A 68,640-nucleotide genomic window follows, 5' to 3' on the forward strand; every position below is an offset into this window, starting at 1 on the left:
AGAAGTTCAGCTAACCCTGTGACATTTTAATGGAAGTTATTTCTCCCTTCTCTCATATTATCATTTGTTTGTTGCACTCCATATACATTGATCTTACTTTGCCTCATATTCTTTCAAATATCTTTATTCCTCACTAGGTCTTAAATCCCCAATTCCTGTTCATCCTTTTACCTTCCACAGCTCTTCTCGCTGTATTTAAGAACTCCCTTCTGCCGGGCGCGGTGGCTCACGCCTGTAATCCCAGCACTTTGGGAGGCCGAGACGGGCGGATGACGAGGTCAGGAGATTGAGACCATCCTGGCTAACATGGTGAAACCCCATCTCTACTAAAAATACAAAAAATTAGCCAGGCGTGGTGGCGGGCGCCTGTAGTCCCAGCTACTTGGGAGGTTGAGCCAGGAGAATGGCGTGAACCCGGGAGGCGGAGCTTGCAGTGAGCCGACATCGTGCCACTGCACTCCAGCCTGGGTGACAGAGCGAGACTCCGTCTCAAAAAAAAAAAAAAATCTCCCTTCTTTGCTGAGCAAATGCCTACGTATCTTTCAAGACCTATCTCTTCTATCATGTCCTTAGAAAAGCCTTTTGTGACTTTGCAAAGAGTTACTTTATGCGGAGTTTTCATGCCTCATTTCTGGGGCTCTGATTCCCAACATTGGAATTTTTTGCTTACATATTATTTACCCTTCTGGAAAATAAAATGATCATGTCTTATTCAGTCTTTTTGATCTGTGTGTTATTTCAAGCCCACTACAGGACCTGTGTGATATATAGTATCCACGAACTGTATCGTAAGCTTGCCTACATTAAGATAAATTTTTATGAGGTGGCCCCATTAACCTGGTTTCACCCTCAATGGTCTAATAGATAGGATCCACCTGGAATTATTAATCATAGTAAAAAATTGGCAACAACTTGAATATTCCAAGTTGAGGATGGTTAAGCCGGCTATACCATCTCCACATGATACACTGTTATGCAGCCATTAAAATTATTAAACACTAAACTACACAGAAATTTAGATGCTGTATTGTTCAGTCAACAAATCTTTACTATTAGCATAAAAATTAAAATGTGAAATACAGATATATATATATGATCATACATAAATGAACAGACATAAGAACTATCACTAAGAGAAAAACTAAAATACCCAACTTTTTTTTTTTTTTTTATACTTTATGTTCTAGGGTACATGTGCATAACGTGCAGGTTTGTTACATATGTATACTTGTGCCATGTTGGTGTGCTGCACCCATCAACTCGTCAGCACCCATCAATTCATCATTTATATCATGTATAACTCCCAATGCAATCCCTCCCTCCTCCCCATGATAGGCTCCAGTGTGTGATGTTCCCCTTCCCGAGTCCAAGTGATCTCATTGTTCAGTTCCCACCTATGAGTGAGAACATGCAGTGTTTGGTTTTCTGTTCTTGTGATAGTTTGCTAAGAATGATGGTTTCCAGCTGCATCCATGTCCCTACAATGGACGCAAACTCATCCTTTTTTATGGCTGCATAGTATTCCATGGTGTATATGTGCCACATTTTCTTAATCCAGTCTGTCACAGATGGACATTTGGGTTGATTCCAAGTCTTTGCTATTGTGAATAGTGCCGCAATAAACATACGTGTGCATGTGTCTTTGTAGTAGAATAATTTATAATCCTTTGGGTATATACCCAGTAGTGGGATGGCTGGGTCATATGGTACATCTAGTTCTAGATCCTTGAGGAATCGCCATACTGTTTTCCATAATGGTTGAACTAGTTTACAATCCCACCAACAGTGTAAAAGTGTTCCTATTTCTCCACATCCTCTCTAGCACCTGTTGTTTCCTGACTTCTTAATGACTGCCATTCTAACTGGTGTGAGATGGTATCTCATTGTGGTTTTGATTTGCATTTCTTTGATGGCGAGTGATGATGAGCATTTTTTCATGTGTCTGTTGGCTGTATGAATGTCTTCTTTTGAGAAATCTCTGTTCAAACCCCCAACTCTTAATAATGGTGTATAGGTAGTAGAAAAATATTTTCCTCTTCTTCTACTCTTTTTTTTTTCCATGTCTTCTACAATTAATATGTATTTGTTATAACCTAAACACCACTATATATTTTTAAAGCCTATATCAACTATCATTCCCAAATCAGTTTTTAGGGTAAATTTTTGTTATTTCAGATTCTGATTTTGATTAAATTTTTATATTTCAGCTTTTTGTATGAATGTTTTTTCTATATTCCCTTTACCTCTACCCTCCCGTTAATAGCAGAGTTGTCTGTACTTTAGGTCTGCAAGCTCAGTCAGCATTACTCAAAATGAATTAACAGCTGCTCCGTCAGAGAAAAGGATATTTGTCAGGGCAAGCAATGAGGCCAGCAAACTCTGCTGTGAGCTGCCTTCCACCTCTGTAGGACTAGCCCAAGATTCACTAATAAGGTAGAAAATACCACTCTTCCCTTAGAGTAACATTCCTTTTAGCATCTTTTGGACTAAAAGGAAAAACACCTCAGTTTCTTTCCCTCTCTCCCTGTTATTCTGCCCCACTTTCTTCTTTCTCCTACTCTCTTTTCCAAAAGTAAACTGCAAAGCACTTAGAGTTTTTTAGAGTTAGGCATAAGGTATAAATGGCTACTCTTTGGTTTTTCAGATTAATGTGAAAGTTTTTACTGTTTGCCTTCCAAATTTTTCCTGTGGGTACATTTTCCCATTTGAGATGCCTGTGAGAGCACATCAAACCATTCCAACAAGGCCATTTCTTCACTGGGATTCACAGCAGAGTAATTTAATTTTGTGAATACAGAATTATTCTCCTTAGGACAATGAATATCTGCTTTTTCTTTTCCCTGGTTTTCTTCTCCTTCTCCTTCTCCTTCTTGCCATATATGTTAGTGGCTTGGGGTTGTATCATATGCTGCTATTCAAGCACAAGGGTGATGATACAGACTTTCACTGAAATGATTTTTAATGCACTCAATCTCAGACTTGTGATTATGACATATCTGCTTCCTTGCCTCTCCTTTCCTATTAAAAATTAGTTCCCAAACATGCATCTGCAATGCCCTGATGATTTGACTAACGCACCAACAGATACATGTAAAGTCAATTAAATCCATGACAGTTTATTTTTTGAATGATGGGCTAGGCAGTTAGATGATAAACTGAATTGTGAAAAGGGAAAATATGTTATTGTGTGGAACATTATCAGACACTGCAAATCCACTTGTCTCTGAGCCAAGAAAGCACTGCAGCAAAGATACTGTCTTTAAATCTTTTAGGAAAGGTAGAGTAAGAGAACGTTTTCTACTCCAGTAAAGGATGACTTTGGGAAAGTACTGGTTAGCATGATATCAAGATTCAGGAAAATTCCAATCACTAATGGAGAATGAGCAACACATTTTCCCAACGTTTGTTGAAATTATTAAATAAGACAGTTGCAATTCAAAGTAGGTGTTTATTAGAAAATGGGGCGCAAGGGATCAAGGAGGATGAGGAGATGTTGTCATGGAAACAGCCCTTTCCTAACATTTGCCTTTCAAGGACTTTTGAGGCTTTCATGTACATTGAATTTTTAATAATTTTCTAGATAAGTGACCCTATTTATGAACACTGTTCGTAATTGAAGAAAGAGTGCTGTGTAGAATTTAGATTTCAATAACTGTAATTATAACTCTCAGTAATTTTCTTTGAAAGAGAATTTTTGCTTCAATACTACTTAGGGATTGAGGAAAAAGGCAAATCTTTGAAGAAGATAGTTTATCAGCCATACCTTCATTTCAGAGAACAATAGCAAAGGGAGATGAGGAGGGCTGTGGAAACAACGTGGAACTGTGAAGATTTTTGTGGCAATTCCAAGAGATTCTCAGGCCCCATGAATGAGCAGGCAGAAATAAATGTTTCTTACCTTATTTTACAGCAAGAGTCATCCTTTTATGTTCCAAGGGGAATGGTTAGAAACGTTCTCACAGGCATCTCAGATAGGAAGATGTACCCACAGGAAAAATTTGGAACACAGTGAAAACTTTTGCATTAGTCAAGAAAACCCAAGAATGGCCATTTGGAGGCAAACTCCATTTGGAGGCAGCTAATTAAAGTTTCTCTGTGTCCAACAGGAGGAGTCCACCATAGGGAGGTTAGAGCATTGGTCTCCAGGACCAGCCTATGTAGGGTCTGCTCCATTCCCATCTGCATCTGAGGCCTGCCAGCTCATTGCCTCGGTATCCTTCGGGCCCCCTGTCTTCATGGCCATTCTCACCTAATGTACGGATGCTTCGTTTTCTTCTGCACATGCTGTCACCTCCAACTTGAGGTGAACATGCTCAGTTTACAGAAGAGGCAGTTGATTGTGTTATTTACAAATATGCACTCTGAAGTCACACTCCCTGGGTTCAAATCCTGACTCTACCTGTTACTAAATGACTTGGAGAAGTCACTTAACCACTTTGTGCTTTAGTTTCCTCATCTGTAAAACAGGAATAGCAACTTCTTCAAAGGGCTGTTGTGAGGAAGAAATGTGAATAAATATAAAGTCGTCTGTATATTTAATTGTTTGCCATTGACATTGATATTTTTCCAGTATCTTCTCAGAAATCATTTGGAGTTCACAAAAGTGTTCTGACATGTATTTATGTACTGACTAACATAAATAACTTTATCCTTTATAACTTTCACATACAACAAGCCACTTCTTAAACACTGTTTTCATAATACAGCTGAAGTAGAACTGACATGATCAGAAAGTGTTGTGGATAGAAAGAATCGCGTAGGGAAAAGTAGAGATTTCACCCCAAACCATCTTTACCATAAATAAAGCCTAAACTTGTACACAGAGAAATGAAAAAGGCACTGCAGCAGAAGTGGAAAAGCGCAGCTGAGGTGCCCATTCAGGAAAAGACTTGCCTTGCTGCTTGGAGAGGCCTGGTGAGCTGACAGCCTTCAAGTGTCACCTCTGTCAGTGTTTGCTTCAGCATTCAGTCTAGACCATGCTCTTCTCGGGTGACCCTCAGACAACTGTACAAGAAAGTGATACAGGGCTCAGTACAAGGGCCCAGCCTGGGTCCATTGGGCCTCTGGGCTCCAGTGCTTCCCCGGGGGTTGGGAGAGTCAGGTCTGCAGCAGGTGCGATGGCTTCCTCCATGGAGCACGCTTCCGCCCTTCACAGGTGTGACAGCCCATAAACCTTCTGCACTCCTGACTCTGTCCCAGTGTCTGCTTCACTGAAAACCCAAACTAGACTGTCCAACCTCTTCATTCGACTGCATTATAAGACACCTCAACTAGCCTAGCCCATGTGGAAAAATCCCCTAGAAGGAAATTTCCAGCATTTCATTTTTTAACACCTAAAATTTGCTCTGATTAAGAAAAGAATTGTGTTTGTTACAGAAAATTCAAACGTACGAGAAATTAATAAGGTAGAAAGCGAATATCGCCTGTGGTCCCAAATCTCTTAACCATTAGGTGCATAGCCCTCCACGTTTTCTGCATATCCATAGGCTTACATGTCTGGTTGTCATTACTTTGCAAAACAGCATCTACAAACAGTTCTGATTTACAACGGTTCAACTTCTGAGATTTTTACTTCAACGGTGTGAAAGTGATATGCATTCAGTATGCTCTTTATCTCCTTGACTTCCATCCAGATGCACTTTTGACTTACAATATTTTCAAATTATGATGGGTTTATTGGGACATAACATGAAGGTAAGTCAAGGAGCGTCTGCATAGCCTTTCACAATTTGCACTGGTTGGGGGCTAGGGGAGGGATAGCATTAGAAGAAATACCTAATGTAGATGACGGGTTGATGGGGGCAGCAAACCACCCTGGCACGTGTATATCTATGTAATGAACCAGCACATTCTGCACAGCTATCCCAGAACTTAAAGTATAATAAAAAAATACACACTAGATATTATTATCTATGTCCACACAGGTAGATATACTTCATTTAATTACCATTTCCATAGAGTTTCATTCTATAAAAATTCTATAAATCTTTTCACACAAATGGGCTTTCATACTCCCAGTTTTCCATGATCACAACAGAATTTTTACACTGTTTAGCTTTACATAACTAAAGGTTTGTGAAGGTGCATTATTTGAGTTTCACTTTAAATTATTTGCATTATCTATTGGGTATTTTGGGGAAAGGGTTATAAAATGGGATTCCAGGGACTGAACCTAGAATTTTATACCTTAGGTATTAAGGGTTTGAGTCATTTTCTGCTAAGTAGGGCTTTGCCCAAAGTGGCAAGGAGTTCATAAGCTCTATTAATCCTCTTTCCCTTATTTACCTTGTGATCCTATGTGCAAGTCAACTGAAGACTGGGCAGGACAAGGTTCAGTGCAAGGGGTGGGCGGTGACGGCTGCTAACTTGTAGGACCGACCGACCCAGTCACTGATCACATCAATGGTTCCTCCCTTACAGATCTTGTGGTCTCTGTTTTTACAAAGGTCTCCTATAAACACAGAGAGAGTATGCAGTAATATTCTAGATTCTATGGAGGATATAAGATGTTCAAATATAGCCTAACCTCTTTTTCTATTATAGAAAAGTAAGCTTTTGTTGTCTTTAAGAACTTCTGTTGTACAGGAACCTCCTTTTATCAAACTTTTTAAAAAGAAAACAATGACAAAAAGGTAAGGACATAAAAGCTATAAGCTTCAGCCAATGTTTGCATTACTGCCAACTGAATTTGTTTGGCCAGTGGATCAAATGCTTTTGCCAAGGTGAATTCACCCTGTCAGACATACCCTGGTCTTAGAGACAGCTTAAGAGCTGCTGTACAATTCCTGTCAAGGCTACTCTAACAAAAATGTTCTTGGCTTGCCAATGTTGTCTGCATTTGTTTGGTTAAAGGGCCCATAGAGTCCCTAGGAGGCACCAGGAGAGGTCTCTCAGGCAAGGTTGAAGGGCTAAGAAAGCAAAACAGTGCACAAATGCCAATAAATGGAGACCAGGAATTGGATAGACTATACCCTTCAGTGACTTACAGATAGCCTCATTTTCTTTAAACAGCTTTTTGGAAATAGTGTGAAGCATCAAAAGTATGCTTTCTAAAAAAATAAACCAGTATTTTTTCTTTTAGTTTTCTTTCCTAATTGACCCAGAAAAGCCAGTTATTTACTTCCTAAATTTTTCAACTTATGTATTTATGAAGTCAAACAGTTGAGATATAGACAAGGTGAAAAGCTACACCTAACAAGGTGGTTCTCAGACTTTACCATATCAAGACCCACCCAAGAAGCTCACCAACATGGCAGACTCTTTGGTCCCCATGCCAGAATTCTGATTCAGTGCATCTAGGACAGAGCTCAGGAATCTGCATTTTAATAACTCCAAGTGATTCTCATAGGAGGGATAAAGAGAATACACCTCGAAAAAGCTTGCAAGCTTGAAGCCTGCAAAACTCCTTTTTCTATTCCTAGTTTGTTAGTGAGTTTCAACACAGCTTTGGGCCAAGTCACATCCACTGTGTCCCAATTTCTGTCTATAAAATGGGCCTGATCATATATGCCACCTATCTCATTAGCATCACGTGAGACCATGAGATAATTCCTGCCAAGTAGTTTAACTTCCTCAGTAGAGAGGTGCTATATTTCAAGTATTATCCAGTATTTGTTTCAAGTATTGCAGTGACACTGGTTTCCAGAGGTCCATAAAAAGTGGTACCACTGTCAGAAAAGGTGTTTTTTCAGTGGCTATAGGTGCATGCATACTAAAGGAGAATGGGTTTGTGCCTCAACTTTGACTTAAATCTCACTGACAGCATGACCAATGTCATTTTTCAACTACAGGCCACATTTTAACATTCTATGGTCTATCAGTCAGGGTTTTAACAGAGAAACAGAACCAGTAGGAGATATGTTTATACCTACATATAAACACATACATATATGTATACACATACATGTGTGTGTGTATACAGTCATGTGTCACTTAACAACAGGGATACATTCTGAGAAATGCATCATTAGGCAGTTTTGTCTCTATGCAAACATCACTGAGTATACTTACACAAACCTAGATGGTATAGCCTACTACACACCTAGGCTATAAGGTATACCCTGTTTCTCCCAGCATGTTACTCTACTGTACACAGTAGGCAATTATAACACAATGGTATTTGTGTCTCCAAACATATCTAAACATAGAAAGGTATGTTAAAAATTCAGTATTCTAATTTTATGGGACCACTGTCATAGATGTCAACTGAAACCTCAGTATGTGCCACATTACTGTATATTTGGAGGAAGGAGGGTGAGTTTGTGCAATTCATACATCTGCAGGGCAGCTTGGCAGGCTGGAAACCCTTGGGCAGGAACTGACTCTGTGGTCCAAAGGTGGAATTTCTTCTCCCTCAGAGAAACCATGTTTTTTTTTTCTCCAAAGCTATTCAACTTATGGATGAGGCCCATCCACACTCAAGCACAATCTCTTACTTAAGTTCACTGATTGTAGATGCTAACCACTACATAATGCCTTCACAGGGAGACCTAGATTCCTGTTTGATTGAACAACTTTGTGCTATAGTCTATCTAAATTGACACATAAAACTAACCATCTCTTGTGATGAAATTAAAAGCAACAAAAAAATTAAAAATAAACAAAAATGAACAATCACCCATGGCTTCCTAATGTTTTTTGATGCTTGCCAAGTTAAGCTATTTATGAGTTGGAAACAAATATCTATCCGGAGAACTTACTAATTGCATAGGTGAAGCAAAAACTGATATTAATTTCATTATCTATCACTGTGTAATTTGATAGGGCAAATAGGCTAATAATTAGATTTTTCATGGGCCTGAAACATTCTTATGCCTATATTGTAGGCACAAGGATATCTAGAAACATGTCCTTTCTTTGTAAGATTTAGATATTTTATAAGAAAATGCATGAAAGTTCTGAGCTTGAAGGAAACACCTGTTGTTTTGTGTGCTCCTAATATCCCTTCTTCTGGTAACACTGTCTAAATTTACCCTATATTTGGTTAATCTCTCCTTCCAGTAGGGAGGCCTGGCCAATCAGAACAAGTGTATCCTGCTCCCCACAGGGATTGGGTCAGGATGGACAGATGACTCAGTCTGGGAATTCTTGCAGGAACCAGCAGAAAAGGGAGGCTCTCTTTTAGCTGTGGTTGCAAAGGTGGTAGAAAAAACTCCTGGCATCGTTAGTGACTATCTTGCTGCAACAAGAAGAGGACCTGCCTAAGAAAGAAGAGCTGAGATTGAGAGACAGATTCTGAAGACATGGTTTTAGTGACTGAAAGCAGCCATTGTGAAGCCACGTGGATTTTTGGCTCTTTAACCATATTCCCTCTCTATGCTTAAACCAACTTGAGTTGTGTGTCTGTAACTTGGCACTCAAAATTTCTGACTACAGTAGGTACCAGTTCTCCACGTTTGCATATAGGAGAGTATTCACAATGAGTTTGTTCTGCAGGTAATTAAAAAGAGAAACATTTCTTCTGCCCCCCATCCTCGGGCTCATTGTTCCTGCTAGTATCATGATGTTCCCAGGAGTGCCATTCCCAAGGTGGGGCAGCCAAGGTCATCCCGGTTTTTACTGCTGAGAAAACTGGAGGCCTGTCTCAGAGGTCCCAATCCCTCCACCAGCTGGCGTCTCTCACAGGCAGTCACTTCCACAAGAGACTAAAGGAAAGAAGGCGGGTCCATATAGAAGCGACAACAATTGCTACAACTTAGATCAATCTCTGTGAACATCTAGACCTGTACCAGCTACCCCTAAGGTGACGTTAGAAGACAGGGAGAGGGGAAGATGGGAAGAATGGGAAGAAGAGGGAGAAAGGGAAATGAGGATGAAAATAAACTTTTAGTAAGTTCCTATTACGTGCCAGGCACTGTGACAAATACTTATCACACAGGTTATCTCATTGGATCCTCACCACATTCTACAAAGTTCTGTTAAGTATTTCTATGAGGCACTTGGTATCATCTTCATTTTGACCCATAAGAAAATAGTCCTATAGAGATCTAGTAACTTACCCAAAGTCACATACTTAGAGTGTCACTGGCAGAGCTGGAATTTAGAACGGATTGTCTGATTCTAACACCTCTGTGTGCGTGTCCCTGTCTTTGAAAATATCCTTATGAGAAACCCCAAAATACAGAAGAGACAAAAGAGGCATGGCCACCTGCCTATCCATTCCTTCCCAACTCCTTGGAAGACCCTACCACTTACCCTGGGAAATGTGGAACTTCAAGAGCCCACTTAGAAAAACACAGACAGGAATGGTGGAAAAGCATCTTCATGACTGGGATTCAGCTCAGACATCAGGTTTTATTCTGTGATGGAAGGCGGTAAGAAAAATGAGACAAATAATTTCTTTTAAAAAAGGAGCTCCCATCCCTTGTAGTTCCAGTACCTACATAGAACCAGATATATTGCAGGTTCTGAAAGAGATATTTGTTGAGTGAATAAATAAATGAATAGCAACGAGTAATTAACTTGACTAGTTATAATAAAGGGGGAAAGTTTGGCTTCCTGATTCTATTTCTCCTTGCAATAATAATAATTTTCCTCCAAATTCTACATTGGATTATGTTCTCTAAAGCTGGGGCTTTAGTGAGAGTTTGTTGGAAGACTGCCTGATAAGACATGGTAGACACACTATCTACCACTTGATCTCTGGTCTTCATATTAGAAGCAAGGATGTGGAAGGCTTTTAAGATCACTAGGGGAATACAATGTGGGAGTGGAAGGAAATGTTGCATAAAAAGCAAGGTAAGGATGTAATGTACTTTCTTGCAATTCTAATGATGACATCTATCAACCTGTTAAGAGTTCCTGGATGCCATTCCAGCTTGCACAATTCAAAGAAAAATGTTTCAGAGTGGCATTCCATGAGTTTGAATGCCACAACAGGTCTGAAACCAGCATTTACCGAGTTCCTCACATGGGCCAGCCACTGAAGTGGACAGTTTTTGTTTCTGGTATCCATTTACATCTGCCTCCATCAAGGTAGGCATCCAGATTTTGCATCAAGGGAAACACTCTTCCCACTCTTAACTTTCTCCTCTTCAGGCAATATTGCCTCCACTCCTGACTCCAGGACACTACTTATGCCTGCCATACTGAAAGTGTATGACAAGCATTTTACATCTTCTCTCTTGCTTAACGTCCCTAACAACCCTGTAGGAAAATAATTACTATTGCAATTTTACAAATAAGAAAACCAAGGCTTGGAAATGTTACATTACTTGTCCAAAGAAACACAGATGGTGTCAACTCTAATTTTAAAGAATGAGGATAATTCTTAATAACCTTGACTATTCAAAATGTATGCACAAGTTGCTGTCAATAACTATTAAAAAGAAAGAGCTGTCTGGCATCTGAGGATGGATAACTTGACACTTTTACGTTTCCTCAATATAGTGTGTGGATGTATGTGTGTGTGTGTGTGCGCGCGCACGTTAGTTCATTTTCATGCTGCTGATTGATAAAAACATACCCAAGACTGGGTAATGTATAAAGAAAAGAGGTTTAATGGACTTACAGTTCCATGTGGCTAGGGAGGCTTCACAATCATGGCAGAAGGTGAAAGGCACGCCTTACATTGGCAGCAGGCAAGAGACACAATGAGAAACAAGCAGAAGGGGTTTCCCCTTATAAAACCATCAGATTTTGTGAGACTTATTCACTACCATGAGAATAGTATGGGGGAAACTGCCCCCATGACTCAATTATCTCCCACCAAGTCCCTCCCACAACACATGGGAATTATGGGAGCTACAATTCAAGATGAGATTTGGGTGGGGACACAGCCAAACTATATCTGTGTGTGTGTGTGTGTGTGTGTGTGTTCAATCAATGTCAACAGATGGTCTGGTGTACTGGTTAAGAGCTTGGACTCTGGAACCCACTCTCTGGTTCAAATTCCATCTCTATCTTATACTAACTATATGTAACCTAACCTTGTAACTGTGGACAAGTTAATAACCATGTCTTTGTTTCCTCATCTGAAAATCGGAATGAGGACAGTGATGGCATTTGCCTCGTGGGACTATTCGATCAGCTGTGCTAACATGTAAAGTGCTTAGAAAGTATCCAGCATCTGGTCAGTGCTACCATTGCTATTCATGTATGTAATGTTCCCCATATATCCAAAAGCTAAAGATATGTATTACTTTTATGCCGTTTGTTCGTACTTCCCCAAAAGGCATAATGAAGCAGATAATTGCCAATCATTTCTCCCCAAGCACAATCCTTCAATAAAGTCCTTGTTCTTGCTCAAGCTGGGAAACCATTTCAAGACTCACAGTGTATTGCCATTATTCAAACGTTAGAAATATTTTTCCAAGTGCAGTAGTATCAGCTTCTAAGCAGGAGTTGTTTGGGAACCAAGTCACAAGATACCATCACATCCATGTGGAGGAAGTGGCATCATCCTGGCCCAGCGGAATCATGATAAGATTCTTCACTATCAGCAAGAATAATTGCAAAGCCTTCAGTGTGACTGCCATCTCACTGTATTGTGCGATTTTTAAAATTCCACTCACTCTTAAATGTTCCCTTAGTTTCTATCCAGAGTTCACATAGCAGAACTGGCTTGTCAACAGGAGAGGCCTGTTTGTTTTCCAAAAGCAAAGTGCACTTCTGTCCCAGAGCATCCATCTTGCCCCCACTATCCTCATCATCTTCATCCACATAGCCTCTCTCTCTGGAGAAAAAGAAATGGAGCCTGACTTTTCAGCATCACGGACACCCCTTTTAGCATCCTGTGCTAATGCAAGGAATGGGCCTCACCAAATTCCCACTTTACCTAACATGAGGTGGAGCAATCAGCAACCTAGCATTCTCTGATCAAAACAGCAAAGGCACCTGGCAAAAGGAAGTTGGTGAGAAGTGAAAGCAACAGAGAAAAAGTTAGAGGAAGTTCCCTTCTTCCTCAATCACAGCTTGGGAACAATGTTCAAGCAGTGTGAACATCCTCACCATTGTTCAAACAGGATTTCCCTGGTCTGTTTTGTGCTACACACAAAACAATTCAATTCTTAAGTAGGCTTTGATTCTTTCCAACTTATGCCATGTAGTGTCCATTGGGAGTCATTTAGTATAGGATGGATCAGCTACAATTAGGCTTAGCTGCAAATGGTATAAAATCTAAATTAGCAGGTGTTTAAATTAGCTAAAAGGGCCAGCGCGATGGTTCATGCCTATAATCCCAGCACTTTGAGAGGCTGAGGCAGTTGGATCACTCGAGGTCAAGTTTGAGACCAGCCTGGCCAATGGGGCAAAAACCTGTCTCTACTAAAAATACAAACATTAGCGGGACATGGTGGCATGCGCCTGTAATCCCAGCTACCTGGGAAGCTGAGGCAGGAGAATCACTTGAACCTGGAAGGCAGAGGTTGTAGTGAGCTGAGGTCACACCACTGCACTCCAGCCTGGGCCAGATAGAGCAAGTCTCCGTGAGACTCTGTCTCAAAAATAATTAAATAAACTAAAAGTACTTTTTTTCTTGTCTAACAAAAGCAGTCCAGGACCTGTATTGCTTTCCACAGGAGAAGGATTTTGGCTCTTTCTGTCATTTTGCTTCATCGTGATTCACCTCATGGTCCAAGATGGCTGCTGGATCTCCAACCATCCTTTAAAGCTCGGCCAACTGGAAGGAGCTAAGCCAGAAGAAGAGACAAAGAATGCATGTGAGCTTCCTCACAAAGAAATTTTCTGGAGGCTCCCCTGTGTCCTCCGCTTAATCTTCTTTATTAACACAGAGTTGCCAGAGACTAATTAATAGATATCTGGTTCAATGGACCCCACACAGAAACACACACACATAATTATACTCTAGATCCTTGTTCCCACAGCAGAATAGGTAAGCATCCTCTCTTATTGAGAGTCCTGCCTTAGCCAAACGTCCTCTCTTATGGTGCTGGACATCACCCACACAGAGGCTGGCAGCCTTTAGAGCCTGTGTTAAGGCTAGCATTTTCTTTCTTTCTTTCTCTATCTCTCTTTTTAAACTGTAAAATATACTTGCTTGCATCTCAAAACAGACTTTGGATTATTAGAGAAACTTAGTTTGGGTATTCTCTTCTTGAGGCTATTGCCTTATCTTTCTAATATTAACAATAATAATTTTAATATTGCTATCATGACATCCTTGGAATAGTACCCTCATCATCTAGAAACCAGAAGAGGAGTACAAGATATTTAGACCCCAGTTCCTTGATATTGGCCCCAGCTGTCAGCCTCAGACTTGCCATAGAAAATCTAATGTCTCTGGTTCCTCATCTTTCCAAGTCTGCCAGTCTGGAAAGGAACGAGGAGCCCAGCACTCTCTAGCTTTCTTTATCACTCTTGAATCAAAAACAAGAATTCCAACTGTGTGGGTGGGCCTGGTGGACCCTCCACAGGGAGTGTTCAGCTGAAGGGTACTGTGTGGCGCATGTACAATGTTTAGGAGGACAGCCTTTATAGCCAGACAGGCTGTGTTCAGACCTCAACTCCGCCATTCCCACAATACCTGCTCTGGAATGCATTATTCTCTACCTACTCCCTGCCTCCAATAAGATTCAACATATGTGTAATATCCTCCATCGCACAGATCATGTACAAGAAGAAATGATCCCATAGAAATGAAATGCTTAGCAACAAGTACCCAGTAGATGATGATGTGGTTAGTAAATGCTAATGGTTATAATTCACTTATATATTAGAGGATGTCTTTGTACAAAAAAATGAGCTAAACTGTATTTTTGTCCTTTTAAGGATAATTAGATAATTAACTCAACAAATATTTATTATAAATTACTATGGTTTTGCTTAGCAAAGCACCTCACCTATAGCTGTAAAAGAGAGAAAAAAGAGAGGAAGAATGGAAGGATAAGAGGAAGAGAAGGAGGGAGGCTGAGTGGGTGGAGGGGCAGGCAGAGCTTGTAGCAGATGGTCGTGGAGCATGTACCTGGGGACCTGAGGCCATCACTGAGAAAAAGGATACAAACCCTTTCCTGAATTTTTATGTATTTTTGATCCCTCAGGGAGGCTATTCTCTGCAACTAATGGCTGTGTATGCATCCAGGCAGGGAGCAGGTGTTAATCTACACAGACTAGTTAATAGCCATTAACAGCACTTAAAAATCCAATAAACAGAGAAGGACGTTCTAGCCATCCATACCAGGACCAGAATTCTGTGAGGCCCTTCCCACTATGGTAGCGCTCATCACCATCATCATCAGCAGCAGCAAGGATTTCTATTTAATAACCAATAGCACAAATATCTTCTGTCCAATGCTATGTGCTAGGCCCTGTGCCAGTACTGGAGATAAAAAGATTAATGAGATCTGATCACTGGGCCCAGAAGCCTACGGTGCAGAAGGCAAAGCTGTCTGGAACTGACCACAATATAGTGTGATGAGAACTATGTGAGGAAAATAAACTCAGTTCCGTGGGAGAGTGTGACTAATGGCCCGTTTTCTGCTTGAAATGGAACCCTTTTTAATATCAAATATTGTTCAAGAGCAGAGGAAATTCACCAAACAAAACAGCCGTGGCAGCACAAAACAAATGAATATAACTAAGTGTAAAGTAACACGCCTCCTAAAAAATAATCTTATAAAACTTCATGAGAAATGGCAGACTGGAGTCATGAAGTATAAGCTTTTCCCTGGGCCTGGCTCCAAACACATAGTGGATCAAATAGAGCCATTTTTAAAAAAAAAACATTCTAAGCCGAATTCAAAATAAAGACATGAATATTTTCAGGTACCAGGAAGGAAAAGGAGAAATTAAAAGTTACAGAGTTATATCTTAGCGATGATGCTACGGCTTCCAAAGGACAGGTGTTGGGGAGATCAGATCAGATCTAGAAATTCTGATGCCCCTGAGGGAGAAGATATCTGCCCTGAGAAGACTGGAGGGACTATTTTGTTCAAGAAGAAGAGACTAGAAACAAACATTACAGACGTCCTACCAAGCAGCAAGGAAATATATCTGCCCTTGGCCTTGGATGCACAGGACTGAAAAATTGTCTGCATGTGTCATGAATTCTCTGCATGTGTCATGACGTCAACCTCGGGCAAGTTGTCCTGAGCAAGTGAAATCCACAGAACTTCCGGTAAAACTAAGCAAAAACTACTCTGTAGGGATGCTTTCATATTCTAGGGATACAAGAATCCCATAGGAAACAAAACAAAACAAAACAAAAACCACTGAAGATGACCCCACAGCCAAAATGGAAAAGCCATTAATAAGAAACTACCTTCCATGAGGGTGAGCCAGCAAATGCAACAATAGAATACTATAGGATGCCCCCAAAATATTGTACATGTCATCTTTACGTAGCTGAATAGCTACATAAGCAAACGTGCTGAGTATGGCCCAATACAGAAAGGCTCTCACTTGAAGACTACTACCACACTGGTGTTTGAATCTCAGCTTGTAGTAAATCACTCCTTCATATGAAACATTTCCTTCTTTCAACTGTCCTTTGAAATATGTAAATGCTCCTGGGAAAATTAATAAAAGTTAGCCTTTCTCAAATTTCAGGGTTTACTAGAATTATCTGTGGTGCTCTTTCAAAACAGGCCCTACCCCCAGGAAATTCCAGTGTAAGCGGATTTAGGACAGAGACCAGGAATCTGTATATTTAATTAGTGTTGGTCAGGAGGGTTTACGGTGAAGGTGTTTTGTGCTGCTGAACGCGTAGTCTACTCTAGAAACTGTTTAGGGGCTGTGAATTAACTTGGTTGGGAACTTTTAATTAAGAATTCTATATTTTGGGATAGAATAATTTTATTTATATAGAGTTATATATAGTCCATAGATATTCTTCTGTATACACACCTTCTAAGTCATATTGGTTTTTTACCTTTTACTTAAAATTAGATTTTAGCATATTTGTATGGATATTGGTAGCAGAAGTGAAAAGAAAGAAGGAAGTGTGAAGGGGGCAGTTGCTAAGTCAAAAATTAAGTAGTAAAAAGGAGGGATTACATCTTTTTTATGTCTGCCTCAGATACAGCTTGGGTGTCAGAGACCTTTACTACTTATCAAATGGGCTCTTCCATATTTCAAACCCCCATGGTAGGGACATGTGACCAGTTCTGGTGAAAAGGAACAAAGCAGAAGTAATATCCATCACTTACAGAACTGCCCTTGAAAGCGGTGTGCAACCCCCTGGTACTGAGTTCCCCTCCTCCTAGCATGGAAGATTATCTGCCCCCAGTCAGGCCTGCAAGAGCCAGAAACAAAACTGTGTGATGTAAAGTTAGTAAAATGCAGCTGTGGGTGGGGAATAGGGAAACGATGTTTGTAAGCACAGCATAGCCTAGTCTAACACTCTCTATGTGAAAGGGAAATCGGAAAAATTCTGTTAAAGAAAGTAACCTCTCATGTCCAACCTAATGGTTATGGATAGCAGTTCCTGTCTTGCATCCTCTTCATCCTCTTTAGCTATTTTCTGTCACTGTTTCCAGCATCTTTAAATTGGTAAAAATGAATAGATATCTAAGTAAACTCCAGGATACCACTTATTTGCTTTTCTTACAAAAGCAAAGGATATTGCCTTATCCTTTAGGCAGAGTTCCATGAAACTACAATATGTGTGTGTGTGGGTGTGTGTACACAAAATTTTACTTTTAACAAGCAAAAGATTCGGATATTTTTAATCCATGCCTGGGAAGAATAATACAGGCACTTACTGGCAATGCGCACATTTTACTGACCTTTTTCACTTAGTTTCCTTTTGGAGTTAAGAGAATAACAGAGCCAAGCAGATGTCCCAGCCACTCTGCAGCTGCTTAATTTACAATGTGACACCAAATTTATGAAGCCAGTTGGGGGACTCCATGGCATCCTATGTTTCAGGAAGGGAAATTCACAGGTTTGAGTCAATCCAGGTTCTGTGTAGTCAAGTTCTCTGCACTGGGAAGTTACTGTGAGGTCCCCAAGGCATAGCTATGGAAGCCAAGAAAGAGGGCAAAGAATGAACAGAAAGTAGTGTGCTTTCTTCCTTGCCAGGGCAGATGGGAGGGTCAGGAGGAGCAGGAGGCATGGACTGGAGCCCATGAAAGAAGGAAAGAACCCCTATTTTTTAAACTGATCACGTCTCCTAGGTTTGCTATCAACTCTCACTCCAATATGGGTAGAATTCAGGAACCATTTTTACCACCGTGAAGGAATACCTGCCCTGGGGTTCATGCAAAACGCTGAACCATTCCTTCCACATGCTTTCCACCCTTATTGTGCTCACAATAAAAAGGCAGGCCTCTGTGGGCTGAGAAGTGGTCTGGTTTGGAGATTAGTGAGCTAAAGATAACCAAATAAAGTTTGACAACATCAGGGTGGAGGACCTATCCCCAGGCAACACATTGAGTAATTTGTAATAATGCAGGAACTTGCAGTCACCACCTTAACAACCTATTGTTTTCTGTTGCAACATGGAAGAGCATGATACTTGCATTTTAAAAGATATCTTTACACTTCTCTTTTACTTTTTAAAAAAATTACAAGATCATTGACCATGAAGTTTTCCAACTGCCCTCGTAATTAAAAAAAAAAAAAAAAGAACTCAAGTTTCAAATGATCAAGAGGAGAAGGTATTTGGGGACACTATGGGAAAGGCAGTTTTAAACACCTTGGCTTTGAGATACTAAGTGAAATATCCAATGGCAGATTAACAGATTTGGCTACATAGAAATTTAAAATTCTGTATGACAAAGGAAACCACAAATAAAATTGAAAAACAAGCATGCCATTGGAGGAAAATATACACAATGCACTAAATAAAGGATTATCTAAACTCTACAGATCTACATATCTATAAGAGGCCCATATCTCAATTGTCAAATGAGCTAAGGCTATGAACAGGAAATTTGCAAATTTGCGGGGGAATTATAAATGTTAACAAACAGATGGCGAAATGCCAATAAAAATATGAAGAACCTTATTGGTAATAAAAGAATCACATATGAACAATCACTTTATCAATTTTTTGCCCATCAGCCTGACAAAAAGTAAAAATATTGATGATTTCAAATGTTGAAGGTGCTATAAGGAAACAAACATTCTCATTCAACATGGAAGAAGTGTACATTTTAAAGCCTTCTGTGTGTAGAGGGGAAGCAATTTTGCAAGAGTTATCACAATTTTAAATGTGCCTATACTCTCAGCAATTTCATCGCTACCAACGTATCCTAGAGAAAAACACATGTGCCCAAATCCTAGAGAAAAACACATGTGCCCAAAGAGCATGAACTAAGATGTTCTTGGCTGCTTTGTGTGTAATAGTGAAAACTGGAAGCAATCCAAACATCCATCAATAGGGCACATCCATATAAAGGAGTTTTAAAGTGCTGTCTCAACAGGATGTAGTAGATTTTTATATGCTCATATGGGAAGATATCCAAATCAAAAAGCAAGCAATTGGTAAAGTATGTGAGCTCGTTACATTGCATAGAAAAAGTACTGGAAAGACAACCCACCGAACTATCAACGTTGGTTTTTTGGGGGTGGACAATGTAGTAATAGAAAGGGCAAAGGGGTTATTTTTACACCTTATTTCAACTATTTTCATATATTCTTCACTACAAAGAATTTCAGGTGATAGGAATTTGATGGAGTTAAAGGCAAGAGAATCCATTTGACGTTGTTGCTTAAAGAGGCAGAACAGTGCAATAGTTAATATCACGGACTAGAATCAGACTGCCTGGTTTTAAGCCCTGTCTACTTTGCTCTACTAAATATGGTGAGACCTTGGGACAAGGTTCTGAACCCCTCGGATCTCTACGTCCTCATCTTTACAGGGGGATTGGTAGCATCCCATAACAATATCCCATAACAATTGATGTTACTATTAACACTGCGTTGCATGGCAGCAGTTTTGATTGTATTTCCTTCTCTAAAGGTCCAGGCACAATAATCACCTTGGAAAAACAACTATTTGTATTAAGTTATAATATTTCATAGAAACTTACAAGATAGAAGTTTTGAATTATTGTAAATATTTAGAATGAACATATAGACAATGCATAGAATAAATAATCATATTTATAGAGCAGAAAACAAATGTTATTGATGTTGACACTATAAAAGAAACAGTTTTTAAAGTTGTAAAGACAACCAAAAGAGGAATTAGAAAGAATAACTAACTGAAAAATGGAAAGAGAGGAGTTCACTTACATTTGTTAATTTAGGTTGCTTTAGCTAAAACATGTCATACTGGAGAGTCCTATCTGAAGTTGATAAGTCCAGAAATAGAGATATAAGCACTTTATTTAAAGTGTGGAGCTAGGCACCAGAAGCACCAAAAAATAAAAGATCCAAAAAAAGCTTTTTAAAAGGAGAAGGATCAAGAAAGATTTTGTTTTGTAACTGATTCCTGTCCATACAATTTGAATTTTATAATGTCATGCATTATTTTCATGATACCCCCCAAATAAGGGACTCTTGTTATAGTAGGAGCTTGGCATGTCTTTATGGTGGATGGTGATTGCATACATATTCATTTGATCGATAATTATACCCAAAAAACTGGTAGCAGTTGCTGTCTCTGGGGAAAGAAATTGGGTGGCTGAAGGACAGGAGTAATATAAATATTTTCACTGAATTCCTTTTGAATTTTTCAATTTTGTGCAATGTGCCTGTATCACCTATCTCCCAAAATACTAATTTTGTAAAGCTTGTCTTTTCATTACATGGCCCCATCTATTAGGGCAGAACACTGAAACTTCCAAAAAACTTCCAAATGAAAAATGTTACCAGGGCTTACCACTGGATCAAGTTTCTGTGCCCTGACTCACGGGGCCTCCTCCCTCAATTGCACCTGAATTCTAAACCTTAGCAACTTCTGGGCATTCTAGAAAGAACAGACTGCACCACCTTAGCGAGGGCTATAAATTCTCATTTGTCCTGTTCAGTTTTGCAAAACATTATCAAACAATGAAAATAACTTACCTCGTTTCACGTTTTAGTTCATCGACAACTGGGGATAGAGAAGAGTCCAAAGCAATACATGTGACTGGAGACTTGTGGACTGGTGACTGAGCCCATGACTTGCGGCAGAGTTGCCTGGATTACTACCCAGCTACATTAGACGTGTGTCTGTAGACATGAAGACTGTAGTCACATGTCATTTAGAAGCATATCTAATCACTATCACAACTTTAAAGTAGTGATGAACATAAACAGAATTTCAGGATACCTGCAGCTGTAGTAGTATATGAAAATATTAGCATCACTTCTTGGCCTTTTGGCTAAGATTAAAGTTAAAATATTGTTGACTCCTTTTACTGGCAAATCCTGGAGTCACAGGTACTGAAAATATTAATGAAAAAATACATAAAATCAATAAATATAATTTATTGCCTACATTCGTAATTGAAGGAAATGCTGTATTTTAACTAGAGGTTAGTGAAAATAAATATATAATTATGCCCATCCAACATCATGGACACCCGGTATTCTATCTGTGAACCCCAGGTGATATTCCCTGATATAGATCCAAATGTATCCCCTAATTATAAATTCTGTTTGAGATAGCCTGATTGGTCTGAAGCCAGACTTGAAACTGAAGCACATTTTGGGAGGGAAGTCACATATCAGGCTAGAGAGGGTTCCAGACCAGAGAGTATTCCATATTGCCTCAAAGTCTAATGAATTAAAATTCAAAAGAAGAAATCCAGACTTCTAGAGAGAGTACCTGGGATGGGTAGTGTATTTCACAGTTTAAATCAATTAGAATTGTCATTATTCATTTTAGCTCCTTAAGGTGCTAAGAGATGATCAAAGAAAGTTAGAGATATTTTGACCTTTTGATGAAAATGTACTCCTTTCGCTAAATGGCCTGTTTTATGTTAGGTGCACAAAGATGCCAATTAATGTGACAGTCTGTGTACCTTTTAAAACATGGCTTCAAATTATTTGACATTATTCCCATAAAGAGGTAGGGTCTAGGTACCCTCTGCTTAAATCAAGGTAGGCTGACAACTGTTTTGACCGATAGCATTCTACCGAAGTGACACCATGTGACTTCCAATGCTAGGTCATAAAAGGTTATAGGGCTTCTGCCCCATTTGTTTAAAATACTTGCTCTTGGAGTCTAAGGCACCATTGTAAGGAGTTTGACTATCCTGAGGCTGCCATGCTGTGAGGAAGCCCAAACCACATGGGGCGGCCATTTGGAACACTGCAGGTGACAATCCCAACACTCCAGTCTCCCCAGATATGAGTAAAGGAACCTTGAGATGATTCCATTCTCCAGCCACCTGAATTGGTCTGCAGATGTTCAAGCCTTTCTTTTTCGTTTTTTTTCTTTTTTGAGGTGGAGTCTTGCTCTGTCACCCAGGCTGGAGTGCAATGGAGGATCTCAGCTCACTGCAAGCTCCACCTCCAGGGTTCATGCCATTCGCCTGCCTCAGACTCCCAAGTAGCTGGGACTACAGGCACCCATCACCACGCCAGGCTAATTTTTGTATTTTTGAATTTCACCGTGTTAGCCAGGATGATCTTGATCTCCTGACTTTGTGATCCGCCTGCCTCATCCTCACAAAGTGCTGGGATTACAGGAGTGAGCCACTGCATCCGGCCATTCAAGCCTTTCAGCTGGGTACCCAGTCACTAAGAAGCAGAGTTAAGCCATCCCTGCTGTGCTTGTCCAAATTCCTGACCCATAGAACCCATCTTAATAAAATTATTGGGTATTTTTGCACCATAAAGTTTTGCAGGAGTCTGTTACACAAAGAAAACAAAATATAAGTCCAGTATCTAAACAGAAGGAAGATGGTAGAAAGACCAACATGGTCAGCATACAGACATATTAACCAGATACCAGTATCAATTTAGCAAAGCATCCCCATCCAGGAAGGATGCTTTATATCCACTAAATTGTTGTTCTAAAGCAATGCATTAACCACACACCTGGAGCTACGAAGCCAATTGCCTACAAGTACTTCTTAAGTAATGCAAATGAGATCAATCAAGAAAAAGAAAAATCATGAGTAAACCCTAAACCATTAGAAAAACAGTAGAGAAAAAATGATATTAGCTGAGATGACCAACTGTCTACTCAAAGCCATGCTCCCTTTTCTATAAATAGTTGTTGCTACAAAGTGGCTGCATGGAATACTTTTTATAGCTGCCTTGAAGCTGAGTGGGACCGTTAACTAGTTCTTGCCAATGGATGTTATTTCTGAGCCAAGGCAATAAAAAACTAACCCTTCTCCCTCTTCTCTTCCCTATCCACCAGCTGCATACATAGGCCTCCACGGTTCAGATGGCTGAGCCATGAGATGGAAAATGCCTTTAGCACCTAAATTATTGTATGGAGGAAAACTATCCACCTACCAGGAACTGTGTTGGACTATTACATAGGTAAGTGATATACTTCTATATATTAGATACTGAGCCACTAGAATGTCAGGTTTTATTTGTTACAGCAGCTGGCATTTACCCTAAACCGCAACAATAAATAGCAACTCATACTTGGCCTCAATGTCAAAAGAATACTAACTCATGATAGACTATGGAAAACTAAAAATAACACTCCCAACTCAGCTCCAGCTAATTCTTGTCATGTGAGAGAGGTTACAAATCTAGATTTTTTTAAATATTTAAGTTCAACTCCATTTAAAAAAATCTCAGTGAATCCAGCACAAAACACACATTCAAGTCCATTTAGCCACATTGCATTTTCATAGCTTTATACCAAGATTGGTGAGATCTCTTTATAATTTTGGTTATATGGCAGAGTGTATGGTCTGAATGTTTGTGTACTCCCAAAATTATAAATCAAAACCTAATAACCAATGAGACAGTATTAAGAGGTGAGGGCTTTAGGACATGATGAGGTCATGAGGACTCCACACCCTCAAGAGTGAGATTTGTATACTTATAGAAGAGGCTTGAGGAAACCTGATTGCCCCTTCCACTATGTGAGAGCAGCAAGAAGCCATCATGTGTGAAGCAGAGGGCCATCACCAGCCACAGACTCTGCTGGTGTCTTCTATTTTTATAAATTCCTTGATGTAGGGTATTTTGTTGTAGCAGCTCATGCAGACAAAGACACAGTGCTAACTACTATTACAAATCAATCATACCATACCAAACTTTTATCCTATCTGCCATATACTCATCAAGTTACATTTCAGGACAGCTCATCCTCTTCCTCAAAAGCCTTCAACAAGATGAAGTTTTCCTTTTTAGCTGAGCATTTAAGGCCTTCCAAAGTCTTACCTTAACCCAATCTCCTCCGTGTCTTTTCCAACTGCTTCAGACCCTTTGCTCTCCCACGCACTTTCTCAGCTTGGTGCTTTGCTCAGGCTGCTCCTTGGACAGTGCACAGGGATCTCTGCCTCTGTTGCTCAAAAGCAACCTTAATCAATACATAAACAATTGGGTGTGGCTGTTTTACAATAACACTTTATTGATGGACAATGAAACTTGGATTTTACATGTGTTATGAAATATTTCTTTTCTTTTGATTTTTTCTTATCCTTTAAAAATGTAAAAGCCATTCTCAGTTTGTGAGTTGAACAAAAACAGGTGGCTAGCCAGATTTGGCCCATAGGCTATAGTAGGTTACTGACTCTATTTCACGGCTATGTGATCCAATCGTGAACTGTGGAGTGGCTTTGTGGAAAACCATCCTCCCTATTTAAAAGAGACATTGAGGAAGGCAGAGCAAGATGGCCAAATAGGAACAGCTCCAGTCTCCAACTTCCAGCACGAGCGACACAGAAGACCGGTGATTTCTGCATTTTCAACTGTGTACTCGGTTCATCTCACTAAGGAGTGCCGGACAATCGGTGCTGGTCAGCTGCAGCCCGACCAGCGAGAGCTGAAGCAGGGTGAGGCATCGCCTCACCTGGGAAGTACAAGGGGGAAGGGAATCCCTTTTCCTAGCCAGGGGACTGAGACACACAACACCTGGAAAATTGGGTAACTCCCACACCAATACTGCGCTTTAAGCAAACGGCCACACCAGGAGATTATATCCCACATCCGTCCGGGAGGGTCCCTCATTGCTAGCACATCAGTCTGTGATCTAATTGCATGGCAGCAGCAAGGCTAGGGGAGGGGCGCCCGTCATCGCTGAGGCTTAAGTAGGTAAACAAACCCGCTGGGAAGCTCGAACTGGATGGAGCTCAGAGCAGCTCAAGGAAGCCTGCCTGTCTCTGTAGACTCCACCTCTGGGGACAGGGCACAGCTAAACAACAACAACAACAACAACAACAAAAATAGCAGCAGAAACCTCTGCAGACGCAAACGACTCTGTCTGAGAGCTTTGAAGAGAGCAGTGGATCTCCCAACATGGAGGTTGAGATCTGAGAAGGGACAGACTGCCTGGTCAAGTGGGTCTCTGACCCCTGAGTAGCCTAACTGGGAGACATCCCCCACTAGGGGCAGACTGACACCCCACACCTCACAAGGTGGAGTACACCCCTGAGAGGAAGCTTCCAAAGTAAGAATCAGACAGGTACACTCGCTGTTCAGCAGTATTCTATCTTCTGCAGCCTCTGCTGCTGATACCCAGGCAAACAGGGTCTGGAGTGGACCTCAAGCAATCTCCAACAGACCTACAGCTGAGGGTCCTGACTGTTAGAAGGAAAACTATCAAACAGGAAGGACACCTATACCAAAACCCCACCAGTACGTCACCATCATCAAAGACCAGAGGCAGATAAAACCACAAAGATGGGGAAAAAGCAGGGCAGAAAAGCTGGAAATTCAAAAAATAAGAGCGCATCTCCCCCTGCAAAGGAGCGCAGCTCATCGCCAGCAACGGATCAAAGCTGGATGGAGAATGACTTTGACGAGATGAGAGAAGAAGGCTTCAGTCCATCAAACTTCTCAGACCTAAAGGAGGAATTACATACCAGCACAAAGAAACTAAAAATCTTGAAAAAAGAGTGTAAGAATTGATAGCTAGGGTAATTAATACAGAGAAGATCATAAACGAAATGACAGAGATGAAAACCTGACACGAGAAATACGTGACAAATGCACAAGCTGAAAGAGTATCAGCGATTGAGGATCAAATGAATGAAATGAAGTAAGAAGAGAAACCAAAAGAAAAAAGAAGAAAAAGAAATGAACAAAGCCCGCAAGAAGTATGGGATTATGTAAAAAGACCAAATCTACGTCTGATTGGGGTGCCTGAAAGTGAGGGGGAAAATGGAACCAAGTTGGAAAACACTCTTCAGGATATCATCCAGGAGAACTTCCCCAACCTAGTAGGGCAGGCCAACATTCAAATTCAGGAAATACAGAGAACGCCACAAAGATACTCCTCCAGAAGAGCAACTCCAAGACACATAATTGCCAGATTCACCAAAGTTGAAATGAAGGAAAAAATCTTAAGGGCAGCCAGAGAGAAAGGTCGGGTTACCCACAAAGGGAAGCCCATCAGACTAAGACAGCAGATCTCTCGGCAGAAACTCTACAAGCCAGAAGAGAGTGGGGGCCAATAGTCAACGTTCTTAAAGAAAAGAATTTTCCACCCAGAATTTCATATCCAGCCAAACTAAGTTTCATCAGTGAAGGAGAAATAAAATCCTTTACAGATAAGCAAATGCTTAGAGATTTTGTCACCACCAGGCCAGCCTTACAAGAGACCCTGAAGGAAGCCCTAAACATGGAAAGGAACAACCGGTACCAGCCATTGCAAAAACATGTCAAAATGTAAAGACCATCGAGGCTAGGAAGAAACTGCATCAACTAACGAGCAAAATAACCAGTTAATATCATAATGACAGGATCAAGTTCACACATAACAATATTAACCTTAAATGTCAATGGACTAAATGCTCCAATTCGAAGACACAGACTGGCAAACCGGGTAAAGAGTCAAGACCCATCAATCTGCTGTATTCAGGAGACCCATCTCACATGCAGAGACATACATAGGCTCAAAATAAAGGGATGGAGGAAGATCTACCAAGCAAATGGAGAACAAAAAAAAGCAGGGGTTGCAATCCTAGTCTCTGATAAAACAGACTTTAAACCATCAAAGATCAAAAGAGACAAAGAAGGCCACTACATAATGGTAAAGGGATCAATTCAACAGGAAGAGCTAACTCTCCTAAATATATATGCACCCAATACAGGAGCACCCAGATTCATAAAGCAAGTCCTTAGAGACTTACAAAGAGACTTAGACTCCCATACAATAATAATGGGAGACTTCAGCACCCCACTGTCAACATTAGACAGATCAACAAGACAGAAAGTTAACAAGGATATCCAGGAATTGAACTCATCTCTGCAGCAAGCAGACCTAATAGACATCTATAGAACTCTCCACCCCAAATCAACAGAATATACATTCTTCTCAGCACCACATCACACTTATTCCAAAATTGACCACATAATTGGAAGTAAAGCACTCCTCAGCAAATGTACAAGAACAGAAATTATAACAAACTGTCTCTCAGACCACAGTGCAATCAAACTAGAACTCAGGACTAAGAAACTCAATGAAAACCGCTCAACTACATGGAAACTGAACAACCTGCTCCTGAATGACTACTGGGTACATAACGAAATGAAGGCAGAAATAAAGATGTTCTTTGAAACCAATGAGAACAAAGATACAACATACCAGAATCTCTGGGACACATTTAAAGCAGTGTGTAGACGGAAACTTATAGCACTAAATGCCCAAAAGAGAAAGCTGGAAAGATCTAAAATTGACACTCTGACATCACAATTAAAAGAACTGGAGAAGCCAAGAGCAAACACATTCAAAAGCTAGCAGAAGGCAAGAAATAACTAAGATCAGAGCAGAACTGAAGGAGATAGAGACACAAAAAACCCTCCAAAAAATCAATGAATCCAGGAGTTGGTTTTTTGAAAAGATCAACAAAATTGACAGACCACTAACAAGACTAATAAAGAAGAGAGAGGAATCAAATAGACGCAATAAAAAATGATAAAGGGGATGTCACCACCGACTCCGCAGAAATACAAACTACCATCAGAGAATACTATGAACACCTCTACGCAAATCAACTAGAAAATCTAGAAGAAATGGATAATTTCCTGGACACTTAGACTCTTCCAAGACTAAACCAGGAAGAAGTTGAATCCCTGAATAGACCAATAGCAGGCTCTGAAATTGAGGCTATAATTAATAGCCTACCAACCAAAAAAAGTCCAGGACCAGATGGATTCACAGCTGAATTCTACCAGAGGTACAAGAAAGAGCTGGTACCATTCCTTCTGAAACTATTCCAATCAATAGAAAAAGAGGGAATCCTCCCTAACTCATTTTATGAGGCCAACATCATCCTGATACCAAAGCCTGGCAGAGACACAACAAAAATAGAGAATTTTAGACCAATATCCCTGATGAACATCGATGCAAAAATCCTCAATAAAATACTGGCAAACTGGATTCAACAGCACATCAAAAAGTTTATCCACCATGATCAAGTGGGCTTCATCCCTGGGATGCAAGGCTGGTTCAACATTCGCAAATCAATAAATGTAATCCAGCATATAAACAGAACCAAAGACAAGAACCACATGATTATCTCAATATATGCAGAAAAGGCTTTTGACAAAATTCAACAGCCTTTCATGCTAAAGACGCTCAATAAATTTGGTATTCATTAAAAAGTCAACAACATAAAAAAGGAAACAACAGGTGCTGGAGAGGATATGGAGAAACAAAAACACTTTACAGTCCTAGTTCAACCATTGTGGAAAACAGTGTGGCGATTCCTCAAGGATCTAGAACTAGAAGTACCATATGACCCAGCCATCCCATTACTGGGTATATACCCAAAGGGTTATAAATCATGCTGCTATAAAGACACATGCACACATATGTTCATTGTGGCACTATTCACAATAGCAAAGACTTGGAATCAACCCAAATGTCCATCAGTGACAGACTGGATTAAGAAAATGTGGCACATATACACCATGGAATACTATGCAGCCATAAAAAAGGATGAGTTTGTGTCCTTTGTAGGGACATGGATGCAGCTGGAAACCATCATTCTTAGCAAACTATCGCAAGAACAGAAAACCAAACACCGCATGTTCTCACTCATAGGTGGGAACTGAACAATGAGATCACTTGGACTCGGGAAGGGGAACATCACACACCGGGGCCTTTCATGGGTAGGGGGAGTGGGGAGGGATTGCATTGGGAGTTATACCTGATATAAATGACAAATTGATGGGTGCTGACGAGTCGATGGGTGCAGCATACCAACATGGCACAAGTATACATATGTAACAAACCTGCACGTTAGGCACATCTTTCCTTCCCAGACTGCTCCTCTTATATTCCTTTTCTCAGTGAAAGCCATCCGTCTTCCCAAGTAGGAAACGTAAACGTCAACCTAAATTGATATCCTCACTACTATCGTCTGAACCCAGCTTCCAATTAAATGGTTTCACAACAAATCCCTAAAACTTGGGCTGGGTGTGGTGGCTCATGTCTGTAATCTCAGCACTTTAGGAGACCAAGGCAGAAGGAATGCTTCAGTCCAGGAGTTTGAGACCAGCCTGGGCAATACGGCAAAATCCCGCTTTTACAAAAAAATACAAAAAAAACCCCCACAAAAAAACAACAGAAAAGACTAGCCAGGAGTGGTGGTGCACACCTGTAGCCTAGCTACTAGACTGAGTGGGGAGGATCAATTGAGCCCATGACATCAAGGCTGTAGTAAGCCCTGATTGTGCCAGTGCACTCTAGCCTGGGCAACAAAGACAGACCTTGTCTCATTAAAAAAAAAAAGTCAAAGAATTACTCCACAAACATTTATCAATTAAGCTAAACATTTATACATGAAGAAGAGTTTGACATGGTTTCTGCCTGCTGGGAGCTCATAACGAGTGGAAAAATGGATGCTGAAAGTGTCACCACAGAGGTAAGCACAGGCAGCCATGGAAGCACATGGAACAAGGAGCTAACCCACACTGGGCAGTAACTGAAGGCTCCTTGATGGTGCTGATACCTAAGCTGCAGCTTAAAATACAACTCAGGGTTACCCAGACCAAACAGTCCATTGGCTGGAATTTATCTGATGCTCAAAAAATGTTTGTTGATTATAAGAATATAAGTAGTAACCTTATGAAATTTACATTACTAATTCAATTAACTGAATACATTTAATTATATCTTCAGTTTGTTCTCCTCAACTACAGGCTTTTCCCTTTTATTTGCATAATATAACATATTCTTTCTTCAAATCCAACAGTGTAAAGATAAATGTCCAACTCAGCTTTCTTTATAAAGAGTTTCAAATTGAACAAATATTATTTACAAATGATGTCAGGTACTTAAAAAATGTTTTTGTTGTTGCTGTTTTTGAGACAGGATCTCACTCTGTCACCTAGGCTGTAGTGCAGTGGCACAACTACAGGTCACTGCACCCTCGACCTCCTAAGCTCAAGTGATCCTCCTACCTCATCCTCCTGAGTAGCTGGGACAACAGATATATGCCACCATGCCTGGCAAATTTTTGTATTCTTTGTAGACATGGGGTTTTGCCATGTTGCCCAACCCGCCTCAGCCTCCAAACTGAAACTGCAGAGATTACAGGTGTGAGCTACCACACTTGGGCAAGAAAAAGACTATCAATGGATATCTAAATAAATTTTAGTAAAGAGTGGTGGAGTGTGGAAGAATCAAGTGAACTCTTTCTTGTAAGAAGGACTCTGCCCTCATGAAGTGTCCAGGAAGTTGGTAAATTCTTTTCCATGTTCATAATTATTCACCTTGTACCAAATACATTCTAGAGCAGGAACACTAAATATAAGCATCTAGCTGTACCACAATAAAAAAGTGCACAAAACAAAATTATCACCAAAGTGACAAATAAGTGACAAAGCAAAAAAGCCATTAGTCTCGTACATCCTAACTAACTCATAATGTAGACGAAAACAGATAGATGGAGGTGACAGTGAGATGTTCCTCAACAACTTGGTAATATAGGGAAAAGCTTATAGTGAAAAAACAAATGGAGAGAATTCACATATAATGAATAAGATAAACTTTATATCACATAGTCATCCAAGCAAGTATAAACATCTGAATTGAAAGTTTTAGAACACTCTAGATGTCAATTAGGGTAGGCTGGGTATAATGTAAGAAACATTGAAATTTAGTAAGTGGAAATCTAATAAACAGTATCATATTCCATTTAAAAGATTCAGAGTAGAAGAAGAATTGGCCTGGAACCAACCAAAAGCAACTTCAACCACCAGAAGAGTCAGGACTTGCTTATCCAGTAAAGAAACACTCAATGTGGTCAAAAGAAATGCTATCTTCCCACCGCCCCACAGCACCACTGGAGCAATGAAATGCCCAGGCTTTAGTATGGCCTGGAGGAAAGACTTCTCACTGCCGTTTCCTTTAATTCTATAATTAAGAAACCTTCTACTGACAAACCTTGTTCCCATACATGCAGATAGCAGAGGCGGGAGATTCTAGTTGGCAGATATGAGCATTTTGCTTACCAGAAATAATTCATTTTATAATAAACTGATACTCTGGCTTATACATTAGTCTCCTGAGTTTCATTACCATTAACGGGATGACTCTGGGGGCCTAACAGCAAGTTTCTGGACATACAAAGATGAAAAATCCTTGGATAGTGATAGTCATCAAAATAGAGCCACCCAGTGAGTTTTGGTGGCCATCCAGTAGTGTTTCCTTAACATAATCCCTCTCCCTTCTTACTACCTTAAAATTACAACAGAAACATTCATGCTCTAAATATATGATTACCATAGACATAATTATAGCATACGAAGGCTCCTCTTGTCTAGAATTTGGCACACCCTTATAAAAGAAATCCATTTGTAAACTATCTTGTCCCATCCTCCCTCAATTCTTACCTTCTTGTAATGTTTGACTCAACCAGTAATAATACCTCAGCAAGACTGACTCATCTATAACAGAGTTAATATACTGAAGCAGCAGAGAGTTGTTTAGCACTGAGCCCATCTGAGAAGACAGCTGCAGTAACAGTGCCACCGATCAACATCTGAAAATATGTAACAAAAATAGGCTAGACATGGTGGCTCATGCCTATAATTGCAACACTGTGGGAGGCTGAAGCAGGAGGATCACTTGAGCCCAGGAGTTTGAGACCAGACTGGACAACATATTTAAAAAAATTTTTTTTTTTTTTTTGAGACAGAGTCTCACTCTGTCAACCAGGCTGGAGAACAGTGGCGGGATCTCGGCTCACTCCAACTTCTGCCTCCCAAGTTCAAGCAATTCTCATGCTTCCGCCTCCTGAGTAGCTGGAAGTACAGGTGTGCACCATGCTCAGCTAATTTCTGCATTTTTTGGTAGAGATAGGATTTCACCATGTTGGCCAGGCTGGTGTTTGTGGTCTTGAACCCCTGACACCTCAAGTGATCTGCCCGCCTTGGCTTCCCAAAGTGTTGGGATTACCAGCATAAGCCACCGAGGCTGGCCTGATATAATTTTTTTGAAAAATTAGCCAGGCGTGGTGATGCACATCTATAGTCCCAGGTACTTGGAAGGCTGAGGTGGAAGGATTACATAGGCCCAGGAGTTCAAGGCAGCAGTGAACCATGACTGTGTTACTGCCTGGGTGACAGAGTAAGACCCTGTCTTAAAAAAACAAAAAGGCCATACGGTTCAAACAGAAAATGCAAAGAAGCACATGGTCCAGTCACACACCTCTAAGCAATGTATATTCTGTAAAAGTTGGGGAAAGCTCTGAAATTGTTCTAGTGGAAATGATCCACTTCTATTTAGACAATCAGAAAGACTCATCTCTTTTTTTCCATATTCTTTAGTGTAGCTACTAGAATTGAGCACTGGTATAACTGAGAGAGAATTCAATTTCTAAAGAAAGATAATAAAACAATCTATCAATGGACAAAACAGACTACAAAGCATAAATATAAAAGCAGCTGTTACTGTGTTTCAATTAAATGGGAATATGGTTTACACAGAATCCTGGGTAATTGACATGTATTTAAATACCTATAATCTCCTCTAAGATCTCAATGGTTATTATTTGGATTTAACAAAAGAAAGCCATGCAACTTGTTTGGGCTTTAGATACTTACTATTATTAGAGGACAAACACCACCAGCTGGACCTAACATCAACTTCAGAGGTTCTGGAGAAGGTCCCTGGTTTCTTCATGGCAAGCAGAGCCATCTTCCATAGATTCTCTGAATTCTTAAAATAGATCTGTAAATTTGGATATAAAGTACAAGAGAGTAGGTACCCATAAATTGGAGCGACATAAAGTCTAAAACTGCTCATTAATTGAAAATATATTATGAATTCCTTAACACTCATACAAATGCCTTTATTTTTCTGATCAGCAATCTATGAAATGCACCAAACGGGATCAACACGAAGTGCCAATCCCGAAAAAGTAAACTTCCCCAAAGCAGTAACACAATACTAGACAGTAAAACAGTAGGCTGTAAGCATTTTAGTTGAAATCTGTAAGTTAACTTTAACAAAAATAACATATTTCAATCTCAATATGATTTCTCTCTCCTTAATCACTTACCTTTTTCCTAACAGGCAAAGATACAGAAATCAGAGCAGAAGCAAAGAACCTATACAGCGACAACAAAGCCTGGAGATTAAGCTGCATTCCCTGAAATAAAATAAGTTTTCCATTTTCAATTCTGTGGCTATTAAGAAACTGAGGAAACAAATACCAATAAGAAGAAAAAAAGTATATTCAGACCATAATTTCACTATGAGATATAGCTATAGGAAGATGCTATCAAAAATCAAGGAAGGAGTAACCAGACATTTAAGTCAACCACCATAAAACAATCCTCTCCAAACTGTGATCTTCTCTCTTACCACCATTACTGACTTTACTTCTTTCTTGTATTTTCTCTCTTCTCTTCCTGTACCTTAGGCTTAACAGTCATACTTACTAGCATTGCATAGCTTATTCTCACTGGTAGCATACTCAGGACTCAAAGTTTATTCATCCTTGATTTACACATCAAGGAGATACGACCAAGAGAAGCTAATACCTGATTATTATAGTTCTTGGAAAAGTAGCTAGGAAATTACAGTTGGCATGCTGTAATCAAGCAGCTTTGACATAACTAAAACAAATCTTAACAAAGCCCTAATTTCACAATGAAAGAAGTCATTACTGCTAGACACGTGCATCTGACTATGCAGAGAAAGCACACCACTAAAACGAATTCCAAGGAAGTAACCAAATTGTTTTGTAATACTAAAATTGTATTATATCGAATACTGTACAAAGTAAGGCAGCAAATGAGGCTTAGAAATAATTTCTTTTTGGGATGCAGCTTTGCTCTTTTTGCCCAGGCTGGAGTCAATGGCATGATCTCTGCTCACTACAACCTCCCCTTCCCGGGTTCAAGCGATTCTTCCGCCTCAGCCTCTCCCAAATAGCTGGGATTAAAAGCACACACCACCACACCCAGATAACTTTGTATTTTTAGTAGAGACGTAGTTTCATCATGTTGGCTGGGCTGGTCTTGAACTCCTGACCTCCAGTAATATACCCGCCTTGGCTCAGAGAAGATGCTTATGACCTAGAATCAGGTACACGCTGGAAAAAAGCTCAGAGCATATGCCTATTACCTGGAATCAAGGGCACACGCTGGAAAAAAGCTCAGATGCAAAGGCAGGTGCTGCCTCTGGGGAGAACGGACAGAGTAGGAACCACTGTAGTTTCTCGCCTTTACAGTTGTGTACATATACTACCTTGATAAAATTTAAATTAAAAAATTAAAAATTAAATGAGGCTGAATGTGATGACTCATGCTTAAGCCGAGGAATGCAGGACAGACCTGGGCAATATATTGAAACTCTATCTTTACAAAAAATACAAAAATCAGCCACTCATCGTGGCATATGCCTGTAGTCCCAGCAACTTGTGAAAAGCATCTGCTATCAAATCTAATATACAGGCAGTGAGCTGCTGGGATATGAACCATTTTCTTTAAATTTACAGTTGTCTCTGAGCAGGTGGACTGTTTCCAGACTTCCCAGCAGTCCATGAAGCAGGAATCTTTAAACCCATGAGAAAGCCTGGCTCTTCCCTTCTCTTCTAACATTCCTCTTTTTTTTTGTTTTTTTTTCAAGACTAAGTCTCATTTTTGTCGCCAAATCTAGCTGCAATGCTGCGATCTCGGCTCACTGCAACCTCTGCCTCCCATGCTCAAGCAATTCTTCCGCCTTCGCCTCGCAAGTAGCTGGGATTACAGGAACCCACCACCACCACGCTCAGTTCAACTTTGTATTTTTAGTGGAGACAGGATTTTACCATGATGGCAAGGCTGGTCTCGAACTCCTGACTTCAGGTAATCCCCACCACCTCAGCCTCCCCAAAGTGCTGGCATTATAGGCGTGAGCCACCGCACCTGGCCTCTTCTAACATTCTGAAGAGAAAAACAGAAAGCGATTTAGCTTAGCAGCCAAGGAAAGAAAAAACAACATATACATTAAATTGTCCTTTAATTTTCTACAGCTTGCTTGCAGTATGGTAACACTACTGGGGCTTTTAAATGCTTGATATCAGTGGCGATCAGAAACATTTTTAAATTCCTATATTTAAGGGTTTTTTCTTCTTTGTTGTTAAATATATTTACTTTTGTTTCATTTTTGCCTTTTTCTTGGACATGAGGCAGAGATATATTTTCATTTTTCCCTATTTTTTCAAGGGAGAAGCCCAATTGATATTCAGGAAAAGACCTGACCAATTCTCATTTAAAGTTATGCAAAAGGCTGGACACGGTGGCTCGCACCTGTAATCCCAGTACTTTGGGAGGTGGAGTCAGGCAGATCACCCAAGGTCAGGAGTTCGAGACCAGCCTGGCCAACATGCTGAAACCCCATCTCTACTAAAAATACAAAAATTAGCTGGGCATGATGGCACATACCTGTAACCCCAACTACTTCAGAGACTGAGACAGGAGAATCACTTCAACCTGGGAGGCGGAGGTTGCAGCAAGCCGAGAGCATGCCATTACACTCCACCCTGGGCATGACAGAGAGACTCTGTCTCAAAAAAAAAAAAAAAAAAGATACCATGAAGGGACTTTAAGACTGGCCACTTCCCATATCCCACAGGATAAGTATCCTGTAAAAATTTCCTTTTGTTGATATGTACGTGCCAACTGATGAAAACTCCATGATTCGACATATCTACTTTTCACTGTAATTTTGACTAAACAAAGGTGCCTTTAAAGGTTCTCTAACCTGCTATAATTGAATTCTCATGGAGCTTGAGACTGTGGAACACAAACGCTTTTAAGACTTAAATCTAGCTGCCATGGAATTCTTTTATGCTTTCAGCCCCACTGTCCAATACAGTAGCTACTAGTCACATGTGGCCATTTCAATCAAACTGAATTTAAAGGAAGTAAAATTTAAAATGCCTCCTCAATCACATTAGCCATATATATGGCAGGTTCTCAAAAACAACCTGTGGCTTTGGCACTAGGCAGCACAGAGAGTTTCCCTCACTGCAAAAAGTTCCATTCCACAGCACACTGCTCTAGAGAAACCCAGGAAATCTTCCCGTTCTGACCAATTTTTTAAAAAGACAGCTTTAAAGCAACATTATTGATATGATAAATTACACATATTTAAAGCATACAACTTGATAAATTTGGACATTTGTGTACACCCATTAGTTTCCTTTTTCTTCTTCTTTGTAATCTCTCAATTTCTTCCCCAGGTGATCATTTATTTGCTGCCTGCCACTAGATATTAGTTTTATATAAACAAAATAACATAGTATGTGACCTAAGGGGAAGCGGCTTCTTTCACTCATCATTAAGTATTTTGAGATTATATACACGCTTCTCTATGTAACAATAGTTCATTCCTTGATTAGTGTCTTTCCTATGACTATATCACAATTTGTTTATCCATTCTCTTATTGATGAAGATTTAGTTTGTTTCCAGTTTGGGGCTCTTCTAACGCAAACTGTTATGAACATTAATATAAAAGCCTTTCTAAGAGCTATGCTTTCTTTTCTATTGTGCAAATACCTAAAACTGAAATAGTTGGATCATATAGTAGGTCTATGTTTAACTTTTTAAAAAACATCCAAACTGTCTGCCAATGTCATAGTATTTCACATTCCAACTATCAGCGCATGAGAATTTCAGACCAATTTTGAACTGAGCTCTTGACCCATGGGGATATTTACTCTAACCAGTTCCTACAAATCTACAAAGCAATTCTACAGTTATCTAAAAATTTTGAATTCCAAGTCTTTTTCTTTTCACAGTTACATAATTCTCGCCAAAAATCATTGTCATAAAAGGAGTACTAGGAAAACTGTGTGGCGATTCCTCAAGGATCTAGAACTAGATATACCATTCGACCCAGCCATCCTATTACTGGGGATATACCCAAAGGATTATAAGTCATGCTGCTATAAAGACACATGCACATGTATGTTTATTGTGGCACTACTCATAACAACAAAGACTTGGAATCAACCCAAATGTCCATCAGTGACAGACTAGATTAAGAAAATGTGGCATATATACACCACGGAATACTATGCAGCCACGAAAAAGGATGAGTTCATGTCCTTTGTAGGGACACGGATGCAGCTGGAAACCATCACTCTCAGCAAACTATCACAAGAACAGAAAACCAAATACCACATGTTCTCACTCATAGGTAGGAATTGAACAATGAGATCACTTGGACACAGGAAGGGGAACATCACACACCAGGTCCTATTGTGGGGATGGGGAAGGGGGGAAGGTGGAGGGATAGCATTAGGAGATATACCTAATATAAATGATGAGTTAATGGGTGCAGCACACCAAAATGGCTCATGTATACATATGTAACAAACCTGCATGCTGTGCACATGTACCCTAGAACTTAAAGTATAAAAAAAAGAAGTACTAGGCTCTCACCGGAAGAAAACAAGAAGAGGGTTCCTGAAAGGAAGCAGCATCCATTACCTCTCATCAGAGAACAGCCTGTGCTTCCTGTCTGGTGCACCACATGGGGAATAGCCCACCTCAGCAGAAAATGGACACTGGACTTCAAGCCGCAAGTTGTCTGAAACACGAAACCATCATCACGCCTGTCAATGCTACTGTCAATTATCTGAATGGTATGAGAGTCAAACTTAAAATTCTCTCTGAAATCATCTTTTTATAATCCTAGTCTGCCCTCCTTCACTAAGAAATGCTACGCTACTTAAGACACTTAACATTATTTTATTTCATGCTGGAATGGAATACACCATTTATATTAGTTACTATTAGCTGGCAACGACTGAGGAGACAAACTAAAATGGTAGGTTTTTAGTGGCATTATATATCAGCATTTACAGCTGATCGAAAATGAACACTTGCTAAACGACTGCAGTTAGTCTGCAAATCCAGTTTACTTCAGTGAAAGCAAACAGTTGCCCTGTGAAGCGGGTTGGCAAAAAAGCAGTTCACTTTGGCACACCAAGGATCATACCTGGCTGGCATAGAGTCCCAGCTGCATTAACTGAGGCATCAGGGTATCGACCATGATCTGAGTCTGCAACTTTCAATGTATCACGGAGGTCAGCAACACTGGAAGAAAGTGACCAAGCATAGTAGCCTTAGTAACTTGTTCCAAGCCTTTTAACCTACAGAAAGTTCAAGAAAAACACTCAGCCTAAGCAATGCCCAACCACCACATGAGAAGCAACTAACGTCACCTTTATCTGACAAATTCTCTTAAACTGCATCTCCTTAAACTAGTTAAGCACTTTCAGCAATAGTAATTCAGCCCACAAATTTCCCACCTTCTGCCACTGATGGAGAGAGGAAGAGCAGAAAGCTATTAATGGACAAGCTATTAATAGATACCATCTCACACCTATCAGAATGGCTATAATTAAGCAGAAAAAATAACAGATTCCGGAAAGGTCGTGGAGAAGATGGAATGCTTACACAGTGCTGAAGATATGAATTTGTTCAGCCATTGTGGAAAACAGTGTGGGAATTTCTCAAAGATCTTACAACAGAAGTACCATTTGACCCAGAAATCCCATTTTTGGCTGTATACTCAAAGGAAAATAAATCCTTCTACATGATTAATGCATGATTCAGATACATATATATGTGTGTTAATCACAGCACTATTCACATTGGCAAAGACATGGAATCAACCAAAACGCCCATCAACAGTAGACTGGATAAACAAAACGTGATACACATACACCACAGAATACTATGCAGCCATAAAAAAATAGCAAGATCCTGTCCTTTGCAGCAACAAAGCTGGAGGCCAGTATCCTAAGCGAACAGCCATAGCAACAGAAAATCAAATCCTGTACATTCTCACTTATTAGTGATAAACACTGAGAACACATGGTCACAAAGAAGGCAGCAACAGACACTGGGGCCTACTTGAGGGTGGAGGATGGGAGGAAGGAGAGGATTAAAAAACCACCAATCGGGTACTATGCTTATTATCTGGGTGACAAAATAGTCTGGATGCCAAACCCACATAACATGCAGTTTACCTATATAACAAACCTGTACATGTACCCCTGAACCTAAAAGTTAAAAAATAAAAAGCCCCCTCCAAAAATGGAAGTGCCTTAAGTGCTTTAGAAATATTGTCTTATTTGATCTATACAATAACCCTGCAAGGTAGACTATTTTCCTCTTCACTTATTATGACCACAGAGATATTAAGTAACTTGTCCAAGGCCACACAAGTTACCAATGGAGGAACCAGGATTGGGGGTTGAGTTCAGACAATGCAGTTCCAGAGTCCTTGTTGCTAATCATTAAGCTATGCTGTGCTGTTTCTCAAAAACCGTAACAGGTCATACACACACACACACACACACACACACACACACACGGCATTTACTCCATGCCAGGAAATGCTCTATGCACTGACACAAACATAGTAAGTTAATGTAACCCCCAAGGTCACCCATGGGAGGCAGTACAGTGCTCAGGAAGGCTCCCCCATTCAGGTTGGGAAAGGAAGGGGTGGGAGGAACAGACTCTCAATCCCACACTGATGAACACCAGTTTCTTAGACACACTCACTTCATTGAGTGTTTCTAAAACATTCAACTTCTTAATGGCAACTATTTTTTTTTTTAAAATTCCTATTTCATCAGTTATGGAAGATTTAATGGTATTATCACAATGATAAGTACCAGTTACAATTAACAAACCGGTTTGGGAGCAAGACTGACTCCTGGCGAGCCTGCAGCTCCCCTGGTGAGAGCAGCAGTGCACAGATGTATCAAGCAGAGCCGACCAGCCCCGTGGGTTCAGTGGGCCATGGCACTGGCCTGGACATTTTATTGAGTGAATGGAGAGATCTAATCCATCTGGCAAGTCAGTTAAGAGAGCTTCTGCCATTTTTCTTGACATGTAATACTGTAATAAACTCACTTGTAATACTGTAAGGCTCTGTAAAAAAATTTTTAAGCTAGCCTATTTCTTTAAAGGAGATGTTAGCAATTTGTGCTCCCTTGAACCTCTTCATTTTTGCTTTTAGGACAGTAGAGCTCAGTAACACAATCAGTTACTAAACACAATCAATTACTAAAATAAATATTATCAACAGTAACCAAAAAATTCAACTTAAGGCTATCATACCCAAACTCAAATATCCAGAAGCCAATTTAGGTAATCCATGCCTCCTTGGCAAGAGTGTATGGATAATACCTTTTCTTTGTGATAGTAAAACCTATCCATTTTCTTACCTTACCCACTATCAGGTTTTATGCATCTACAGATAAAGCAATGAACATACTGCACAGAAATCTTGAGCTCTTAATTAAAAGGTACACACAGAGTTATATCTAAATCATTGGCTACAATGATCTAAAACACAGTTACATCTAAATCTTTTGTAACTATGATCTAAAACCACTTTAGTTACATCTTAGTATTAATCACAGGACAAAAACTCTTACATTACCTTTATTTTCAGAACTATAGCCAGTGTGCAGGCAACAAGTCTTCATAACCCCACAATACTATGTGTTTTCCCCCAAGTAAACAGGAGGCAGATCCAGACGCCCCTTCCAAAAGCAACAGCTTAGAGGAGAGAAGAAAAATAAAAGACACTTAGACCATTCATTTCAGTGAGAAGTGAACCTGCCACCCCAAAGGGCAGAAAACAAAATCTTAAAATTAATATTTTATATATTCATCACAAGTCATTGCAATATTTTTAAACAAAAAATTACAAAACCATGTTTCCAAAAATGTTACAATAAAACTATATCTGTGTGTAAAGTGTATAGATTTTATGTGTACATTTGTGTGTGTGAGAGAGGGGGTTATGAATTAGGAAGCACATGTACCAAAACATTAGAAATATTTGGGTAATGAGATTATGAATGATTTTGACTTTCTTCTTTACACTTTAATATATCATCATCTCAAAATATAAGCTATTGTATTTTTATTTATGTATTTATTTATCTACTTATTTAATGATACATTGTCTTACTCTGTCACCCAGGATGGAGAGTGCAGCTGCGCTCTCAGCTCACTGCAACCTCGGCCTCCCAGGCTCAAACAATCCTCCCACCTGAGCCTCCTGAGTAGCTGAGACCAAAGTTATATTTTCCTCGGTTTAAAGTAACTTGCTATACTTATGTTGTTTAGCTTCATGGTAACCAGAAAACAAAAATCAATAAACACCCTAAACATGAAAAGGAATTAAAACACACACTACCACAAAAATATTACTTCACTACAAATAAAGACAGGAAGGAAGGCAAGGAGGAAAGAAAAGAAAGGAAGAAAAAGAGATCAGAAAGAAGAGAAACAGGGAAGGGAGAAATAACAAAAGAAAAAAGAGTAGCAAAACAACCATAAAACAAGTAAAAATGGCAGTAGTCTGTTTTTACCTGTGATAATCCTGAATATAAATGAATTAAAATAAGACACAGTGGCTGAATGGATTAGAAGACCCAATTTTATACTGCCTACAAGAAACTCAGTTCACCTTTAAAGACATACACAGACTGAAAGTGAAGGGATGATAAAAGATATCCCATACAAATGGAAACAAAAAAAGCAGTAGCAGCTATACTTAGATAAAATAAACTTTAAGTCAAAAAATAAAAAATAAAAATTATATAATGAGAAAGAAGTAAACAGCTGCCTAACAATTATAAGTGCATATGCAACCAACACTCAAGCACCTAAACACAGATGCAAATATTAACAGGCCTTAAAGGACAGATGGACTGCAATACAATAGAGTACCTCAACACTCCACTATCATCAACACCCCACTACCGTCAATGGACAGATCATCCAGACAACAAAACGTCATCAGCTAAACTGTACTCTATACAGAATGGACCTAACAGACATTTTCACAGTTTTCCACTCCACAACTGCACAAAGCACATTCTACTGAGTAGCACGTGGATTATTCCACAGGACAGATTATGTGTCAGGCCAAAAAACAAGTCCCAACACATTTTTAAAAACTGAATTCATATCAAGTGTCTTTTCTGACCTGAGTGTAGTAGTAGTAGAAATCAGTAACAGGAGGAACTTTAAAAACTGTACAAATACATGGAAATTGAAATACATGCTCATGAACCAATAAATGAAAAAAAAGGAAATTAAACATTTATTGAAACATAAGAATAGAAACACAACAAATCCTGTGGGATGCAGCAAAGACAATTCTAAGAGGAAAAGTGCAGAACTATAAATGCCCACATCAGAAAAATAGAAGGATCTCAAATAGCCATCCTGACAGTACACCTCCAGTAATGAGCAAAACAAGAACAGTCAAATGCTAGAATTAGTAGAAAAAATATCATAAAGATTAGAAAAAAAATTTTAAAATAGAAACAAAAACCACAAAAAGTCAATGGGACAAAGAGCCGGGGTGTTTTAGAAAAAATAAATTCAAAACTGACAAGCTTTAACTAAAGATACAAAGAAGAAAACAAAATCGTAGATAAAAAAGGAGACATTGCAATTGATAACACAAAAATATGAAGGACTGAGATTTAGAAGTGAATAAATTTCTAGACACATAACGAATTCCCAAAATAGAATGATGAAAAATAAAAATAAAAAACCTGAATAGACCAATAATGAGTAATGCAATTAAAGCGGTCATAAAAAGCCTCCCGGCGAAGAAAACGCTAGAATCATGGTTTTCCTGCTAAATTACCAAACATTTTTAAAAGAGCTAATACCAATTTTACTCAAAATATTCCCCCTAAAATGAAGAGGAAGGATGGCTTCGAAACTTGTTCTATGAGGACAGCGTGACCCTGGTACAAAAATCATACTGGGACACAACACAAAAAGAAAACCACAGGCCAATATCCAGGATAAACACAGGTGCAGGAAATTCTCAACGAAATAGTTGGAAATTGCATTTGACAACACAATAAACAGATAATCTGCCATGATCAAGTGGGTTTCATCCCAGGAATATGAAGACGATTCACTAAACACAAATAAATGTGCGACATCACATTCAGCAAATCAAGAACGAAAACCATATAATCATTTCAGTAGATGCTGAAAAAAATAAAAATCAACATTCCTTCATGATAAAAACTCAACATGAGTAACAGAAGGAACATATCTCAGCACAATAAAAGCCATATATGAGAAACCCACAGCTAACATCATCATCAATAGGGAAAAATTAAAAGCTCTTCCTCTAAGCTCTGGAACAAGTGTGGCTACTTTTACACCACTTTTATTGATCATAGTACTGGAAGTCCTAGCTAGAACAATTAGGAGAATGCAATAAAAGGCATCCACATTAGAAAAAATGGAGTCAAATTGTCTGTTTCCACGTGACATGAACATATACAGAGAGTACCCTAAAGATTCCACAAAAAGCCTACTAGAAATGAGAAATTTAGTCAAGTTCCAAGATACAATATCAATATATAAAAATGAGTAGCATGCCCATGCACCAGTAGTGAAATGTCTAAGAAAAAAATCAAGAAAGCTATTTCATTAGAAAAAAAGGTTATCTATGGATAAAGTTACCCAAAAAGGCAAGAGATCCCACAACGAAAACTATAAAACATAGATGAAAGGTATTAAAGCAGACAACACAAGTAAATGGAAAGATATCCATGTCCATGCACTAGAATAATGTTAAAATATCTATATCACCCAATGTGATCTACAGAATCAATGCAATCTGTGTTCAATTACAAAACACTTTCTTCATTGAAATAGGAAAAAACAATCTTAAAATTCACATGGAAATTCAAAATACCTCAGATAGACAAAAGAATCTGGAATAAAAAGAAAAGTTGGAGGCATCACACTACCTGATTCAAAATATACTACAAATCTATAGTAAGCATGGTACTATCAAAACAGCATGGTACTATCAATAAAAGGAGTTGGGGTGAGAAGGAGACAAACAAATGACAGATACAGACAAGTGAAACGGAATAGAGAAATCAGAAATAAACTCACACATCTACGGTCAACTCACTTTTAACAAAGGCACCAAGCACACACACTGGGGAAGGACAGTAGCTTCAATAAACTGTGCTAGGAAAGCTCAATATCCACATGTACAAAAATACATCTAGGCTGTTATCTTCCCATATACAAAAATCTACTCAAAATGAAGATTTAAATGTAGGACCCGAAACTATGAAACTACCCAAAGAAGAAAACATAGGATAAATGCTTCATGAAATTGGTTAGGACAATGAAATTTCAAGTAAACATCAAAAGCACAAGCAACAAAAGCAGAAACGTAATTACATTAAATTAAAAGTTTCTGCAAAGCAGAGGAAGCAATCAGTGGAATGAAGAAACCAGAGAATGGAAGTATTTGCAAACTATGCCTCAGGCAAGGGGTTAATACACAAAATATATAAAGAACTCAAACTACTCAAAAGCAAAAATACAAATAATCTTATTTTAAAAAATCTACCCAAAACTTTTGTCCCCCACCATTATTTCCCCACCTTCTTTTCCCGACCTCATTTGGCCCCCTCCCTCTCGCCACCCTTTTTCTTCCCCCAACTACCCCCAAACTTTTTCACCACCATTTTTTCCTTACCATCGCAAAGCTTCCTCTACTCTCCTGCTCACCGTGCTGTTCCCCATCCATCTACCCAACACTTTCACCACTGTTTTTTCCCACCGCATTTTCCCCTTCTCCCTGGCCACCCTCTTTTTCCCCTCCCGCTCTCATCACCCCCTTTTGCTCCTTCATCTAAGCAAACACATTTTCCCCGTCTTTTCCCAAAGACTTCTCCCCACTCCTACTGCTCACCACCCTCTTTTCCTCCTTCATCTACCCAAAAACTGTTTTCCTCATCGTCTTCCCCCGGCTCCTCCTTGCCATTCTCTTTCACTTCTCCAACTACCCAAAAACATTTCCCCAGTCTTTTCTCAAAGCCTTCTTCCCACTCCTTCTCACTTCCCTCTTTTCCCCCTCCATCTACCCCCAAAATTTCCCCCACTGTCTTTTCACGAAGTCTTCCCCGCTTCTCACTCGTCCTCTTCTCTCCCCTATCCTGCTTGCCACCCTTTTTTGCCCTCTATCTACCACAATTTTCCCTTTTCCACAACCTCCTTTCCCCGCTCCTTCTCGCCACCTCTTTTCTCCTCCTCGTCAACCTCTTTCCCCCGTCCATCTACCCAAACACTTTTTACTCACCGTCTTTTCTTTCTTCACCATCTTTCTTTTCTGCCACTGTCTCTTCACTAAACCTTCTCTTCCTCCGGCTGGCTACCCTCTTTTTCCTTCTCCCATTTGCTACCTTCTTTTGCTTCTTTATCAACCCAAAAACTTTTCTCCCCACCATCTTTTCTCAGAATCTTCTCTCACTACTGCTCGCCGCCGTTTTCCACCCGTCACCATCTTTTTCCTCTCCCATCTGCCCATGAACTTTTTACCCATAGTCTTTCTGCAAAACCTTCCCTCCCTCCCGCTCCCCACCGGTTTTCCGCCTCCATCTACCCAAAAACATTTTTCCCCACTGTCTTTTTGCAATGTCTTCTCCTCCTCGCTATCCCTTTTTCCCTTTGTCACTAACCGCCCTCTTTGCCCCACTCCGTCTATCTATCCCGAAACTATTTTCCTCCTCCTACCGCTCCAGCCTCTCCGTCACCGCCACCGCCAACCGCAGCGAGGCGAGCCGCCCAGTAGTGTGGCGACTCAAGCCTCCAGCATACGGGGTGTGACTCCCTTCTCCTCGTCTCCCCTTCTCCTCATCTTCTAAGTCGGGAACTGACCAGCTTCACAGGAAGATACAGAAACTAAAACACCCTGCCTCTCCTTCAGCCTCTTTTATATACTGAGGTTATGCACGTGGAGCGTCTTTGACTGCATGTTCTGATTGGATGGGAAAAAAACTCCAGGCTTACTCGGATTGGACTTTATTATCGTGTTTTGATTGGATGAGAACAAGTCTGAAGACAACCAATCACAGCATGAAAATAAAGTCCAATCATAGTAGGCGTAGAGGTTTTCTCTCATCCAATCAAAACATGTATTCCAGCATCCGCGTGTGCGGCACCTTAGTATATAAAGCATGTTGAAGCGGTTTCAGGTCATTTCAGACTCTTGTCAGCCTGCTGAGCCGTTACATCCCAGCTTAGAGAACTGGAAGTCACTTGCCACCTGTAGGAGCCTGGAGCCCAGAGCCTGGAGTCCAGAGCCTGAGGCCCTGTTTCGCTGTTGTTGGTGGTGGTGACAGAGCACTAGGAGGGCAGCTAGCAGTGGGAGTTTCTCCTACCAAGCTGGAAGACGAGAAGAAGCACCACTGCATGCTGGAGGCTGGAGCCTGCGCCACCGCGGGTCGCCTCGCTGCGGTGGGTGGTGACATCAGAGACTGAAGCTCGGCCAGAGTGGTACAAATGTGGCGGGATAGGTGAGTTATCCAGGGCTGCACTGTCCTTCTGGGCAAAGGTTGGGTGTCCTATTGGGGCTCACTGCGCAAGGCTACCTACCTGTGGCATTGGTCTGGTTGGGGGCACTCTCTGGGGTTGCATTGCTGGTGGTGGAGTGGGAGCTACGGTGGCGGGGGTGGTCATGGGAGGCAGGTCGTGTACACTAACATGTACTGCAAGTGGCAGTGGATGGGTTAAGGGCGCTATCTTCTGGTGCACTGCTCGTGGCAGGGGGCGGGTTGGGTGGAGTTAGCTGGAGCTACAGTGTTGGCAGTGAGGGGTGGTTCAGGGGCATCGTCGGGTGGTTCAGGAGCATCGTCGGGTGCTGCACTGCCCGTGAATGGGGGTGCACTATCAGGAGCTGCGCTGCTTATAGCAGGGTGGGGGAGGGCGGGTTTGGGGCGCTGTCTAGTGCAGTAACACCTGTGGGTGGGTCAGGTTGTGGGCACCATCGGGTGCTAACACTGTCTGCGAGCTCGGGGCCTGGGGGCAGGGGGGTATTCGGGGTTACATTTCCTGCAGCTGTAGGGTGTGTTGGGCGTGCTATCCAGGGGCTACAGGGCTGGCAGCAGAGGGCAGGTTAGGGGTGCTATTGGGGGCTATATTGCCAGCGGGGTTGGCGGGCTGAGGAGGCAGTGACAGTGGTGGCCTCCTTCTTTCTGGTGGACTCCAAGGAAGGGATCGTTCTATTCTTCCCGGACTTAAAGCTCTAGAGGGTGATCTCCTGCTCCTCTTCGAGTACGCTTGAGCACTCTTGGGCCCAGCAGGGTCCCCACACCCACTGTGGTTCCCTGGCCTGGACACTCATGTTCTGTGTTGCAGAGACTACCTGGGACTAGCAGAGAGGGAATAGTGGGCACCACAGGGAGGGGAGGGGAAAAGGGCACTGTGTGTGGAGGCGTCAGGAATGGGAACCAGCACTTGAGTGGGGAGGGCTGGCTTGGTCTGAGTTTCTCCTACTTGGGCTCCCCAAGGAGTGCAGTGCAGATGGGCCCAGCAATTCCTGGCCAGCTGGACCTGGCCAGGGGCTGATTTTAGTGAAGGCACTCACACCCAGCCCAGGCCCCAGTTCCTGGCCAGCTTTTGCTAGAAGCAAAAGCTGGGATTTGGATGATGGGTTTGAGTGCCTTCACTGAAACTGGTCCCTGCCTCCCAGTGGCCAGCGTGACAAGGTGAAGCTTTAACACTTCCACTCAGTGCGTCATGTTCTAGGCTTTTCTGGCTTGGGGAGCTTGGGCCTCCTTCAGGCTCTGTTGTGCATCAGCTGAGGCTTGGGACAACCTAGGATATGTAGAGAGTTTATCAAGCCAGCTCGAACTCCTCGGAAATTCCCTGGCGGTCGCCTTGCTGTTTGCTTCAAACAGGATTTCAATCTCAGGCTAATACAACTGCTGGCCCTGCATGTTCATGTGTCACTGAGATTATCACTTTAACTGACAGTGCTTTAAGTGAGTCCCCACTAGCAGTAGCAATTAGACTGCTAATTTTCAAGGTCTGCTCTTCCTGGTTGAACCCCTTTGCCAAAAAAGATGAGGTGTGGATAGGAACATCGCCAATAAGAATGCCACATGCTCTCACTGTTACTATTCGAAGTTTAGTCATTTTTGTGAATAAACACTCCTTGATTTGTTATGTACATCTTTTACAGTTCCCAAACATTTACGTGACTGTTTTTGACAGTTTTATAAAGCTCTGTAGTCATTTTCTATGGTGAGAATTTCTCAACCTCCTCCTTTCATCATGATAAAAGTGAATCAGGTTCCCTTTTATTTTCCTTAAGGACCATTCCTATAAAATTCATCTATGGGCAGTCTCTTTAATAACTGACTTAGTATTTTTTCTTTCACTTTTGCCATGTTAATTCTACACATACAGCATCTTCACTGTGGAGATAAAAACATTGACATTACACTTTTGTGTTTAAGAATTTTTGATCATTAACTGTGGTTCCTTATTTGGTTTTAAGCAAGGAATATTCACACATCTGCTGCTTTGAAATTGATCTTTCTCTTTTCTCAGCTCATTTGTAATTTATATAAACTTTTCTCCTTCTTAGAAATATAATAATCTGGCCGGGCGCGGTGGCTCAAGCCTGTAATCCCAGCACTTTGGGAGGCCGAGACGGGCGGATCACGAGGTCAGGAGATCGAGACCATCCTGGCTAACATGGTGAAACCCCGTCTCTACTAAAAATACAAAAAACTAGCCGGGCGAGGTGGCGGGCGCCTGTAGTCCCAGCTACTTGGGAGCTGAGGCAGGAGAATGGCGTGAACCCGGGAGGCGGAGCTTGCAGTGAGCCAAGATTGCGCCACTGCACTCCAGCCTGGGCGACAGAGCGAGACTCCGCCTCAAAAAAAAAAAAAAAAAAAAAGAAATAATCCAAAACTTTTATATGTTTCTATCACAATTTTTAAAAAGAAATTAAAAAATATTAGAAAGCAAATGGGACACCATCGCATTTAGGAAGCATTACAACTTATCACTCTGCCCTTTCCCTTTCTGAGGTTTAAATTTATAAAGGTTTTCTCTTTTTTTTTTCTTTTCTTTTTCCTTTTCAAGGAGGGGAGTGAAGGATAATCAGAGTATTTTTTGGTATACATTGAAGGTAATTTATCCAAGTCTTTACATCATTTCTTGAGACAGAAAATTGTATGGTGACAACTACCACTGCTGATATTAGTGTACCATTCTGCTTACATCTACTAAAATCAACTTTATTGGAGTCAGAGACTCCAAATATAATTTTAATGATATTGTATAGCCATTCAGAGCTCTAATTTTTAATTTTTAATTTTGGGTTTATGCATATTTTTAAAGTGGTTAGATAATAGCTATAGTAATTTTAGAGAAATTGCAGGAAAAAAGATGTTTATTAAATGTGTTTTTTATTACTATTGTCTTAATGTAAAACAAATACACATTTTCTAATGATATAATTCATGAATTTGTACTTAACCTGCTTCTTAGCAAAATTTCTAGTGACACAATTCATGAATTTCTACTTAACCTGCTTCATAGCAAAAGATTCAGAAGAGAAATAAAAAATGAGAAAAATTGCTTGAAGTATATACAATAATATCTATTGATTTAGACTAAAAAGAAGTTATTTTCTTCAAAATAAGAACGTGAAAGGCCAAAGAATATTTTTGCGAACTTCAGTTTTAATATTTAAAAATACTTTATAATAGATTGTGGCAAATAGTACAAGTAGAATTCTGATTTACTTTAAGTAAAATTGTTAAGTGTATTATGCATTGAAATTTATTATGGAAAATAATATATTATTTTTATTCAGTAATTTCAATAATGTATTCAATAATACATTATTGAAAATATATGTATATTAACAAATATTAATGTAATATATAAATGATGCAATGTATACGATATAGAAATATGTATATATACACATTAAATTGGTAGCTCACTACAGGGTTGACATGTGTCTTTCAAATGACATCAAATTATGATTTTTAAAATGAGGGAGATTTTATAACATAGCAAATAGTTTTGGCTGAGATGTCAATGGTAATCTTTCTGAATCAATGTAAATCACCATTTACCCATTAGATTTTGATTTTTCCTCAGGATTTTTATAAACATTTGCTCTAGAATAGGATTTTTACAGAAAATTGTAATCCTGCTGGCTATCCAGCATGCTAGGAGCATCTACTCCACTAATCTTAAATGTACCCTTTTTCACCAAGTCACATTTACACGCCAAACTTGACAAATACCTCTGTAAAAGTTTTCTTTTAACTTAAAATAGTAGCACTACACTGAGTTGTTTAAAAGTAAATGACTGATGAATTTACTAACAAAGAAGGAGTGGACTTAATATTTTATAAGTGCCATTATTTCTATTAAAGCCAGTTTATGCTCCTTTTGCACTAAACTTGGCTCCCATAGTTCTTTGGACAATTGGAAGCATTAAATCTACCATCGAAGGATATGTGTTATGAGTGTGTATTTGTTTTGTGTATGTATGTATGCATGCATGTGTTTTTGTGCTCATGTGTATGTTGCCCATGTGCATGTCTTAGTGTATGCATGTGTGTTTTGCCTATGCGTATATACTTATGCATGCATGTTTGTGCATGTGTGCTTGCATACATATACATTTACTTGCATATCTGTGCATATGTATATATTTGTTGGTATATGTGTCTTTATGTATGTGTATGTGTGAGTGCCTGTGCATGTGATTTTGTAGTACAGTAGAAAATACAGCTGAGAAAAAACCTTGATAAAATCAAAGCTCAGTGTTTAAACCATGTCCACATAGTTTCTATAGAAAATGGCTTTAGGATATACTAAATCATAGCCCTGACTAAATGGTGTGTGGCCCCAGAGCAGAGTCAGCAGAAGGGATGCAGGTGGTGTAGAAGCCATGCCCACTTCTAGCTGCTCATGAACCCCCACTTCATATGCTTCTGAATCCTGGGTTCTTTGGATACATTTATCTAGATTGAGATAATTTTCTTATTTGGGGAGCGTATTAGTCCATTTTTATACTGCTGTGAAGAAATACCCGAGACTAGGTAATTTATAAAGAAAAAGAGATTTAATGCACTCACAGTTTCATATGGCTGGGGAGGCCTCACAATCATTGCAGAAAGCAAAGAAAGAACAAAGGCACATCTTACATGGCAGCAGGCAAGAGAGAAGTGCGTTGTGAAGGAGGGGAAAAGCCCTTTATAAAATCATCGGATCTCGTGAGAACTCACTCACTACCACAAGAACAGCATGGAGGTAACTGACCCCATGATTCAATTACCTTCCACTGTGTCCCTCCCACGAGACATGGGGATTATGGGAATTACAGTTCAAGATGAGATTTGGGTGGGGACACAGCTAAACCATATTCAGGGACACTACATTTCTTGAGTAAATTCAAGTGGGTTGTCTACAATTTATTTTGATTCTTCATTTTACTTAAAACAAATGCACCCCTTTCCAGGACCATCCTGGTAAACATAGCCAGGTCTTGAGAAGTGCTTGTAAAACTGCATGAGGTTACTATGGGGGTGGGGTGGCTCATGACTCTACTGTGGGTTTATGAAATGCCAAGTGGCAGAAACCTAAGACTTTTCCTCATTTTCTTAAGCCAGTAGAAGCAAGTATAACATGACTCATTATGGCAGAAGTTCATATGTGTCCTTTTGTGCATGTGGGTGGGTCATGGGTTATTCAACATTTCAGCAAAATGTTTATAAAGTGCTGGGGGCTGGGCATGATAGAAGTGGTTGGCCTGGACGAAGGTGAGTATTTTTTTTTTTTTTTTTGAGATGGAGTCTCGCTCTGTCGCCCAGGCTGGAGTGCAGTGGCCGGATCTCAGCTCACTGCAAGCTCCGCCTCCCGGGTTCCAGCCATTCTCCTGCCTCAGCCTCCCAAGTAGCTGGGACTACAGGTGCAGCCACGTCGCCCGGCTAGTTTTTTGTATTTTTAGTAGAGACAGGGTTTCACTGAGTTAGCCAGGATGGTCTTGATCTCTTGAACTCGTGATCCGCCCACCTCAGCCTCCCAAAGTGCTGGGGTTACAGGCTTGAGCCACCGCGCCCGGCGAAGGTGAGTATTTTATCACTGGCATGATTTAGAATTGTTGGTGCATAGTGATAATAAAAAGCAGACAAGTTGGTTTTACTATTGTTTTAAAATTCTCTACGGACCATGCACTTTCTTACCCCATTCCCCCAAGGCAGGCTTTCTCCACCATCCCCTCTACTTGGTAACATCCCTGCAAAACATTCAGCTAGAGCCAGCATTAGCAATGAGGAAAATTCACTATCTTACAAAAAAAAGTCTGGAGTCAGGTGTTTTCAGGATTGTTTTGGCAGCTTAAGGATTTCAAATGAGAGCAGGGATTTTTCTATCTTTCATTTCTCTCTCATCATCCTGGCTAAGTCAACAGCTTGTCTCTCATAACCCAAGATGGCATCAGGTAGAGACAAGATAATGTCTGCTCCGAAAGGGGGTGTTTCTTCTCAATGTCTCTTTTTTTATTATTATTTATTTTATTTATTTATTTATAAAAATACATTTATTTATTTATTATCCTGTGCTCAAGGGATCCTCCCACCTCAGTGTCCTGAGTAGCTGGAACGATAGGTGTGTGCCACCATACCCGGTTCATTTTTTATTTTATTTTATTTTGTATTTCTGTAGAGATGGGGTCCCGCTATGCTGCCCAGGCTGGCTTCAAGTTCCTGGCCTTAAGTGATCCTTGTGTCTCCACCTCCCAAAGTGGTATTACCAACATCAGGCACCATGCCCGGCCTTAGAGTCTTGTTTGAATTTGGGGGCCCTCTTGGGACTGGGCTACTATTTGGTCTGAAGGCACAGTCGGGTCTGGAAACCCTGGCATCCTACCCGGTCCTCGGGGCTGCCTGTCTCCTCCTCTTCAGGGCCTCGCGAACTGCAGCCGTCGCTGCTGCCAGGGATTCGCAGCAGGTTCTTTTGCTGGGAGAAAGAGGCTGAGGCTGAAGAACAGCGACGGGTGGAGTTAAGCGATAGGCGGGGTCACAATGTGTGCAGACCAATAAGCCAGAAGAGAAAGGACTGGGAACTAATGAGGCGGATCGGGTGGGGATATTGGAAACCAGTAAGAATCCTTCCCACCTAGGAATGTGACCCTGGGAAGGTCTGGTTAGGGCTTAAGGAGGGAACCAGTACCTGAAGGCGAGCTAAGCCCTGGGCAGAGCTGGAAATGGGACTGGAGCCAAGGCCCAAGGCCAGGTCAGGTCACTGGGCAGGCAGGGTATGTGTGGGGCTGGAGCCTGAGGAGCTGGGGCGGGGCTCAGGCACTAACCCTTGCCTTGGCGCCAGCAGCAGAGGGCCACCCAGTGATGACCATAAGGAGAGTCGTGGTGGCAGCGGCCACTCTGGCCACTATCCGCACAGCGGGCAGCAGGTCTGCAGGGAGCAGAGGGGACATCCTGAGAAGGCTGAGGGGGAACCAGGAAGCGGGGACGCAGGGATTGAGTTTGGGATCCCTGGGTTCAAAAGGTTGCACATTTGGAGATCCAAAAGCCCTTGAATTTGGGGTTCCCCAAGTTTGAGAGTGACTTTAAACTCCCTGGCTTTAGGAAGTCTTGGAGTTTGAGGGGTCCTTTACTTTGCAATTTGCTTTGCAATCGTTGGAGTTTCTCTTTTGGGGGTCCCTAGGTGTGAGGGGTCTCTCGGTTTAGGATTCAGAATGTGAAGACATTTGTGGTTGGGGAGGTCTTGGGAATCAATGAGCCACAGTTTTGAGACTCCCAAGGTTTGGAGGGCTCTGCATTTGAGGGTCTGAGGTTTTGCAGCCATCGGCTGGGGGATCCCCAAGTTTGTGGGGTTTAGACTCTCCAGATTTGGGGTCTTTGGGCGGGGGTCTCACCTCTACGGCCCAGGCTGGCCCGGGCACCTCCCTCTCCCAGCCGGTTCCGGGCACTGCAGTTAAAGTTCCTGCTAAAGTCAGATTCCTGAGTCCCCGAAATGTGTAGCACAGAGATGAGGCCCGGACCCTGTCCCTCGCGGCTCTCCGGGGCAGGGAATGTCTCCACCAGGAACCGGCCCCGCGACCCCGCCTCCAGAAAGCCCTCATCCCAAGACCAGACCTGGGGGCATAAAAGCGGGAGGACACCCAGGAGACTGAGGAGGAGAGGAAGAAGCAGGAGGGATGTCTGGGAAGTTAGAGATGGTCACAGTAGTTTCGGGGGCCCAGGTGGGAGGTCAGGGATCACGGCTGGATGGGTCAAGGGAGGAGTGACATTTCCTTACCACGGCATCTGGGGCGGGAGAGGCGAAAACCAGACACTGGAGGCGAGCAGGGCCCCTCAGGAAGGCAGGCTCAGAGTGCAGGGCCGTCACTACTGGGGGAGCTGGGATGGAGACGGTGGGTCACTCAGAGGAGAGGCTTTGCTCTCCGCAAAGGCTGTAACAAAGCCTGGTCTGGCCAGCGCACTCTCCGCTAACCTTAATCAATCAGGCCATGCTGCCTCCAAACTCCGATTCCCCTAAAAGCCTCGCCTTTAATAGATCGGTCTCTAGGCCCCGCTGGGTGTAAAGCTCCTTCCAGGCCACTCCCACTGCATTAGCCCTTGCTCCCTCTGTCCACTCCCTATCCCAGGACGGGCTAAGTCCCCTAGGAAGCCCCGCCTTCTCACCGTTCACAGTCAGCCAAGCCTCCGCGGCGCCGCCCCCCTGGCCCCAGAGCCCAGGTTCAGCACTGCACACATAGTCGCCTGCGTCCTCCGGTCCCACCGAGGGAAGGCGCAGTGTGGCTCCAGAGCCCAGCACCTGCGACAGGGAAGGGGCGTCAGAAGCCGGATTTGGAAGGAAGCCTGGTCCCCCGCCAGCCACCGCCTCAGATTTAGGGCTGCACCTGCGCGCCAGCTCGGCGGGTCCAGGTTACTGGTGGAAGCCGGTTCCTGCGCCAGGCACAGCTGAAGGAGGCGTCTTCCCCCATGTCCACGGACACGGGCTCCCGCTTTGCCTGCAGAATGGGCCAAACTGGACGAAGGAGATGATGGGTCACAAGGCCGGGGACGAATGCAGTCCCTGAGGCAGGATCAGCCCCATAGAAACACCACACCCTCTAGGGGGCAAGAATATGCCCCAAGTCCACGCTCTCTCCTCCTCCTAATACCCCACGCCCACTCTCCCGGCCCCGCCCCTCCAAGCTCCGCCCCTCAGCAACCCTGAAAGCCTCGCCCACCTTTGACCACACCCACAGCCCCGCCCCAGCTCACACAGTACATCCAGCGCAGTGCTGCGGTTGGCGCTACCCACGGCGTTGCTGACCTCGCAGGACATGGGTTCAGTCAGGAACGAGGCGTCTGCCACGACCTCCAACCTGGGCCCGCCGGCCCCAAGCACCGGGGAGCCCCCTTTTGCCCACTTGAGGAAATGATGGCGCCCTTACCCTTGTCCCTGCTCTCTGGCACGCCTACTCAGGTCCCAGCCCTTCCCAAGCTCACTCTTGGGGCTAGGGAGAGGTGGTCTTCGTCCTCACCTGTAACCTGTGACAGGAGGCTGGGCTGTGGCCTGGCACAGGAAAGTGAACTTCTCTCCCTCCTGCACAGTGTGTGGTGAAACAGACAGAGTCACCTCTGGGGGGGTCTGTGAGGGTGGGACAATGGTCAGGTGGGCAAGGACCAGGAACACCTCTGTCACTGGCCTAGGGGTCCAGTCCCTGGTTCCTCCACCCCAGGAGTCTGGGCCCCTAATCCCCTTCTCCCTTTGAGTCAGGAGTCGGGGCTTTCAGTTCCCAATTCCCCCACTTACTTCTATCCTCTCCTACTCTCCCAGATGTGAGAGTCAAGGCCCAGCTTCCTCTTTCCCAGGGACCCCCAGCCATCTGTCCTCTCCTGCTTGAGTCTCACTCTGTTGCCAAGTGGCAGGATCTCAGCTCACTGCAACCTCTGCCTCCCGGGTACAAGTTATTTTCCTTCCTCAGCCTCCCAGGTGGCTGGGATTACAAACGTGTGCTACCATGCCCGGCAAATTTTTGTATTTTTAGTAGAGACGGGTTTCGACACGTTAGGCAGACTGGTCTCGAACTCCTGAGCTCAGATGATCCGCCCGCCTCCGCTTCTCAAAGTTCTGGGAGTACAGGCATGAGCTACCATACCTGGTCCTCTCCTGCTCTCTTAGATCCAGGAATCCAGGTCCCAGTTTCCTCATTCCCCAGGGGCCACAGTCCCCTCCTTCCTCATACCCAGGAGTCAGGGCCCCACACCCCTCTTTGCCAGGGCCAGCTGCACTCACACTGCAGGCTCAGTGTGATAGCGATGTCCCTTCCCGCAGGCAGGGCCTGGCTCCAGGCCCTGCAGACCAAGGTGGCTCCATGGTCATGGCTGGAAGGGGTCAGGGTTAAGGTGCTCTCCACTGATCCAGGGGTCCCTTCCTTCAGCAGGGTCTGGAGGGATGGATAAGAATAATGCCGTCTACCCCTTACATCAGGGGTGTCCAATCTTTTGGCTTCCCTGGGCCATATTGGAAGAAGAGTTGTCTTAAGCCATAGATATTAACACTAATGAGAGCTGAGAGCTGATGAGCTAAACAGTTACAAAAAAGTCTCATTATGTTTTAAGAATGTACATGAATTTGTGGTGAAACCCCATCTGTATTAAAAATACAAAAAATTAGCTGGGCGTGGTGGCTAAGGCACAGGTGGGAGGCTGAGGCAGGAGAATCACTTGAACCTGGGAGGCAGAGGTTCTAGTGAGTTGAGATGGCACCACTGCACTCCACCCTGAGCAACACAGCGAGATTCTGTCTCCAAAATAAATAAATAAATAAAAATGAATGTACATCATAGTTTCATTTCAGAAAATGTCAATATGTTTTAAACCGTACCAAAATTTTGTATGTATGTATAGATATGTTATATTAATTAATGATTTCAGATAACTATAAACTTTTCTTACCCACAGACGTGCCTGTAAAGACATTTACAAACTGTTCTGGACGCAGATTTCAGCGTCCAGCATTCCTGGTCCCTACCTCTAGACGCCTTTAACGCCCTCCAATCAATGCTGCAGCCAAAAACGATTATGCAAATTTCCCAAGCTCCCACCAGGATGCGGTAGTGTCCCATTGGAGAGGAACCAATCCATGAGGGGATTCTGAATGAGCCTCTGTGTGTGTGTGTGTGTGTGTGTGTGTGTACACTGCATTCCAGAGCTCAGGGGAGAGGTCTGTGCTGAAGATAAAAACTGGCTGGGGTGTCCTCTGCACCTAAGCTATCACCAAACTTCAGTATTAAGGGATAAGAAGCCGTGCAGGGGGTTGAGGCAAAGAAGACTCCAGGAACACAGTGTGGGAAGGGATTTCCCAAAAATTGTTGCTGGAGAATAACCCCGAAGTCAGGGAGTGGTAGGAATTAAGGCTAGTGGGATGGTCAAAGATAAACCACAAAGGTCATCTTATGGGTTTGTGCTTTATCCTGTGAGTGACAGGAAGCTATTGAATTGCTGCAGCAGCAGTGACAGACAGCATTTATGAGCTGCTCACACATGCCAGACCACATTCTATGTTCTGTATATGTTTCACCTCCTGGAACCATCAGAGTCAGGCATGAGTCCAGTTTTTTGTTTCGTTTTGTTTTTAATTAATTAATTATTTATTTATTTAGAGACAGAGTGCACCTGTGTTGCTGCTGGAGTGCAGTTACCCGATTTCAGCTCACTGCAACCTCCGCCTCCCGGGTTCAAGCGATTCTCATGCCTCAGCCTCCCAAGTAGCTGGGATTACAGGTGCCCACCACCACGCCCAGCTAATTTTTGTATTTTTGGTAGAGAAGGGGTTTCGCTATGTTGGCCAGGCTGGTCTCAAACTCCTGACCTCAGGTGATCCACCCTCCTCGGCCTCCCAAAGTGCTGGGACTGCAGGCATGAGCTACAGCACCCCAGGTAGGTTTTGTGCATTGGCTGAGTGCTCCCAAGGCTCCAGAAACAGGCACAGCACCAGAGCTGGCCGGAATACCTTATTCTTCAACCCCAGTAATTGGTATGGGGTCACCTGGTGACCCAATCAGAGCGAATAAGAGGTGGACTCTCCCACCTCTGTGCCGGTGTTAGAGCCCCTTTGCCTCTTACCACAAAATGGATGATGGCCTACAGAAGGACCGGCTGGGAACTTTATTCCAGAATCTTCCATGGCTACTGTCAAGCAGCTCTTTGTGTTCTACCTGTTTTGCTGGGCACTCAGGGTTCCCCAGTGACCAGGTGTGGGTGGTTCATGTCTGTAATCCAAGCACTTTGGGGGAGGCTGAGACGGGAGAATCACTTGAGACCAAGAGTTCCAGACCAGCCCTGGCAACACAGAGACCCCATCTCTACAAAAAATACGAAAATTACCCACCTGTGGTGGCACACTCCTGTAGTCCCAGTTACTTGGGAGACTGAGGCAGAAGGATCCCTTGAGCCTAGTAGTTCAAGGCTGCAGTGAGCTATAATCAATCACACCACTGTACTCCAGCCTAGGTGACAGAACAGGACGCTGTCTCTAAAAATAAAAATAAAAGTCTCCTCACCTAGTCTCTCCCTCTCCCACACTCATTTTCAACTTCATTTTCCCCCAATCCAGGTTGTGTGCTTCAGATAGGTGAGAAAAATTCTTTTCCTTCCTCTAGCCATATTTGCCATATTTGTTTCTACCTCCTTGCCTTTAATTTGTCTGTGGTCTCAAGTTGGGATACCCACCCTCTTGATTTGATAGAATTGGTGGAGCATCTAGTCCAGGCTACATGCTGGAGGATGCAAAGATAAATAAGAGACCTCGGTATCTTCAATGTTCTGCCATTTCAGCATGATGTGTTTAGACATGGATTCCTTTAGTGTTTGTTTGTTTGTTTTGAGATGAATCTCACTCTGTCACCCAGGCTGGAGTGCAATGGGCGATCTCAGATCACTGCAACCTCTGCTTCCCGGGTTCAAGCGATTCTTCTGCCTCAGCCTCCCAAGTAGCTAGGATTACAGGCACGTGCCACCACGCCTGGCTAATTTTTGTATTTTTAGTAGAGGCAGATTTTCACCGTATTGACCAGACTGGTCTCGAACCCCTGAGCTCCTGATCGCCCACCTCGGCTTCCCAAAGTGTTGGGATTACAGGTGTGAGCCACCATGCCCGGCCTCTTTTGTTTTATCTAGCTTAGGATATCTTTGCTTCTTTGTGAATTTGTATTTTTCATCAGTTCTGGAAAATTATCAGCCATTATTTTTTCCAAGATTGCTCTCTTCTATTCTCTCTAATTTCTTTTTTTTTTTTTTTTTTTTTTTTTTTGAGACGGAGTCTCACTCTGTCACCCAGGCTGGAGTGCAGTAGTGCCATCTCGGCTCACTGCAACCTCCACCTCCCAGGTTCAAGCGATTCTCCTGCCTCAGCCTCCTGAGTAGTTGGGATTACAGGCACGCGCCATCACGCCCAGCTAATTTTTGTATTTTTAGTAGAGATGGGGTTTCACCATGTTGGCCAGGCTGATCTCAAACTGATGACCTCAGGTTATCCACCAGCCTCAGTCTCCCAAAGTGCTAGGATTACATGCGCGAGCCACCATGCCCAGCCTAATTTGTACTTTTGAGACTTTCATAAATATCTGATGTATGCCCCCGTTTCGTATGTCCAACTCTTTGTCTCTCTGTGCTGGATCATTCTGATACAGCTCCGATGAACGGAGGAACACCAGGTTCTTCGTCTGGAGTCCAGTTAGATAAAATGACACAGACACACGTGGGGTGGTTTTAAGGAGCGGAGAGTTTAATAGGCCTGAAAGAAGGGAGAGGGCAGAAGGAAGAAGCTCCCCCATACAGAGACAGAGGGATGAGGGTCTCCAAAGCCCAAAGAGGAGACCCCAAGTGGGGTGGAAACCAGCCAGGTATATATAGAGGTTGGGGGAGGCGGTGTCTGATTTGCACAGGGCTCAGGGGATTGGTTTGACCAGGCATGTTATTAATGTAGCCCACGAAAAAAGCTGGCCCTCCCACCCTAGTCTTTTAATATGCAAATACAGGGCGCCACCATGTTCTACACACAAGGGGATGTGTGGGGGCGGCCATGTTGCCAGGAATATGCGGGGCAAGGGCAAGGCGGCCTCGGAATCGCCGTGTTTGGGTGGACCCAGTTTCTAACGGCCGGCATTTGCATATTAAAGATTGCCGGTCTGGCTGTAAGAGCTGCTTTAAAAACAAAAACCTCCAGGCCGGGCTGGTGGCTCACGGCCTATAATCCCAGCACTTTGGGCAGCTGAGGCAGGCGGATTGCCTGAGCTCAGGAGTTCGAGACAGCCTGGCCAACATGATGAAACCTCCTCTCTACTAAAAAAATACAAAAACTTAGCTGGGCGTGGTGGCGGGCGCCTGCAATCCCAGCTACTTGGGAGGCTGAGGCGGAGAATTGCTTGAAACCGGGAGGCGGAGGTTACAGTGAGCCGAGATCCTGCCGTGCATTCATTCCAGCCTGGTGATGGAGCAAGAGTCTGTCTCAAAAAAAAAAAAAAAACCTTCCAGGCCGGGCGCAGTGGCTCACACCTGTAATCCCAGCACTTTGGTTCATCACAAGGTCAGGAGTTTGAGACCAGCCTGGCCAACAATGTGAAACCCCCGTCTCTACTAAAATAAATAATAATATATATCTATTTGTATATATATTTGTGTATATATAAATTAGCTGGGCGTGGTGGCGTGCGCCACCTGCAACCGTAATCACAGCTACTCAGGAGCCTGAGGCAGGAGAATGCTTGAATGTGGGAGGCTGAGGTTGCAGTGAGCCCACATCGTGCACTCCAGCCTGGGCCTGGAGGAAAGAGTGAGACCCTGTCTCAAAAAATAAAAAAAAGGTGGGTCTTAGCCAGCATCTACTTGAATTGATGTGATGCAATCTACAAGTCCCTTGTCCAGCAAATGCCAAAGAAATCCATTAAATTAGTTACCCATTCAACAAAAATAAGTCCTGTGCTAAGCAGTAGGGATAAATTAATGACAAAACCAAATGTGACTCCCCGGACCTCATGATGCTCACAGTCTAGCAGGGGTGTGGGGAGAGAAACTGAGTCTTCACTCACAGATGAATAAATATGACAAGTGCTACAAGGCTGGTGTTAAAATGTGAAAGGGTAAAACTCCCCCTCATCTGGGAGGGGCTGCTCAGGGCAGACCTCCCTGAGGGGGTGTCTTAAACCCTGACACCTGAGGGCAGGTGGGAGTTAATTAGGGAAAGAAGGAAGGGTAGAGTTTTCAGGGAAAAGGAACAGTGGAAATGCAACAGCAGGAATCTGGGTGTGTTCCAGGGACAGTGAAAAGCCAAAGAGGGAGGGTGAACCCCAGTTAGAGAGGCTAAGGTGCCCGATTGTAGGGGCAATGGCTCTTCACCTGGGTGAACATTTGAACCACCAGGGGATCCGCCTGCCTCTGCCTCCCAAAGGGCTGGAATTACAGGCATGAGCCACCACCTTTCTCAATAAACTTTCTTAACAAACTTGCTTTTGCTTTGCACCGTGGACTCGCCCTGAATTCTTTCTTGCAGGAGATCCAAGAACGCTCTCTTATGGTAACAAGATCGGATGGTGGGTCCCTATCGTTACCCCTGAGGCACAGGGCTTGTAGACAAGAGGGAAAGGGCATATCTGCTTCAGAGGGGATGTGGAGGACAATTGAAAAGCAAAATAACATCAAGATTGCTTTGACCTGAGGGCAGGATTCCAGTAAGTACCTGCTTTTACACAGGGGTCAACAGATGAACTGGAAATCTCGGAGGCCGTCCCAGAACTGGGGGTAATCAGAAGCCAGTAAGATGGATTAGCATCCAAAATGGGGCTGCTGGTGGGGCATGGTGGCTCACGCCTGTAACCCCAACACTTTGGGAGGCTGAGGCAGGAGGATTGCCTCTTGGAGCCAGGAGTAAAAGACCAGCCTGGGCAACATAGGGAGACCCTGTCTCTACAAAAATTTAAAAACTAGCCAGGCGTGGTGGTGTGTGTCTGTAGTCTCAACTACTCAGGAGGCTGAGGCAGGAGACTCACTCGAGCCCAGGAGGTCAAGGTTACAGTGAGCAAAGATCATGCCACTGCACTCCAGCCTGGGTGACAGAGCAAAACACTGCCTCTTAAAGAAAAAAATTGAGTTGCTTTAGACTCCGCACTGTGTGATTCCATATGTTTGACATTCTCAAAAAGACTAAACTATGGCAATGGAAAGAGATAAGTGGTTGTCGGGGTTAGGGATGGGGTGAGGGTAGGACTGTAAAAAAGTTGTGGGAATGATGGAACTGTTCTTATCCTGATTACAAAGGAGGGCGGTGTTTGAAGGAATCTATACAAGTGCTAAAATTCATTGAACCGTACACCAAAGGGAAAAAATTATTTTTATTGCATGATCATTTAAAAAGTAACAAGAAAGAGGCTCCCCAGGTGATCTCAGTGGGCAGCCCAGGTGAGACACTGATATTGGGGGTGGCAGAGCATATAAGGAGTTTTTTTCTTTATTCTTGAGCACTGGAGAGTGCCGCTGGGATAGGAGCCTTCCTGGGAACCAGCCGTGAGGCACCAGGCCGGGCCAACAGCAGCCTTTCCTAAAGAATAATCAAGGTCCCTCACAAGCTAATCCCAAAAAGACTGTTTTGCCTCAGGCCTCTCTCCTCTCCCAATACATATCTCCCTCAACTCTAGCTGCTTGTGGTCTCCCAATGGTGAGTGTGTGGCGGCTTAGAACTCAGCTTCTCACCCTGTCTGCTGCTATCCTGTCGAAGCCATTCATGAGCCTGGCAGGCCTAGTACCATGGTGGTTAGGGACTGGGCACTCTGGAGACAACACAGTGGTCACCAGTAGGTGGTCTAATACATTGTACTCTAGATCAAAACTCTGGTTTACAGGAAATACAAGATAAAGGAATACATTAAATAACCTCATAAGTATATAATCAGGCAAATCTAATATAGGAGGCATTCTACAAGACAACTGGCCTGGGCTCTTTAAAGAAGCCAGTATTGAGGAAGGGGCTATGGCTCACACCTGTAATCCCAGCACTTTGGGAGGCCGAGGCAGGCGGATCACCTGAGGTCAGGAGTTCGAGACCAGCCTGGCCAACATGGTGAAACCCCGCCTCTACTAAAAATACAAAAACTAGCTGGACGTGGTGGCGGGCGCCTATAATCCTAGCTACTCAGGAAGCTGAAGCAGGAGAAACGCTTGAACCTGGGAGGCAGAGGTTGTAGTGAGCGGAGATCGCGCCATTGCACTCCAGCCTGGTGACAGAGGAAGACTCTGTCTCAGAAAAATAAAAATGAAACAAAAACCAAACGAACAATATTGGTTTTTTTTAAAAGATCAATAAGAGTGATAAAATTCCCTGTTAGAGTAAAAAAGAGAGAGAACAGGGATTACCACTATTTTTTTTATTTTATTTATTTTTTATTTTTTATTATACTTTAAGTTCTAGGGTACATGTGCATAACGTGCAGGTTTGTTACATATGTATACTTATGCCATGTTGGTGTGCTGCACCGATCAACTCGTCAGCACCCATCAATTCATCATTTATATCATGTATAACTCCCCAATGCAATCCCTCCCTCCTCCCTCCTCCCCATGATAGGCCCCAGTGTGTGATGTTCCCCTTTCCGAGTCCAAGTGATCTCATTGTTCAGTTCCCACCTATGAGTGAGAACATGCGGTGTTTGGTTTTCTCTTCTTGTGATAGTTTGCTAAGAATGATGGTTTCAGCTGCATCCATGTCCCTACAAAGGACGCAAACTCATCCTTTTTTGTGGCTGCATAGTATTCCATGGTGTATATGTGCCACATTTTCTTAATCCAGTCTGTCACAAATGGACAAACTAAAGAGCTTTTGCACAGCAAAAGAAACTACCATCAGAGTGAACAGGCAACCTACAGAATGGGAGAAAATTTTTGCAACCTACTCATCTGACAAAGGGCTAATATCCAGAATCTACAAAGAACTCAAACAAATATACAAGAAAAAAACAACCCCATCAAAAAGTGGGGAAAGGATATGAACAGACATTTCTCAAAAGAAGACATTCATACAGCCAACAGACACATGAAAAAATCCTCATCATCACTCGCCATCAGGGATTACCACTATTAAGAATGAGAGGTTATCACTACAAATTCTGGAATCATTAAAAGAATATAGAGGATATTATGAACAACTTAACATGAACAGATTTCACAAATGACATTTCCTTGAAAAACACAACATACGAATGTTAACATGGATGAAACAAAAAATTTAAAGAGCTATATATTTATTAAAGAAATCAAACTCATGATTTAAAAACCTTCCCACAAAGAAAATTCCAGGTCCAGATGGCTTCACTGGTAAATTATCAAAGACAAAAGGAAGAAATGACATAAAACCTTTCAAATTTACATCAGAGCTATATGTGCTGAGATGTCAATGATCCTTCGAAATAATTGTTAAAAAAAAAAAAAAAAGGCCGGGCGCAGTGGCTAATGCCTGTAATCCCAGCACGTTGGGAGGCCTTGGTGAGCAGATCACCTGAGGTCAGGAATTCAAGACCAGCCTGGTTAATATGGTGACACCCCGCCTCTACTAAAAATATAAAAATTAGCCGGGCTTTGTGGCACGTGCCTGTAATCCCAGCTACTTGGGAGGCTGAGGCAGGAGACTCTCTTGAACCTGGAAGGTGGAGGATGCAGTGAGCCGAGATCTGCAGCCTGGGCAACAGAACAAGACGGAACAAAAAAAAAAACCAAAAAGGCAGACTGAGTACAGAGGCTTATGCCTATAAGCTCAGTGTTTGGGAGGTCAAGGTAGGAGGATTGTTTGAGCCTAGGAGTTTGAGGCTGTAGTGAGCCATGATCATGCTGGAGCACTCCAGCCTGGGTGACAGAGGGAGACCTCCCATCTCAAAAAAAAGGAAAAGAAAAAACTTTTTTTTTTTTTAAATTTAGCTGGGCATAGTGGCATGTGCCTATAGTCCCAGCTACTCAGGAGGCAGAGGTGGGAGGATCACCTGAGCCTGGGAGGTTGAGGCTGCAGTGAGCCGAAACTGTGCCACTGCACTCCAGCCTGGGCAACAGAATGAGACCCTATCTCAAAAATGAATACATAAAAAATAAAATAAAAATTTCAAAAGCAGTGTGCAAAAACACAAGTAGTATTTTTTCATGTGTGTAATGAATAAAGATGATATATAGGTGCTGGAGATATACAGGTGCTATAGAAACTTTAGAAAGTTCATGCAACTTTCTATGCGTGAACAATCTCTGCAAGAATACACTGTCGCCTTAGAGTGAAGAAACTGCTGCACAGAAATTCAGGAGTGAGAGGAAGACTAACTTTTCACTCTGTTTCCTTTTGTATTGTTTTAGTTTTTAAAAATATGAACAATGCATGTGATTTTTTTTAAAAAAAAGCCCAAAGGGCTGGTGTGGTGGCTCACATCTGTAATCCCAGCACTTGGGAGGCAAAAATGAGAGGATTCCTTGAAGCCAGGAGTTTGAGACTAGCCTGGGCAATACAGCAAGTCCTTGTCTCTACAGAAAAAAAAAAAAAAGTTGAAAAGACTTTTTAAGCTCAGGCTTTGCTGGATTCTAACCTGGCTGTTGTCACTCGGCTCTGTGGATCATGTACTAAAGAAAAGATAGCAGGAAAAGATAGTAAAAATCTTACAGGCAGCATGGTGGCTCACGCCTGTAATCCCAGCGCTTTGGGAGGCCGAGGCAGGTGGATCACTTGAGGTCAGGAGTTCGAGACTGGCCTGGCCAACATGGTGAAACCCTGTCTCTACTAAAAATACAAAAATTAGCTGGGCGTAGTGGTGTGCGCCTGTAATCCCAGGCACTCAAGAGGTTGAGGCAGGAGAATCACTTGAATCCAGGAGGTGGAAGTTGCAGTGAGCCTAGATCGTGCCATTGTACTCCAGCCTGGACAACAGAGCAAGACTCCGTCTCAAAAAAAAAAAAAGAAAAAGAAAAAGGAAAAAAAAAAAATTTACAGTCTGGCATCTCAGGGAAAGAGGTCTTAAATCTGCACTTGGCCACCAACTGGCTGTGTGACTTTAGGCAGGTGTCTCCATCTCTCTGAGCCTCCACTTTCTGTTGTTGTTGTTTGTTTGTTTGAGACAGAGTTTTGCTTTTGTTGCCCAGGCTGGAGTACAGTGGCGTGATCTCGGCTAACTGCAATCTCCACCTCCCGGGTTCAAGTGATTCTCCTGCCTCAGTCTCCTGAGTAGCTGGGATTATAGGCGCATGCCACCACACCCAGCTAAGTTTTGTATTTTTAGTAGAGACGTGGTTTCAGCAGGTTGGCTGGGCTGGTCTTGAACTCCTGACCTTAGGTGATCCACATGCCTCAGCCTCCCAAGGTGCTGGGATTACAGGTGTGAGCCACCTTGCCCGGCTGAGCCTCCACTTTTAACATCTGTGAATTGAGCGAGGATTAACCTCGCTCAGCTCCTGGGAGGTAACCTCTAAGCCTTTGTACTATCCTGCTTGATAAAAGTATTTTTGTTTGGGAGGTTGAGGTAGGAGAATTGCTGGAACCTGGGAGGCGGAGGTTGCAGTGAGCCAAAAATCGTGCTACTGCACTCCAGCCTGGGTTACAGAGTGAGACTCTGTCTCAAAAAAGTTTTTAAAAGAGCATCTCTGTTTATCTGGGGACCTTGGGCCATGCAGTATCAGCTTGACCTCTGGAGGAGCTAGAGACAAGGTCGGTCATGCAGGCAGTCAGCCATGCCCATGTGACCCCAATAAAAACCCTGGTCATCAAGGCTCTGGTCAGCTTCCCTGACTGCAATTCTCAATGCATGCTGGGAAAATTGAGCACTGATCTCTTGACTCCACTGGGAGAGCATGACTAGAAGCTTGCTCCTGGTGTCTCCTTGCGCCTCTTCCCTTTGCTAAGTTTAATCTGTATCCTTTCACTGTAACAAACCATAACGGTGAGTCTCATGGCTTTTCTGAGTTTTGTGAGTCTTTCTAGAGAATGATTGAACCTGATGTGGCCTTGGGGATCCCCAAACCAGGGGATCCCCAAACCATGGTACATGCTTCATCATGAAGACAAGCATCAGTGAGATTGTATACACACAGCACTTAATGACCATAGCCAGTGCTTACTGAACACAGATTGTGTACCAGGTTGTATGTGTCCATTAATTGGATCCACACAACAGCTCTGGGAAACTGATATTATGATTAATTTTTTTTAACTTTTTTGGTGAAATGTACATTCAGGAATGTATAAACATAGGTTATAGCTTTTAAAAAAAGACTTACAATGTGAGAACCAGGTGCTGTGGCTCATGCCTGAAATCCCAGTACTTTGGGAGGCCGAGGTGGGAGGACTACTTGAGTCCAGGGGTTCAAGACCAGCCTGGGTAACACAGTGAGACTCTGTCTCTACCAAAAAAACAATTAAAAATTACCCTCAGTGTGATCACACGCACCTGTAATCCCACTACTTGGGAGGTGGAGGAAGCAATTGCCACAAAAGCGGTTAAGTAGCTCGTCCTGGATCACAAAGCCCAATGTCCTGAACCCAGGGATCCTTGCCCCGGAGCCCCTGTTTTCCCCAGCACGTGGTGATTACCTAGTAAGTGCAGGCTGTTGTGCTGAGGATTGTTGGGGGCTGTTATTGGGGGTTCGCCTCCCGTTACCGTTACTCTGAACTCTGTCCCCATTTGTTAATAATTAATTGCCCTCAAGGAGCCTGTGATCCTGAGGCTTTGCCCAGTTAATCAGTCACTGCCCCCAGTCTGGGCAAGGGGCAGTTGGTGAACCTGCTGCCTCCAGGGCACCTTCCCTGGTGTGGAGGCAGCCAGGGACCCAGGATGCTCCGGACCTGTTACCTGCTCTGTTCCCAAGCAGGTCCCCTGGCAAGGGGCTGGCAGCCTCTGAGCTTTGATGGTGGTGCCTTCCAACTCAAGGGCACAGGAGAGCTGACACGGGCCTTGCTGGTTCTCTGGCTGTGTGCCTGGCCCCCACTCGTCACTCACAGGCTGATGGTGAGCAGTGATCCGGAGGACCAGCCTGGAGGCTCCCCATAGCCTGGCACTGAGCCCTCGCTCTCTGTCACCCAGCTCCAGGCCTGGTCTCAGCGACTCCTCCTGGGCTCCCGGCTCTCAGGCACATTTCTCTGAGCATCCGTCTATGGGCAGTTTGTGGCTGGTGAGATGGCAGAGGAGGTGAGGGGCTGCGTGCAGCAGCTGCGGACCCTCAGCCTCTGGCCACTGCTGGCAGTGCCCACTGAGGAGGACCCGGACTCTGCTGCCAAGAGCAGGTGAGTAGGGAGCCAGGGCCCAGGGAGGCTGGGAGGAAGCAGGAAGGGGCTTCACAGCTTGGGACCTGACG

General features: G+C 42.4%; 1 long non-coding RNA gene and 1 pseudogene across 1 annotated transcript; one reads left to right on the forward strand and one right to left on the reverse strand.

Moving 5' to 3' along the window:
- Positions 1–10,200: 10,200 nt before the first annotated feature.
- Positions 10,201–46,280, reverse strand: LOC117083009. The gene is made up of 3 exons (XR_004436898.1): positions 46,025–46,280; positions 40,878–40,996; positions 10,201–10,298 (listed from the first exon to the last, which is right to left on the reverse strand). It is a non-coding gene; the product is annotated as an uncharacterized LOC117083009 (long non-coding RNA).
- Positions 46,281–67,792: 21,512 nt separating this feature from the next.
- Positions 67,793–68,640, forward strand: part of LOC117083015 — a 1,578-nt pseudogene continuing 730 nt past the window's right edge.

This window comes from Trachypithecus francoisi, unplaced genomic scaffold, assembly GCF_009764315.1.
Source record: "Trachypithecus francoisi isolate TF-2019V2 unplaced genomic scaffold, Tfra_2.0 Contig00275_ERROPOS151986, whole genome shotgun sequence".
NCBI lineage: Eukaryota > Metazoa > Chordata > Mammalia > Primates > Cercopithecidae > Trachypithecus > Trachypithecus francoisi.